The 60948-nt window shown below is 42.7% G+C and overlaps 1 protein-coding gene across 1 annotated transcript; it reads right to left on the reverse strand.

Moving 5' to 3' along the window:
- Positions 1–10444: 10444 nt before the first annotated feature.
- Positions 10445–59138, reverse strand: IRS1 (insulin receptor substrate 1). Its single transcript, XM_059855293.1, has 2 exons — positions 54520–59138; positions 10445–11515 (listed from the first exon to the last, which is right to left on the reverse strand). Exon 1 carries the CDS (start codon positions 58074–58076, stop codon positions 54543–54545), a length of 3534 nt encoding a protein of 1177 aa, XP_059711276.1. The 5' UTR covers positions 58077–59138; the 3' UTR covers positions 10445–11515; positions 54520–54542.
- Positions 59139–60948: the final 1810 nt, after the last annotated feature.

Here is a 60948-nt window from a genome sequence, read left to right on the forward strand (position 1 = left end):
TTCCTTTCTGTATTCCTAAAGCTTTTATCTACTATTTCCTCTTCTACTCTTAACAATGCAATTGATTAAAGACAAATTACATTTCTGTAGGCATTGATTTGCTAAAGCTTTTGATAGAGCCCATTCCGGATGCATTATCCGATGCGATAGATCCTGCTTGGGAAGATGCCACGGACTCCAGACAGCGTTTGAAGTGCAGTTATGCAATGGATGCCACAATGTCCGAGCAGGCAAATTATCGGCCTTTCCAAGGAGCCTTTGGTAGATGAGCCATCCACACCGCCCCGAGCTGGGCTCTGTGTGCAGGAGCTGCAGCTCCCTGGGCACGGAGCGGCTCAGGGTGTGCTCAGAAGCTGCCGCACAGCGACCACAAAAGTGGTCATTGGGAGTAGTTCAAAACGCTTCACAAGAATGCTTTGATGCTATCCAGAGCAGGGCTACTGGCCGGTAACTAAACTATAATTATGCTGGCTGGATCAGAAAGTCAGGGTTGAGTTGCAAGAATTCCCTTCTCAGCCCACCCGTTCCAGACCTTGATCAAGGCCAATGTACTTTTGGGAAAGTTCAGTTCCAGTGAAAATGTAAGCCTACAGCTGAAAACCTCCTGGGTTCAGTTTTTGTTTTAAAATCTAGGTCAAGTCATTCTCAAAGCAGTGGCAGACTTTCCACGCAGGTGGAGATACTCTGTACACAAGAAGTTACTAACAGAGAAATGTTTACAAAAATCTAACGGTACGTGTTAGGAAAAAACAAATTAACATCAGTTCATTATAAGCTTTGTCTCTGGTCTGACTACTACATCTTCGATGAGGATTTTGTTAGGTAGTGAAACAAGAGCAAGACAGAGCTTTAAAAAATTGCCTCAAGCACACAAGTCCTGTGTTTATTCCTAGGAACATATTCATAAATTATAAAAGTGAAGGAGGACCACTTTGACTGTGTGGACTGCAGGAAATTACTTCATCATGACATGTTCTGACTGCTCTGTGGCCAGCCTAATTCCCACTTTTTTTGTTGAGGTCCATAACCACCGTGGACCTGAGCAGTGGCTCTGAACTCGGCATGTCAGGGATAAGTGATCATCAGCACTGGGATTTCCCACCAAGCTGGGCTGGGTGCAGCCACTGCCTGGGCCGGGCAGAGCTGTGGCATCGCCCTTGCAAACACTCCTGCTCCAGGGGCAGGGCCATGGGCAGGGGCAGGACAGCACTGACCCCTGGCTGAGCCCTCCTCTGCGGTCACGTCTGCTTAGCAGACACCAGGCAAGGCCAGAACCACATGAGCGAAGTTAAATTCAGTATCCAAGCTCCACTTGGATCATCCCATTTCTCTGGGCAAAGATCACAGTTGTGGACTTTGTTAGGCTTTTCCTAATCCTTGTTGTCTGTTTTTACCCCACTGCATCCCTCCGTAAACACGTGTTCAAGCTTGAACCTAGCACCCAGCTCCCACCTCCTTCAAATTCTGCTGGTGGGAGGAAGGGTGACATCTATTCTCTGCTCTCTGAACTGGATCTAAAACAGGGCATCAACTAAATAATTACAACCTCCAATGTGTTTATTTGCTGTGTGCCTCAGGACATTGGTTTAAGGAAGCCTGTGCACAGCATACTCCTACACCAACCCCATTTTCAGACAAAAAACCTGGCAGGAAATCACAAAATTTTTCCCCTCACCCCCAAAGAATCCTTACTATAATGAACTTCCTTTAAGCAGCCTCATTTTAAGTCTCACCATTAAAACAAAACACTGCACCAAACAATACACTAATATCTTATGGACTGCTTCGTATGGTAAAGAATTATGTTATTAATTCAGCCATCTCTCAGAAATTAATGCTTTTTTTCCTTGTCTTGGGAAGTCAGGGTACCTTATTGTGTTTATGTATTTCAGTTCACTCTGCCATACATTACCCTGATTAATTCTGGCAGTGACAAAGCTGGAGAGTAATTTAAAATCATGATCATACAGAGGCATTGCATTTTCCTGCAGCAAAATCAGCACTCCTGTTTAACTCTCCTGACCTTTCATTTCCTGTGAAGGAGCACAGGAAGTAAAACCTGTTTCTGCAGGCACTACCTTAGGAGTTCTCATAAGTTTGGTTTTGAATTATTTTCCCTCATAATAAATGAAAATGCATTCAATATTATACCTAGAGAGACCACAGTACTGCAATGACACCAAACAGCTACACTACAGGTGGAATTAGGCTAAAACACCAAGGCTATTCAACCAAGCAAAGTCAATATAAATTTATCTTTGTCAACATTCAAGAACAACAGAGAACAAACCGTGGAATGCAAATGTTAGGGATGAGCAATCTGACTTGTTTCCTGGGCAAGGTTTGCTTTGAATAAATATATGGAAATACTGAAAACAACAAAATATGCAAAGATGACAAAGGGAGAATTTAGGCACATTGGACTTGTTTCCTTTGAGTTTCATTTCTTGTTTCCTTCTAATTATAGCTCCTGAAATATTTTTAGGGAATAATTATAATATAATGACAGTTATCTGTGGCAATTGTAAGTCATAGATGGCTTAACTCCTCTTTTTGAGAATTGGCCTTAACTATTTTCAGACTAAGCATGTACTTCCTGTAACTTCCCAAAATAACAGTTGGTGATCACTGGAGCAAGAAGAGCTGCTGCCTGCTAGAAAGTGACACTTGCAATGTCTACACAAAGATCAAATATAAATTTATCAGAGAGCACCTATCCAAATGTCTGTTACAACACAATCAGTCATTGATTTTTCACTGGCAAGCTACTGAAAGTCACTTCTACTCTGCACACACACAAACCTAGCAGTAAAAAAACCTCAAGAAAACAAAGAAAAAAATACCTCAAAAAGCCATTAAATTCTTATAGGTTTTAGCACAACTCTTCTCAAAAAATCTCACCTATTCAACATCAATTTATATTACTGTTATATATGCCCAACATCCTGCTTAAATAACTAGGCTGTTAAGCAAATGGACTGACAAACCCACATCACAGTTACGACATTATTTGCTTAGCAAGTAGATGTGATTATTTTACAGTGATGGAAGTTTCATTAGGAAACACTTCCACTGCACTGCCAGACAGCAAGGTGTACAACACATACTGCGGGAAAGAGACTCCAATCTGCACACCAAGTTCATTTGGGATCCCATCAAAAAGAAAGTCACATGTTCTCTGAGCTGCTGGTCTTCTGGTTTCTTGTTTCTTTTATTCTAAAGCCAGGATAAATTTAATAGGATGCTATCTCATACTGGAAAGTTCTGCCTTTTGAGTAATGTTATTACCTGTGTAACCATGTTCTAAATTGTGTTTATTTAATGATGTTTAAAAAAAACCCCAAACAAACAGTGAGTTTACTTTTTATTTCAAGTGAAGTTATTCCACATATCTAGTCAGGAACAAAATTACTCAAGCAGGTAAAACCCTCCCAGTATTCCATCAGACCATTTCTGAAGATATCAGAGATTTTAAAATCAAAATAATTCTGTAATGTGGAAAAACAATCTTATTTCCCCCTCCTTTATCCCTCCCCCCCATATTTATGCTATAAGCCCATTTACTCACAGTAAAACTGAAGAGCCTGTGATTTCAGGACCCACTGCCTACTATGGCAATTTCAAGTTAAGGATTTCACACTTTCCCCTGTTCTTGGGTCATTTAAGTCCAAGCCAGTGCTGCTCACAGGATTTCTCCAGAAAGTTCTGTTGGCTTGTTGTTTCACTAAGGCAGCACTGTCCCCAGAGTCAGCATATGGCAGTCAAAGAACATTTGTGTGCTAAAAGTGCTTCACAGAAAAGAAGAAAGCAAAGGAAGAGTTCAGAAAGGCACCAGGAGCTCACTGGTAAGGTGAAGAGGTGAGGAGCTCAACAATAAGAAGTTCCCTTCTTGAAGCATCCAAGGGAAGAGGTATTAGGAGGAAGAAAACTTGCTGTGACCTTAAAAGAGACTTCTGTTTTGACAGGGAGAATCACAGGCATCATATCTTCAAGGAAGCTTTGAAGGTCTGCATTTCATAGAGTTCCAGCTTTCACAATGAGACTGCTGGAATAACAAACACAGGCTCCCCAAAGAACTTATATGCCTGTAGAGCCATTCTTAATTTAAGGATACACTTGCTTTAAGCTTCTGTGTATAGTTTACAGGCTTTGTTTCGTAGAGATCACTTTGATGAACCTTTAGTGGACATTGAACTTGTCTTCCTGAATAGCAGCAGCCTCCTAAGTCAGGGAAAAGTGTGACTTCCACTAAGAGATTACAAAGAAGGGGGTTGAGAACTGCAGACTGGGTTTGAACTGCACATCTTCTGGTGAGAGCACCTTGGCTGTGCAACAGTTAGAACAAAACTCGGGAGTGGAAAGGAGTAAACACGGAAACTTTCCAGCAACGGAGTCTTTTGAGTGAGATGGCATTAAACAGATCTGAAGGGGACACTGAAATCTGGAGGGAGAAAAAGGGCAGGACAGTAGTACTGTTCTGCAAGGACACAGTTTACATAGCTTCCTTACCAGCATTTCTTTGTTACTAAACACTGCAGCAGTTATGTACTTCTTACTCATTACTTCATCCTCCTAACACCTCAGTGAAGGTAAAAATCAGTTTTGCTTTGCATACACAAAACTAATGCAATACCAAATTATTCATTCACGGTCATGTAATGCTTTGAAAGAGACAAAACTAAACAGCTCACTTGTGTCTCATTGTTAGCTCTAATTTTAAAAATAACCCAGCAGGCAGAAGTCTCTTGATCTTTCACATCCATGTGTCACGTTCAGGCCCTTCGCCTTATCTTTCACCTCAGATGACAACCCTCAGGATTACCCACATGACTGGAGACTCGTGATGAGCCAACAGATTACCAGGCCACTTCACACAGCCTAACAGGGAAGAAATCCAGGCAAATTGCCTCCTGGCAGATTTAGGGAAAAGAATTTCAGCTTACCTTTCCCTGCTCCCGCTGAGGCGGCACCGACGTGTGGCTGAAGGAGACGGACGCTCTCCAGCAGCAGGCCGCGTTCCCACAGCGGCAGGCACGCCGTGAAGAGGCTGAAATTAATGCAAAACATGCTCCTGATAAGGGCAGGCTGTCAGGAGGAGCCACATCTCTGCCAGGTGGCTGAGGAAAGCCAGAGCTTGTGGGAAAAGGGTGGCTGGGCAGGGGGTGAGTGCTGAGGAAGAGGAGGCCAAGCACCCAGGGGCGGTGCAGAGGCCTTGGGGCCCTGAGGAACCATACCCAAACCTACTGAAACCACGGGGCTGTCTGAAGACTCCACTGTCGGGTAAGAACACAACAGTTTTTCTCTGAAGTTAGTCATTTAAAGGACAAATAATGACTTTTTGGCCCTGCATGGGCTCAAATGAATGTTTTGGACTGAGACCACAACCACAGGAACTGGAGCTCACCTTATTTTCATCAACCTTTTAAAAACAAAAGCCAACCTGGCCTTGACTTCAAAAGATACAGCCTGAGGAAGAAACAGGGACACGTTTGCCTTGCACCCAGCTCAGCTGACTGCAGAATCAGGATGTGCCAGAAATATGGGGTTTGTTTAGCTCTCAAACTCCTGCCTTGAAAAAACCAAAAAGCTGAAATTCTTTTTCCTAAATCTGCCTTAATCAAATTTCTAAAGTGGCTAAAGAAAAATGAACTGCTGTTTTAAGTTCACAAGCTGAAGGTGAAACAGTAAATTGATAGTTAAAATTATAATTTCTTCATTAAGTCCATCTTCAAAAAGGTGTAAAAACAAAGCACTACCACTGCACTGATGAAACTGAGCAGGACAGTAGCCACATTGACAATAACCTGAGGAGAAAGCCCCTGACATTTCAACTTTATTGTACTTTATTGACAGCAAATAATTCACAACAAAACGGGCGTTTTATTCAATCCAATTAATCACTGGTTATTACAATTAAAAAAACCAAACACAAGCAAACAAGAGGAGAAAGACTTCTCACTTCTCAGTCTGAGAGATGGACTCTGGGAAAAGGCCCATGAGCAGAGCCATGTGCAGCAGGAGGGACTTTCTCACTGCTGATGTTCCAGGAGGGTTCAGCCATGACATCCAACAGCCAAATGGTGCCAGACTGATTTTGAAGTTAAAAAAAATAAAAGTAAAAAAGAAAGGCAGAGAATGTGACAGCCATACACAATGCCACCCATAAGCCTTTGGATGGACAGACAGGAGAGCAGAGCTGTAAGTCTTTTCAAAAATTACTGGTAAAAGTATCAAAGACATTACCTGGTTGTTTTAATTTTTTATCAATTCTGTAGCAGCATTGCTGTTCTAATGGTTTTTCTTTGCAAGGCGCTGTCCTCCACAAACACTGTAGGCGAGTTCTCCAGTCAGGGCATTTTCCTCAAATTAACCAGCACTTCAATTTCTGTAGACAGAAGCAGGGTCCAAGACTGGTTGAAAAAGCAGAACCATTTGACAAAGCCATGACACAGCACAGCTCCACTTCCTGCCGTTCTGATTCATGCAGTTTATCTGCCTGCAGTCACTGATTTCTCTGAGAGGTATTCAACATCTACAGAAGGCAGACTGGTTTTGTTTTATTTTATTTTATTTCAGTCCTTCTCCAAATACAATTGTCAAGTGTCCCAATACAGCAGAAACAGGAGTTTTGGGGTCCAACCAAGCAGATCCTTTCCATAGGTTGTGGAGTGTTAGGGGGACTTCCCAGCAGTTTCTTTTCCATGCCCCTTCAGTAACATAAAGTTCCAGTTTCCAAACCATCCACTAATTCAGATCAGGAATCCAGAATGGCACAGAACCTTTTACCAAAAAACCTGTCCCCAGCAAGCTTCAAAAGGCACTGAGTGTTTGAGTTCTCCCTCCACCCTTCCCTCTTGAGGCCTCGCACCCAGCCCTACTCTGTCTTACAGCAGACGTGTAGAGTTCTTGGGCTGTTTTCTGTGACATCCAAGCCCAGCCACTGCAGGCACACATTAATATTCAATTATCCTGTTAATGCTATTCCAAATGTAGAACAAAAGCTTCCAATCTGAAAATATTTAAATACAGAAGTCATCATAACACCTGCTTCCTCAAGTAGTCCTTGACTGGCCTCCACCTTCTTCTATGACGTGTAAATGTTCTTTCAGTAAACATCTGGAAATCACAGATTCCTCATTTAATCTTTTTTGAGAACAGTATCACCTTCAAGATGCAAAGACATAATAAAAGTTTTTCTCTAAACTGAAAGTCCTGAACTTTTTTCCATTTTCACTTTTTTTTTTTTTATGGGGATCTGCTAATTTCACAAACAAGTTACTTATAGTATCTTCAAAGTCACATCTCAGTGAAAATACTGATAGGCAGATACAAGGTGAAATGGACAAGGGTGAAATGGACAAGGGTGAATACTGTCACTTTACAGTATTTACACTTCCCTGTCACCACTGAACTAGTCTCTAAGTTTGCAGGCTGAAAAAATCAGACAAACAAAAAACCAACCCCAAAAAAGTCCCAAAATCATCTGCACCCAAAGATGGCTTGGAGGCCACACAGGAAATAGGCAAAAATTTGCCATAACTTCTTTATTTTCAGTATTGTTTCTTTAAACTGAATTAGTTTGAATGAAGCTGCAGAAGAAGAGCTGCAGCATGTCCTCAGATGGATTCAACGGGCATTGAATGCTGTACTCCAGCTGCTCCCAAGCACGAGGGTGAGCTCAGCCTTGCAGGAGCCCTGTGAGGCTGCTCTGCTCTGCTGGTCACACAGCTGCAAGCAGCACGGCTGGGGGCTGCTCACACCCTGCTCATCACCCAGCCCTGCAGTGAAACACAGGGCACCAAACAGCTCCAGCTGAAAGTCAGCTGGGAGCAAGACAGACACAGTGCTTGGTTCTTAAATATGCACCAGGCTACAGCACCAGGACATGTGTATAAACATGGCCTGAGTTCTCTTTTTGCTTCCTGAATTTGTACTTTTACTGAAAAAAACCCACACCAACACTATGGAAGACATATTTTAAATACTAAGTAAAGAGGTTAGTATCAAATACTAGAAGGACAAAAATTTATTTATAGTTCCACAACATACACATCAACTCAATCAAACTGAGCTTGAACACAGCAATCTTTGCCAAAACCCAAGCATGTAAATGCTCCTTGTGCTCCTGGAGACTGCTTCAAATGGTTTTTCCAACCTCTCTCATTTTCAACCAATAGCACTAATAAAATGCATTCAATACACAGTTTTTGAACACTGAAGCTGTGCCAGTAAGGGAGCCAAAAATAAACTCAAATAATAACCAGAAACTTCCACTTGAAAAAAATTAAAAGCAAAATAAACTCCCGAGCATGTGAGTTTTACCAGCTGATCTAGGACTGATCCCATGTGCTCATTTTCAAACTTAGAGAAATGACAATCTGTTCTGTGGCAGACAGTGCAAAAGAATTCATAAAAGATAGTATAGCACTGTGTTTTTGAGGTATTTATACTTTAATTTAAAAGGGTTTAGTTCATAATCATCTATTTATTAAAGTTTGTAATACAGAAGAATAAAAATCTATGCAATAATCAAGAGTTTTAGGTTTGGTTATGAATGCACTTTGTTGCAAAAGTCTTTTCAAAACATCTCCTGAACAGGCATCTTGAACTTAGGAAAAAATAATGATTAACATTAGTCCTATGCACATTAACATCTTTAACAAGCTCCTTCTCTGCCCATGTACCATTGTTAAGATGAATGGAAACCCACCAGATCAGCACCATCCCCCCTGCCATCCCTAATGACCACTGTCAATTCCTACACTTTTGCAGAATTCATTTTGTTTTATGAACAAAATTTCCTCACAGAGGTACAGCTGTGAAGTACTCCTACCAACATTAAATGAACTCACTGGTGCCTTTTAAGCCTTAACAGTAGCTTCCAGCACCTCCAAACTTGTGACTTTAGTAATTGCCAGATTCTGCAAATTTCCTGGAACAATACAAAGCACAATGGACATTAAATACTTTTCTATGCAAGGCACTTAAACATCAACACAGGCTAACATTTAGCAACCAAATCAACATTTAATTTAATTCACTACGATGGAGAAGATTGGGCAAAGGACTTGAGGGTGAGTTGTTCTTATGTTTTTACTTCAGAATATATGCAAGCTTTCACTGCAAATAAACCCCACTTTAAAAAAAAGAACAAAAAAACAAGGTTTAAGATAAATGAAAATAGGTAACTTGGAAATTTAAACACTGGTCTGATGCACGTGGCTTTCTTTTTGAAGCAAGTGCTGCCTTTTTAGGTATTAATCGTTCTTTGGAAAAATCCACATCACTGCTTATCAAGGCTAAAAGGTGAGCTACTCCAGATCCATTTGCCACTTTCTACATAAGAAAGCAGTAAAGCCTCTTGTCTACTACTGCTTGGTATCAGAACCTTTGGGAGGAGACTGCTCTGTCAGCAAAGGCCAAGATTTCCAAGGCAGCACCTGGGCAAGCACAGGTGCCTCTCAGGCTGCAGCCTCCCCACACAGCAGCACCCTCCCTCTGCCAGCATCACCACTGCTGCAGTTCTTCCCAGTGAATCTGGAATGATTTAAGCATTCTTAAGCTGCAAGTTCTTTCTTAAGTGAATATTCTGACTTGACAGGGTCAAAGTGGTTTTATATGTGCAGTAATACCAGCAGAGCAAAGGGACTGGTAAGCCTCCAGCAAAAGGAGAGGTGAAGAGCAGCTGTGCAATGGCCCCTTCATCTATACTGCAGTCAGAAGTGGACACTGCACTAACCACAGCCTAATCCCAGACATCATAAACATCTCAAGGGAAAGAAACTCCTTCTTTGAGGGCTGACAGCCTACCTGCAGGTAGAGCTGCTGCTGCGCCTGCCTGCTTTTTCCTGATAAGAATTCTTTTGAATGTGCACTAGCCCATGGAGTTGCTTCATGGAAGCATGAGGGACCAACGGGGACCTGACATGGCTTCAAATTAAATTATCACTTCAACAACATTTTACTTGAAAATCCATGATGTCAGTATTTTTCCAGTCCCCAAAAGAATTAAGACTCTGCAAGTGCTATGCACAGAAGAATTTTCATCTGCATAGAATCAGTGTAAAGCAGAGGAGAGTCACAGAAGAATTCTTCCTCGTCATGCCTCTTGCACTGATTTCCAGACAATCATCTGATTTGTGCTTTTTAATTTTATGCTGAAGTCTTGCTATGGCTTCCAAGCAATTTTACATTCTGTGAACCCTTCCCCTGAATTCAGTGGAAGGAGAGCTGTATCTCCAGAAAAGTGAAACAAGGGCTTTAGTGAAATAATGCAAGGAAGCATACTCCCTACTCCACCTAATTACACTTCATTCTTAAGCTACAGTGGTCCACAGCCATTCTCAGTGACAAACCATGGCAACATCACAGAAACCTGGTGGGACAATTTCAGATATTTGAGACAGCTTACCAAGAAAATAAAAAAGACCCAAAACCCACTACAGCAGATAAAACAGTATCTAGTTTATTACATATAGAAAGAGATTTCCAGAATTTACAAACACCCACATTTTCATTCCAGGGAAAGAGTCAATTTAAAAAGTTCACCCTTTTTTGTTTCCATTTTGCTTTGTGGTTTCCTGTTGGTTGGGGGTTTTCTGTTTGTTTGTTTTTCTTCTTTACAATATATACAATGGAAGACTTTGATTTCTTTTTTCTGATTTTTTGTCAGTTACTGTGCAATTGATGAATTCAAGTTGACACTTGTAAATACCCATGTACAGTAATGTTTGTCTTCATTGCAGTTAATACAGACTATTATTTTACAAGGAGTACAAAATTATTTTTCTTTTGGAAAGAATTCAGCTCAACATCAGGGTTATCTTACAACTGATAGTATCAGTAAATATGACTGTACAATCAAGGCCCATGGACCAATGACTCGTATTATATTATTTTCTGAATTACAATCTTAAAACAAGAATAGTACCCTACTCTATTCTTAGAAGCCTTGTTTTAAGCAGGTTCCCCACTCTGTTTACAACAGAATATAGTATACCTCAGTTCCACATCAAAAAAGATGTGCTGTAGGAAAAGTTACATTTTAATTAAAAAAGTACATGTAGAAATCAAAACCTATGTTAAATATTTAATACTCTTCAACCAACATTATGTCTTGTATGTAATAATTTACAATGATGATTTGTCGTACAGGTTTTCAGCAGCAAATGAAGTTGTGTAAATGTGCTAGTAAAATACCCATTCTCACCATGATGTAGTGGTGGGCACATCAGTTCATGTGGCCAGCTAAGTCCTTATGGTAGAGGATGAAGTAAGAGAGACTCGTTGTCCAGGTGTCACAGTGCTTCTGCTTGGCACAACACAGGATGTGCAGCTCAGTCAACAACTCCTGAGGTTTGTGTAAAGTAAACAAACTGAACTGGATGCATCGTACCCATTTACAGAGGAAGAGGAGGAGGAGGTGAGGTCCTAGTTGTGATAGCATGAAACATTTATAGTCTTGATACCCATGAGTTTAAAAGAAGGATTTGTTGAGGTTGTGTAGGTCATCATTCTGAAATTGAAAGAGAAAGAAAATTAGCATCACGAGCACTTTAAAACTTTTCTGCAATTATTTCCCTGCCCCTCCTTTTTTTTTCTTGTCTTTAAAAGAGTTATCATTCAAACTGAAAGTGTTAGCACCTTGAAAAATTATGGCATACACAGTTGAACTGTACTCAAGCATGTGAATCCCAAAAGCATTTAAAACAGATGTTGGCAATAAAATTCAAAGCAGTCAGAAACACATTTAAAACTTGCAAGAGATTCACCTAAGCAGAAACAATTTAAGTGTCCATACTGATTAACTCTGACAAGCTCCTGTAACAAGAGAAAGGAAAGCTCCAAACACCAACCTGCTGTTGGCATTCTTACCAGCTACAGGAAAGATTCACTGCATGTCAGGCCCTACCAGAGGCCTTCCTGGCCACCTGCAAACACCAGGCTAGCCTGGGAAGGATGACCAAGGAATGGAGCATTCAGGGTGCCGCATTACCACTCCCATTTGATATACAAGTTCTAAAAAAAAAATTGTACGTAGAAAATCCTGGTAAAGCCAAAAATTATCTACATTCTGTCTCCCTCTGAGAGGGGGCTAGGTGAATAACAAGGTCCTGCAGCCCTGATAATGCACAGCACAGGTTTACAGGGGAATGAGTGCCAGAAGCTGCCTCTGACCCTGTCCCCCCAGTTCTCCTCATCTGCTGCAGCGCCCCTGACCCACTGCACTGTGCACCAATCTGGATCAGCAAGTCCTCTGGACTCTGCCTTTCTGCTGGTTCTCCCCAGGCAGGCTGTCAGTCCCAGCCCTGATGAGGAGCAAGGCAGTGCCCAGCAGGATGCACTCGGGGCTGGGTGGCCTCGTGTCCTGTTGGCAGCTGCTCCAGCCTCTGTGGAGAGCACGGTCCCTGCTGGGGGACACAGAGCTGAGGTCACATGCTGGGGCACCAGGGCTGCCTCCCACTGCTCCTGAGGCCCTGTGGCACTGGCTGGCCATACACACAGCCCTGGTGTCCCCCACTGCCCAGCACCCCTGGGCCTCCCACACCACAGTCCCAGTTCCTCTCTGCACACCAGTGACACGCAAGCCAGACCCACTGGGAACGGAACCATGCAGCAGTGAAATGAATACAACTCGTCTTTTACTGGGGTTAGAGGACTATCAGCATTTACATTTCAATAGTTTTGCTAAAATCTGCTGAAGCAAGACTCATATTTTACATAAAAGTGTGTCTATTTCTTTGTTCATTATTAACTGTGTTCCTGAAAAGACAGGTAAACACTGCATTTTCCTCAGTACAAATAAAGGCTTCCCATAGACACGTTGAACTGAAAAAACTGAAAAGACCTCCTGTCCTATATTCTTTAATTGCACAAGAAACAAAATTTACTTTGTGTGGTCCTTCAAGTGAAAGGAAAGCCTATCCCTGCAAATGATGTGTGGTATGCTGTGAAAACTCCCTGGAGAATTATCTCACAGATCTCTTATTTACTTTCAGCTTTCCTCTGCACTCACATTGCGATCTACTGGAATGTTCCTACCCAAATATCTATACACAGCTTCACATAGCTGTCAGCTTTCAACTACATTTGACCTAAAATTAGCCAGTAATGCCATACTTTATTAATAAAGACAAGCAACAAAAGAGAAATGGCTTGTTTAAATGGAGGGGCAAAGTGTGCGTGATGTTGTGTGCTGCATATCCAAGGTGGGTGTTCCACATCCAGCTCCTATCCAGCAGGGCCAGAGGAACTGCTGGGTGTCCCCAGCAAGGACCAAAGGTCCAACCTGCCCTGTAACAACAGGGCAAGTGGAAGGACAGCAAGAAACAGCTTTCCTGCATGGCCAGACTTGATTCTGCTAAGAGATTCTAAGAACATAAATAATACATGATTTGCAGCATCAGGGCCAAGTTCTATGCCTTTTCACCAGTATTCATCTAAACGAGGTCATCTAAACTCATATACATCATGTATTGAACAAAATGGCCTGTCCCATCCAATTCCTCCCCAATTCCATCAATACAGCCAAGAAGTCATCTCAACCACTACTGGAGGGCATTTATTCCTGCATTCCGAAGTCAGAAGAGCAGAGGAAGAAAGAGGGTAACAAGTCTATTGGAAAAACAAAACACTTCCTAGAGGAATTCACTAAGAAAAGAAAACTGAAGAAACCCACAGTTACAAACGCTTGTACATTATAGTCCTGCACATGTGTAAAAAGAGTGAAAAATCACAGAAGCCTGAAATATCCAAGAGTTGGGGACAGAATGAAGAGCCAGAATCATGCAGGACATGACCTGGTACAGGCTGAATTTCATAACAAACCTCAGCTGCAGGCATGACAGGACACAGGGGCATGGAGCAGTTTCAAGCTTGTACTTACACCTCCAGATCTTCAGCAGCACAACATGCAAATCTGTCACTCTATCCTAAAAATGTATTGGTAGCTTTTGTTTTCTTTTAATTTTGGGAAGGAAAGAAAAAAATCAACTAGGATCTTTGCTAAGGACCATCTGAAACTATTGATTGCAATTACTGGCTTTCACACCTAACTCCTCTGACCAATCTCTTTCAACAAACCATGAATTGAGTAACTGAGAATGACAACCCACACTACTGCTACAGTCCAGTGGTGCTTGTTCTGCCTGAATGCACAAAGATGTGTAGGAAACAGACAATCTGAGAGCAAAGCTGCTCCTCTGAGGTCACTGGAAATACACATCCTGTAAACCTTGGATCCATTACTTGTGCCTTATGCACTGCCAAAAGCACTGTCCTCAGTTTTAGCATACAAATGTTCTCTGCTGGACTTCAAAAGAGTATTTCCTGATTTTTTGACAAAACAATCTGAATCTCCTCTCTCCTCAGTGAGCTATTGCAGTGTGCTTTAAGGTGAAAGAACCTTATTTGGAAATGAAGTAATGGGCTGGATACCTCCAGCCATCAGCATTTCCTTAACAACACACAAAACAGTGCAGAAGACAAGTGTTTTAATAGAGAGTGTGAGGACAGCAGTGGGCTGAGGTAAGGATCATTAAAACTACTGACATCACTGCTGGCAACCAGAGAAAAGGGAAAACCTGTGTTTAATCTATTTCCTATTCACCACAAGTTTCAGCTGGAGTCCCCAATAATGCAGTTTGTGGTTGACTTTATGGAAAAAGTTAGTGATGCAAGAAAAATGTACTGAAACAAACAAGCATCTTTAAAAGTTCCTACAAGGTACCTCTGACAAGTAGTCTCTGCTCAACATCTGTTACAACACACATGCAGATAACACTGAGGCACGTTCCAGCTGGCAAAGCTTCCTTCTCAAATCTCTGAGTCCAGGATGGATACAGCACAGCTAGCTGCAGATCCTATTACAGCTGAAATCCCATTCTTAAATCCAGTAACTAAAAATAAGGTGATATTTCATTTTATTTCCATTATTGGGAAGCTGGAGAAGAAGAGTACTTAAATTTTGAACTAAGAGCAGAGTGTCTAGACAGTTTAATATATCTTTTCTGAAGTTAAACAAAATTTTCATGCGTAATATACATGTGTTGCTAAACTACACTTAAAGTGTAATCCTTACTCCTCCTTCCTTACACTCCATTCTCTTTGAAAGTAACCAAGGAGGAAAAATTAAAACTAAGCAAACAAAAGTGAAAACTCAAGCAATGTTCCAGCAAAAGGCTTTCCAGTAGCCAACTTAAACTTCCATTTGCTATTAAGAGCCAATAATGTGTCTTGTCCCTAAAACCCCAATAGAAATGCCCTTCCAAAGAGTCATTTAATTTCGAAACAGTCCAATAACATGAAGTTGCTGTTGAAGTTCCACCATCATGTCAGCAAATAAAGGCAACTACTTTGTCACTGATTAACACAGCAGGGCAAAACACAGCTCCCAAACATCAGACCTGCTCAGCACACTGTGACACCTTCCCAGGGTCAGCTGACATCTGTTTAGGAAACAACTCCACAGGTGACAGAACCAGGTCAATGAAAAGATAGTTCTTCACTGAAGAAAATGTAGATTTTTTTTTTTTTTTTTTCTCAGTCTACCAAATGAGGATATTTTGCAGCTCTGCCATTAACCTTGTTAATCCAAACACATTTTCCAGAACTGTACCTATCACATCAACACCTCATTTGAAACCACGGGCAAGGACTAGCTGAAGACTCCTTGTCACAGTTCGAATTATAAACAAAAGGTTTTAGAAGTGCATTTGCTGTTTACTTTAGGATCACATAGATCACCTTATTCTGCGTGTGGCGGCTTCCCACATAATGAACAAATCCAGTTCATAACAAATATAAAGCTCATGAACAAAAGGAGAGCCATTGCGAACACCCTCGGGAGGACTCACGTAGGATTCCACCAGCCGAGCTCTCTGTGCAGCCTGCCACACCCTTTGCCTGGACAGGTATAACGGGGTGTCTTTAGAGATCCGATACAAAGTAAACACCTTAAGAAGTCTTGAAGAACTCTTCTACAGCTCGTCTTGGTGACATCTGTGCGAGTCATCACTAATTATAAGCAAACGGTGCGCACCTACCCACAAAGCGCATGGAGCCCCGTAGCCGCGCTCCCCACACGGATGAGCACAAGCAGTGCCTGTTTACATTTTTCCCGGCATTACTAACGTGCACACAGGCACGGGAAGCATCTCCTTCGGATAAATTAAAAACATCGACCAAAATTTAAGCTAGCTCAAGTAACTCCTTTTCAAAGAAATGCAAATAAGCTGCAGCGCTTCCCCACTCCCAGCGACGAGCCAAGGAATGCAGGCAGGAACAATGGCTGCTCCAGTGCGTTAATTGCAGCCCGGGTCTAACAAAAGCAATTCCAAACAGAACCAAACAAAGTAATTACAACATTGCTATTTAACTCGTCAGGCTGTAATCTACATTTAATAGATAAGCTTTTCTTCCTGGTACCCAAAATGCCTATTTCAGCTTTCCCGTGAACGTCTTAAATGGGGAATTACTGAAGATTGGGGTTCACCGAGTCCATTCCTATAAGGCAGAATAACTGAATCTGGTGTTGCCACCCGGTTTTGTCTTTTATAGTGGTCATTCACTGCTGGAACAAGGAACCCAAAGACCACTTACAGATGATACCACCTTTCTGCTATTGGTTCAGACAAAGTTCATGCACAGCCCTGGAAAAAAAAAACAAAGCCATCCTCACTGCAGAAAATTTTCCTCTTTTTCCCAGAAAGAGAAGGTGGGAAAAAACAACAACTATGAGACTTTAAAAATAAAATGATGTGCAGAACCACGTTTTTACATTTCTGAACCCATTTCCTGAGATGTAACTACAGTGGGAAAGCACAAACTAAACCGCACACATTCTTTGGATGAGCTTCTGCCCAGCAAAGAATTCGTATGTTTGATTTCAGCTTTACAGCATGTCAACCTGATTTAAACTCATTCAAGAGAAAACTCAACCCATCACTAAGGTCAGCAAGAAAGGCTGCTGCCACAGACAGAAAGCCAAGGGCTGCCTGCCCCTAGCACCTGCCACGAGAGAGAGTGAAGCTGCTAGAGGTTAGATTTGCCTAGTTTCACCAAAAAGAGGACACCAGCCAGCTCTCTGCACTGGCATAAAACGTACTGGGAAAAGGAAATCACAAAGTTTCTATACAGAAAAAATACTAAAGGGATATCCTGCTCTATTACACAAAATCAGTAGTAGTTAGGGGTTTGAACAAGACTAATGACCCAAATACTGAATTTTTGATTAAATATTTCATCTTTTCAATTTTGGAAAAAGAAGTTACCAAATTTTTGGGGTTTTGGGAGACTAAAAGAAATAAAATACAATAAAGTTTAGAAAGAAAGAGCTTAAATTCAATAGCATGTTTTATAAAGAAATTCTACAACTTTTCTTGTGGCAGCACAGCTAAGCAAGCCATAAAACAAAACAAGTGTCCAGCAGTTGCAAGTAACAAAAATCCAAGATGCAGCCTGTAGGTGTGTGGTTGGTTGGTTCCTATGAAACGAAAAATATGAGCAGAGTCTTTCTCTTTAAAAGGTGTAGTGCTATAAATGGGATTCTCATGTTTGTATCTTACAACTTTGTAAGGACTTAAGGTCTGGATCTTTCCCTTCCTTTACTAATACTCTATTTGAGTAATCAGCTAAAGACTGAATCTTGCTTACAACAGAGAGAAAATCCCTTTGTTTCAGGACTGAAAATAATGATGTTACTATGAAGCCAGGGATCTCATGAGATCAATACTCCAAGTTCATCCCAAATCTTCTCATAATGCTCCTCTAATACACTTGGCAGTGCTGTTTGTGTTTGATATCCTTCAGATAAACCCACTGCTGGCCCAAGGTCTTCTCTCCTCCCCAGACTGCAATAATGAGAGCAATATCAAACCCTAAATGTGCACCACCTCATTAATAGCTTTAGTCCTCACAGAGCAACACTGCTTTTGTCCTTAAGATTCAAATAGAATTGCAAATTCTACAACTGGGATCATTCATTATTTTGGAATTTGTACTGTTCAGCTCACCAAGTCTGCAGAGTCTAACTCTGAAGAATTTGTGGCATTCACACCTCTCATGATGACCCAATAATCCACACCCAGTTCAAGAAAGCACTGGTGAAGTACACTTTGTATGGCTGTATCCTTCAAGAGAAAACACTGCTCAGTTTCTACCTTTAATAAACATATAACCAAATATTGACAATATTAATAAGGGAAACCCAGAAACAACATCATTATGCAATTTGTTCTTCAAAGGAACTTTCTTAGGAGCTTTATTTTCCAAGTTAAATTACTTTAATGGTAGTTTTGAATTCAACAAACTCACCAATGCTGGTAATCATTACAACTGCTCTGACTATAGGGAAGCAGATGACCTGGGTGCCTTTAGATGCACTCACACCCCCTCAGCTTGTCAGCAATTTAAATATACACAATTAATTTTAATCAAAATTGAGTGCACTGAAGCTGTGCTCATATTATATCAAGTAAATTACATCAGCAGTGGAGCTTAGCAACACATAACACCCAGTGTAGCTACCACATAATCTGAATATATTTCAGCTGCTGAATATACTTATCTTTCTGTGAATCTGTATTTCATATGCCTTTCTGGCACTCTGGGCTGGTTCCCCATTCCAGAAGCCAAACCTTTCTCTTGTGTTTTTCTGACCCAACTTTATAATGCTCATTTTCTGACAGATTTACTTCTCTCTGACAAGATGTCAAAAACCCTAAATAAATAGTCTGAACCGCCTTGAAACTGTTTCTGTGATACATGCTAAATTGTGAGAGTTACAGCTTAAAGCAAGGACAGAGTCACACCATTCAACTTTTCTAGAGCCATTTTCCTCCCAATGGACAAATAAAGGGGGAAACACAGAACAACCAGAAGAAAAATGGCATTTAGGAAGGGATACAGAAGCCCCCCGGGGCGATAACCTGGCCAGCCGACCTTCACTTTGAAATTTTGCCAGTGCAAATTAAGCAGCTTGTCTGCAGCACGTCTGGGCAGCAGCGTGGGAAGGAAGTTCTGCAGTGATTTTGGATGAAACACTTCCTCAATTCAAAATAACAGCGCATTAAGTATCAAAAAAGGTTAATAAGGACGTACTGGAAAACACATTGTGAAAAGCATGCCAAGAAAACAAAGCAGGGAAGGGATAAGAACAAATGAAATGTCATAAAGTTGACAAAATTGTACCAAGAAGTTTGGAAAGCCAAGGTAGAAGGAAAGAATCCTTTATTTTGAAACCTTCTGCTACTCCATAGTATAAAAACTACCATAAAGCAGAAACAGCTGGAAACAAATTAGAGGTTATGCTTTAATAAAGAGAAAGGAGAAGGCCTTTGGTATAAAGGAAAAAGTAACAGCCAAGCTTGTTACATCTTGAAGCTGGACTAGAAAACAATAGTTTAACCACAGATTTAGTTTTTCACCGAGATACCACCATCAGTCTGACATGAAATTAATGACATTAACTGCTTTGACAGATTGTTTTCTGCTTTGTAGACCAAGATAAGAAATCCTAGAAAACTACTGACATACAACATCATTTGTTTCTGTATGAATGAATTTTCATGTATATCCACAGACATTCACAATTTATTTCTTAGTAATTTGCACTCATTTGACCTGACCTTTTTACCTTCCCCTTCTGCCGTAAATTGCAAAGACTCTCTAAGACTCACATGGCATCTTCCTCTACCCAGCATTTCAAACCTGGTGTTCAGACTCCTTTGACACTTAAGCTGATAACTGAAATTCAAAGCATCAGCCATACTCCAAAGAGGCCAACAGTATACAACCTACAGCCAGTTGGACAAGCGCACAGCCATGTGCAGAAAGACCTGAAATCTCATTCTGCCCTTGGCTTGATTTGCTCTGTAGTTTTACTCAAGTTACTTTGTCTTAATCTCAAGGAAAAGATAAAAACCCATCTATTTTCTACATGAAATTTTAAAGCAAGGAGGAGGAAGTTGTGAAGTCTCAAACTTGCACAGTCACTATAATATCTAGGGCATAATTTTTCTGCCCTAATCTTCCTGTGTCTCAGTGCCTTGCCCGTGAGCTGAGAACTGCTACCTGCCAGCAGAGTTCAGACAGTGCCAGGGGCACACAGCAGGGTGGTAATGTCTTGACAGTGCCCACATGGAGACAGACGCAGGGCAGCATCTGGACAAGGTGCTATAAATAAAACACTGGGCAGCCACACACTGCTGAGAATAAAAAGAACTGAAAAAATGCCTCATTGCTGGATCACTCCTACAGACTGAAGAATATATTCCATGTGGGAAATGTACGTTTTGTGCTCCATGGCCTGAAACTACAACAACCCATATGCACAAGGGTTATCAATGCTTACAAAAATAAATAACATTTGAGTGTGACTACATACAGCCAAGCATTATTCCACATTAAGACAGATTTATAAAATTAAGTCAACTCTACATGCAATAGAATTTTTAGCTGGAGAAAAAAACCCAAACAAGACAACAAAATTACAACATCAGAAAATAAGCCTTCACTGGTAAAGCAAGAGCTCTACCCTTCTCCTCCTACTGAATTAGCAATCAAAGTACCCCGGACTGCTATGGGATTAACCTCAATAACAACACTGAGCACTTTAATAAGTTCTGAGACAGTCCATGCTAAACTCTTCATTGCTCTATTCAAACACTGAAAAATTTGTTTGTATATAGATTAGGTTTTCAAAACAACTGTCATCTAATTTATTTCCAGAAACCATAGTAACAAGAAAATAGTAAATACAGGGCACAAAGGAAATACAATCTCATTCAAAACAATGAAGCTATCTCAAGTTTGAAGAGCAGAGGAGGCAGCACCTGGCAGGCACTTGGGGAAGGGGGAGCCTATTTGGATACAGCTGTGAATTAAATCCAAATGATAAAGACCAATTAGACAAATCAAGTATTTCAATACTGTTTCTTTTGAGTTTCATTCAGCAAAATCTTAAAAGCCTGAATGACTGCCAGTATTATATTCTAAAGTTACTAACAGCCTAAATGGACTAACCTTCACTTGTTCAGTTGCCATGATTTCAAATGGGAAACTAATCAACAGTCACATTAGCTATTTAATTGCAACACCAATCTAGCATTGTGAAACTCTGTAATTACATAAGCAAAAGTCAAACTAGGTGAAAGTTTTTCTCATCTCAGAATTTTCAGTCAGATATTTTAAACTTTTAAAAAACACATGCCACATGAAATTCTTTCCATATAATGAAAGTTGTTCATAAGAGTATCACTAAGAATCTCACTAGATGATAATAGACACTTATTGTCACACATAAATCTTCCATGAGTTGTCAAATCCAGCAATAAGGATAACCCTTTAGAAGCTATTAATATAAGTCAATTGAAAATTAAAAGCATATAGCAGCACAGATTAAAGGCTTAGCATACACACTACAGGGTCTGCACACAATATCACATATTATTAAGATGTCTTGGTTAATCAGTGACTGAAAACATCCTCTAGACATTAACCTTGACAAAATATATGAAAATCCAGCCTTATCATGCTGTATCACTGCACTTTATAACCTCATAAAATGGAAAGCTCTCTGTTCTCATAACCTACTACACAAACTTGTACCACTGGCCACCCAGTCATCTCAACCAAGAGAAGAATCTGTGCCTAGCTTGGCCTGCTGATAGTCTCAGTGATTACAAAAGTACCTGATGATACATTGGAAACTGAAGTGGAGAGCAGGGTGGTCAGCACCCATGCTCAACCCCTGCATCCATTCCCTCACCAGCCCAGCACTGCTGGTCGCATACTCCAGAGAAGCTGCAGAGGGGAAGGGGCCAGTTAACATATGAGAGAAATCTATAGGAAACACAGCTTCATTAGTTCCACTGCTCACAGATCAGCTGTTTGTATAAGCAGTTTTGCTTGGAGCAGTGTTTTGTCAGTATTATTACTGTAATGTTATGCAAAGAATGTATTAAATTCTTAAATATTACATGAGATTTAATGGATTGTGTATCGCATGTGGGAGGTCAAACAAGAAGGGTAATGTTCCATTCAGCCTTATAGATGTAACTTAAAAAACAGAAGCTTGCATTATTCTTCAAGGAGCAAGTGCAGATCAAAGATATGCTTGAGATGGAAGAAGGCAGCCTGAACATAGAGGGAAATTATAAAATAAAATTTTAAATATAATTTTAAAAATAATCAGTGGTTGTGACAAGCAGCAGTGCAGTTTTCAAGAGGTTTTACCGCTAAGTCCCTTTTAAAACAATTTCTGCTTTCAGAAGCTATCTATAAATTCTTCCTCTGCTCCCCCCTTATCCAACAGAATATTGCACTGTTTTCTTAAGTTTTGTATTCATTTGGAAACTCCCTCTACCTTCAGTACTCTGAATGGCCAAGTTATAGTAAAGAGGACATATGAAGAATGGCAGAGTATCCCAATTTCTACTTTCAATCTGTATCTTCATGCCAGACCCAAAAATATTCTAATTTAAAGTCCAGTTCACTTAAATGAAGGTTTTAATTAAGATAAAGCTAGTATTTTTGTTATAAAACTTCAATTTTCATGGTCTTTTGGGGTAAAATAGTAAACAGTACAGCAACTAAAGAGATCTCAGTCAATGTTAATTTGTACATCTGTTTTCCAGCAACAGCAGATTTTTCATATTATTAAAGCTTTTCTGAAGATATGTTTCATCATTTCAAATCACTTAAGGAACAAAAGAAAACTCTGCAAATATGTTATCATACAAAAATATATATTTTGCAGTTTAGAATTTATCAGAAGGTATATAGCCAACACATTGTTCTGTAACATGCATTTTATACTTATCACATGTACAAAAGGTAAGAGTGTAACACCACTGCCTGTAAGTGTGTGTATATATAAAAAGGATCTAAGATAGGCTATAGCAGCATGAAAAAGTAGTTCAACTGCATTGCTGTTCGAAAATGCTCTCCAAAACAAACACCCTCCCCCCCCAAACCTCCATATTGTCAGACAAAATTTATGATTCCCAGTTCAAATTTTGAGGACTGTTAGAAATAAGAGTTACCATAGAAGGAGAAGGGGAAAACTAGCTACAGTTATTTTCTACAGATAAATACATCCTATACTAGTAATTACTGTTTTTCTATTATATGTTTTCCAGTCTCAATAATTAAATATTCATCTCTCTCCACTTACCAACTATGCATAACGTTTAATGCAATGTTTAATTTGAATCAAGAATCATGACAACTAGAAGCCAGGAGTTCTATAGCATCTGTAGGCATTTTGTTCTACAGAGACAATAAGATGAAATACAAACACAGGAACTTTTTCTTTCAAAGTCCTGGTATTTCAGCAAGGAAAAACTGCCTCTCAAACTTTCATTTTTGTCTATGATTCTCTCCCAGCTTGCAGTCCTGGTTGCTAAGAGAAAAGTGCCACAAGGGTCTGTGGAAGCTCACACAGTGAGAGCCACAGCTTTTTCAAATAATACCTGAAGGTGTAGCAGGTTCTACTGTAAATGCAACTTGGCATTTCTCAGTTACTCAGAGTATTGACATAACAAAGTGTGGCTTTCAGGCAAACACACCCCCTGAAATGGAGCAATTGCTTCCTTCCAAACTTCAAGGTCACTTCAAAACCTGCAAAACACCAGCACTGTCTGAAGCTGTGCTTGGAAGGGATGAGAAAAAGGAATGGTGTTCTCATCTCACTGAAGATGGTTAAATTCTTTCAGCTAAAGCTTTCCAGTGAATGTCAGCTGGAGGGAGACTAGTAACAAGCATGGGAAATTTCTGCCTTAAGCACTGAAAGTTGTCAAAAATAGGAGCAAATTAGATGTTCTGCTATTTTACCATGCAAAATATAGACAATACAGACATTCATATGACTTTTTAAGTGAAAAATCTTCTTGTAATATACATTTTCAAAAGAATTAGAAACGTAGCTAAAATACCCTGAACTTCCTTATAGGGCAAATGAAACAATTATTTTAAATTTAACTCATCTTAGACCTTCAGATTCTTGCATAATCGTAATCACAGATTTTTAATAAAAAGACCCAGGAACCTCTCATCTTTTTCTACTTTTTTATGCGTCATGTTTCCTCTTCTAGGCTTAGGCATGGATCTACACACGATTCCATACTCTTTATTTTCTCTTCTGTGCACAGATGACTCCTTTACTGCTGCTTGAAGTGTACTGTAAGCTTAGGCATTCAAGAGAGAACTAAATAACCAAATTTTTCTACATTGTTCTTTCAGTCAGAGCAATCTTAAATCAACAAACAGTAATGATACATTCAGATGTGTAAGATTTCAAAGCTGTGGATTCTAAATGTTGGACTGGCCACTACAGTTACGTGATGTATTTGAGATTCAGAAAATAATAACCCAATTCATTCAACAAAGCCCTGCTTCATTGAAAATTAATGGAAATGTAAGAAAGGAAAACAGGGGTTTGGAAATATCCTACAGCTGCAATTTAGATGTAGGGATTAAACCAGGGAAGTACACAGATGTCTACTGACATTTTGCTTTAAAACACTTAAAGAAGACAACTTTCTCTTCCACTTAAGGGTTTACAAATCAGATTTAGTTACAGGAAAACAATGCTATAATCTTCATTTACAACAAATCCTGAATTTAGTAAGCAGAAGTCATTAGTAGTACCGAACAGATTTGAGCATAAAGAGAGGCAGTATTTGAGCTATGGGAAAGGCAGTGCAGAAAGCAGAGGCTTTTCATTCCCACCCTTGGATACCAGCTGCTTCTTTGGACTTCCAGGACTGTCTCAGTGCAAGCATTACCATAAGCCACGATTGCTTTTCTTTCTTTTATTTAGGAAACCAATATGCAACTATAAACTATGTTTATAAAATTATAAACTATATTCTGTAATATGTAAACAAGTGCCCATTACTTAAAAGCCACAGATGAGCATAATATTAGATTGTAATAGAGAACAGATGCATTTTCCTTTTTCAATTGTTTACATTGCCAAAGCATCCAGTCTTTAAGATATTCTCCATACAAATCAAAACATGTTGCGCCTTAATGAAGGACAAAACAACAGTAGCTTTAAAACACTACATTCCCTGAGATATTTTGCAAACTGAAGCCCAAGTACCCAGCGTACTCCAAAGGGTGCAGCAACTACAGAGCTTCTGCTGCCAGGTAGCTGGGACAAAAAAGGGACATTTTACTTTACTGCAGACCACCCCTTCCACCAGCCTTGACACTGCCATCATTCAGATGTGTTTTCATGTGACCTATCCCACTTTTTGCCTCCATTTGCCACAAACTGGTTTTATCTCCCCTCCCTTCACACACACACAGGTACACACAGACTGCTACACACAAGTATATGCATATATACACACAGCACATTCAGGCACCCTTCGTTTCTTGATACAGGCAAGCATAAAGCAAAATCTATTTCAGCATTTCCTTCAAATGTCTACAGTATCTGCTATGGTCCAGCTCCAGGTAAAAATTATGTGCAGATTTATCAATTGTTAGAAAACTATGAGCTCAAAACATGACCCAGAAGCTTGCAAAGGTCACATCATTCTTTATCCTGAAGCTGCCTGCAGGTTCAGCTTTTGAGAGGTAAAAGAGGGACACTGGAGTCACTCAACACTTGAGGGACAGCCTTTGGGTGAGCAACAGCATTTCAGTGCTTTGAGCTGGAAGTATTTTAAAGCACTGCTTTTTGCCTTCACCTGCAACAAAGCAGTTCAACTACCTTTGAAACCTGCATTACAGCCACAGCCAAAAGAAGCTAGGCTAGACAAGGAGCTAAGAGGGGAAACGGCTTACAGAGAGGCTCAGGTGTCTTGTGAGAATATACCTTGACTTTTCAGTGATTTGAACATTTATCAGAAAAAAGTGTACAAGAGGCTCTGATATACACAATACAGAAATCAAACTACGCTAACAAGCAATATTTAGCCTCCCTATTGTTTTAAACCACTCTCTGCACTTGGTGGTGGTTGTTTCTGTGAAAATCAAATAAAATATTAGCACACATATATGCCCACATAAAATAAAATACAAATTAATCTTGTGTCTACACACCTAAATACCCCCCAAAGCTTTAACCCCCTCCATCTTACAGGCTATAAAAACAACATGAAAACAGCAGTCATTTATAAATCTGTATATCACTGGTTCACCAAGAGGGAACTCTTTACTTGCTTTGACATAGAAAATAATTTATCTGTTCTTCAGATTAAGTTACATCAGAGGGGCCTCCCCAAGCCCCTCTTCACCTGTGGATTTGGCCCCTTTTCAGTTCAGGAAACCAACTGTATGTCTTTCCCCACAACAAGCAGCTCCTTCTGCAGTTGATACTTCATTTTGGAACCTATCAGCTGGATGGCAGGAAGGCAAAAGCATAGGAATAGATTGTTTAATTTTGAGTTATATTATCATTTATGGAAAATACTATAATTTTGAAAAGCCATTACTAAGCACTTTCTATTCACAGTACAGAGCATCTCTAACAGGCCCTGTATCTCACCGTTTTTTTTCTGTCATTTCATACATACCTTTCTTTTGGCAAAAGCAGATCCTCAGGTTCAAGCCCCAGGCTACAATACCAAGTTGAAGGGGGTGGGTGTGCCTGGCACAAATTCCAGCAGCTGGGAAACAGCCAGACACTCCAACCCTTGCACAGCAGCTGCAGCACAGCCAATTCCCAAACCTTGCTGCACCTCCTGCATGCTTTGCTATGCACTAACAAGTATTTCTACACTCCAACTGAACAAGCATCATGTAAGGGAGTGCAGCTAAGCCAGACAGCTTTTCCAAAGGAAGAATTACATCAATACCAGAAATCCATAGCACTGGGGTTTCTAATACAGTGTGACATGATGAAATGCAGGTAGGTTCTTTTAAAAGTGAAAAGATGGTGTTCATTCTGTTTCATGTACAGTGAAATATTCATAGTACCCACATGTAATGAGAACAAGCAAGAGTATCATACATGTCTCTAATATAATCACTATGCTGCAATTTTCTGGTTACCACAAATATGCAAACATTTGCATGAAGTGCAGTAAGAGGTCTGAGTTCCACTAAGAAGAAACATTCACATCACTATGAAACAAAGCATCAAGTAAGATCCACACCAGGTAAGTATCTGATGCCCAAGTATCTTAACTCTCCTGAGGAGCCCTTCTTCCCAGAATCCTTCTGCATCCATTAACTGTTCCATGACATACCTGCATGTGCCAAAATCCTTGCATAAGTGTGCTTATAACCTGAATGCAACACTTCAGAGAGAATGCTATAATTACTTCAGATTTCAAAGCATATCTAACAGCCTGCTGGCTCTTCTGCATGCCCCTGCACATCAGTTGGGAACAATCAATCTGGATGGATTTACTTTTGTAATTTTGGAATGACTACAACTAACCTTGAGAGAATGCAACTGAACTGCAAATTAATAAAAAACATTTGTTTGGGGGTAAAAAAAGACAGAAAATTCTGACTTGCATAATATTTTGATTCCACACCATTCACAGAATGTTTTGAAGCAATTCAATTTCACTTTTATTTCTTTATCACCCAAGGGTTCTAGCAAGGCACTAAGAACAACTATCAGTATAAAACATCACAGCCATACAGATATATTTTAATTTTACTCTAAAAGTCCAAGGCAAGCAACTATGTCATTACACTGCTTTCTTCTATAATGAGAAGGTACAATATATGGGGAGTAGATGACCCCAAGGCAGGCTGTGGCCACAGCACAGGAATGGGTGTGCTCTTCAGCACAGCTGTGTGAGTCCCTCTCAGCAGAGCTCCCAGGAGAGCCACCACCTCCAGGTTTCACTGCTGCCTGGCTGTGTGAAACTAAAGTTAGAGCCAAGCTGAGCACCATCGAGGGTGGGCTGGGGTGTCAAGACAAGTCTGTGGCCAAGTGAGAAGATGCAGAAGAAGCAGCTTCCTACCACTCTCACAGAAATAAGGAAATAAAGGAAGTAAATTGAAGAGTTATGCCAACAAATCTTACTCTGCAAAGCAGATTCTGAGATGACAAAAAGACAGACAAATGTTTTTAAGTAACATGAAATGCAGGCATGCTTCCTGAGCAGTCAGCTACCCTTCTATAAGCAGCCTCAAAGCCAATTATAGCAGACAATTTGAGCTAAATATAAAAACCCACAAACTTCACAGTTTGAGATAACATCCAAGAAGGTGTTAAAGTTAACTTTGAAACTATGCAACAAGACTTCAGCCTTCTCATAACGAACATGGCAACCACGTCCGTCAGAGCACCCCGTGATTTGTGGGAACAGAGAGGCTGAAGAGATTATGTGGATACTTTGCATATTTCTCCAAGAGTAACAGATGGAATTTTTCTGCTCACAGAGCTCCAGAGATGAGAACTTGACTGTGCAAAATATCAATGGCCATACTTTAGTTTGCAGCTACAGTAATCTCCACATGTGATCAGGCTACAGTCACTCCCAACAGCAGCAGCTAGATTAGTGAGGCTGTCACGGGAATACCACGATATTTGACATTCTGCAACAGGGAGAAAACTGGGATCCAGCCTGTACAAGGACCTGTAACCTTCAGAACTTCATCTTTTTATTAAAATAATTCCTCCATTCTCACCTCCAATGCACAGGTAGGCCATCCCTGCACTAGCCAGAAGTCAGGACCTGGCGTATTTGACAGCTTATCATATGTCTTCTCCCTTCTTCAGGAGGCTGCCCCTCCATTTGATACAACCAAACTGCATCTTTTCTGTTCACAGTAACACAGTGCAGCTGTCCCCTCTTTCCAGCTGATTTGGACCTGAGTGTTTTCCACTGCCTCTCCTCCATCTCTAGCTGCTCAGGAAGCTTTCCCCACATACTGTGATATGGTCAGTTACCTCATCATCAGAGAAGAGTATTTCAGACAGCCTTTGTCAACCTCTTAAAGCTAAATAGCCAAGGAAAGCTTCAAATACAGCTGCCAAAAGAAATACATATATATTAGGAAGTTGGATTGAATTTCAGCTTCTGCTCTACAAGTATAGTTGTGGAAAAAAACAACTTCCATAGAAACAGAGAAACTGAACAAAGCTGTGACAGTTCTCTAGGCTGTGCTGCAGCTCTCTTCCTTCAGTAGCCATCAGGCTGTGATGTTATCCCTGCTCATCCATCTGCAGAACAGAACTATGCATACTTTAAGGAGCAAGGCCACTTAAATGGACACTGAGAGCATCAAATTTGCCACTGCTGGTATGCAGCTCACAGCTTACTCAGCCACAGAGGGAACCTCAGCATCTCACAGCTCCTCTTATGTGGCATTTGTTAAATGCTCTCTCAGCAGACTCAGGCACACTTATCAAAAGAGATGTTGATGCTCATCCCTGAGTACTTGTACACAAAGTAGTGCATCAGGTGGCCCCTGCACACTTCCCTGTGCTAGAGGTGGCTCCATGTGTCCCTCAGAGTTTGGCCAGCTGGCACCACTACCTCATCCCTGCATGGACCAAGTTGCAGCAATTTAATATTTCAAGGAGTGGAGGACTACCAATGGATCAGCAAAGGGAGCTTTTTACACGGTGACTTTTGCATGAAACAGCCAAACAGGTTTGAGGCAGACATCCTTATCTACCACTTCCTTCACTCTTTACAGCTGATGATTTATAGGAAGCAAAAGAAGTCACCATCTTCCTCCTTCTCCCCTACCATTAGAGCACTAAGATGGTTACGAAGTGGGAAGAACAATTTCTACAGTGTCCTAGGGTGAATTTATGATGCTTGTATCCCAAATTTTCTGTTCTGTTCATGCTGGATATTAAGTTTTGCACCTTTAAGACTGGTTCCAAGAGCAAAGGGGGGGAAGAAGAAGTGCACAATTTGTTATCAGAACCTGCACTTGCTCCCCCGTATCCTTCTCACACACTGTGCTGTCTGCAGCACGGATAGACAGCAGGAGAAAGCTCTCCTTTGCTTCCAGTAGTTTTTTTAGCTAGCTGAGGCAGAGAAGTTGTCCAGACAGTGGCTTTTATTTTTCTTGGAGCTGATTGGCCCTGATCTGGAATGAAAACCCAGAAAAACACCAGGAGCTCACAGATGTGGCCAGTTGGGGCCTGGGCTGTGGCATTTCCAGCACAGGAGAGACTGATGAGAGACTGATAAAAGATTGAATGAGCCAAGCTACACACCAATGAAAAGGGCTTTCTGAACCTGCCATCTCTTCAGAACAGCAAGAGGTTCCATTGTTTAATATGATTCATTTTTCCATGTTTGTGAGTACTTTGACTGACATACAGTCACTCAGGCAGGTACAACCTCAAAAGGGACAAAAAGCAAAGGAGATTTTCTCCATTTGTTTTCCTCTGTTGCACAATGTGACTGGAACCAAACCAACCAAGATCCTAATGCTTCTAAGCTCAGGTCTGAAGTGTCAGTGCTCATCATGTAAACAACCACTCTTTCCCTATTTGTCTAGTGCTTTTTTTCCACCCACCAAGAATGCCTTTTATATCACCTCACCAAACTCATTTAATGCAAATTAGAAGATTATTTTGATAACTAACTACAATGTTAACATTTAATATTTTCAGTGTATTGACTAGAAACACTAGGCACTCTCAAAACTGAAAAAGGTACAGAGCTGCTTCAAATAGTAAATATTTAGGACTGCTCACACAATAGTAAATATTGACACTTTTGATATATTTCATAACAGTGAGAAAGCATTCTCTTGGTCAAAGAAGAAAAGGGGGGAGATTTTTGGTTGGTTGGTTCTGAGGAAGCTTTACTTTATACACTTCTATTCAGTATTTTAAAAAAATATAAATAAGTCCCCTTCTTTCCATAAACAGAGGCTCCTTCTCTGTATTCTACAAAGTGTATTGCTGAGATTTACAGTCTCTTTCAAGGGAGGACTTCTATAGTTTAGGATTAACTTACACTTTGAGCTATCAAATTTTACTGCAGTTGTGGAAAGACAAAGCAGGGACAAAGAAGAAAGGAGGAAGAAAGCAGAACAAGCTCTCAAAGGGCTCATACTCAGTCCTCTTCCAAGACAACTGTGCCCCAGCAAGGAAAAGTCAGATGCATATATCCACATGAATAATAACTCCTGCTAGCTCAGCCTTCATAGGGAGGGATTCTACAGCAGCTCGACATTAGGCTATGATAAAGCTCAACAGTGTCCAGATTAGACATAACCTAGCCTTTTCCATTAAGTTTTCCTCCAGGATAAAAATAATTGTAGAACATTACATTAAAAATGGGGCATTAATTTCCCTGTTGTAAGACACTGATGGTAAAAGTAAAACAAAATGTCACCACCTTTGAAAGGAATGCCCTCGCTATTTTTCAGCTTTGCAGTCTCTCCTGTCTTAACATTATGCAAAAACTTCCAAATTCTCTTTATTAACCTCTTTTATGTTAAGTCTACCCCAATTAAATCTAAAAATATGGATAGCAAGCCTAGGCTCACTGTCTTTCCAGTTACCAATGGTTACCACCCTACAAGGCACTGCTATACTGAAGTTAACTTTGTTAAGGAGGATTAAAAAAATATTGCTTGAAAATATTGCAATACTCTATCCTACTCTCTAGCAAAAGAATTACTCACATCCTCCAGATTCAATAACTTCTAGCTGTGGGTTTTACTCTTGCTCCTGAGCATTGGTAACTGTCAGACAAGGCAGGGGCTGAATAACTTTGAATTCTCTGAGCTCACTGGGACATAACCAAATACCAGGGAGTGTGTCCCACTGATGAAGTAATAAAAAGTGTGTTTGGAATCTTGTTGCATAAACAACAGTATAGCTGCTCACCACTACAACTGAAAGCTACATCTAAATAAAATCTTATCACTAGTATCTGAGCACTATCCCAAACCTCTCCTTGGAATCTGAGAGGAAAATTATGACTGTGACCTGGATGAATCACATTCCCAGATGGACTTCCCAGTACTTTTTCCTGGCTAGAAAGAAGGAAACTTTTTCCAGCTTATTAAGAAGTAATAGCCATATCAGCTTGCAGCACTGATGAATTTAATAATTAGAGCCAAGAGTCTCCCTTGGAGGTGCAGCTTACTGAACATACAAAAAAAGAAAAGAGAGGCTTCATGCCTCCCATCTAACCCTGCCATAAACAAGAACATAATTTTAAGTGAATGACAAAAAGATGCCACTAAGCCTGAGAGCTCAGGAATGTAAGAAACACCCAGCTGGGTCAGACTGATGGTTCATCTAGTCCAGAATTCATCTCCAACAAGGCAGAAAAGGTGCTATTTAGAGAGAACCAATAGCCCGTGTCCTGTGGTCCACTCCCCTCACCCTCTCCCTGCTGACCATGAACTCTCCTAACCATGTTTTGAACCTGCCTACTCAGCCTGTTTTCAAAACATCCTCTGGCTGCAAGTTGCATAAATTCAGTACCTGCTATGTAAACAAACATTTTCTTCTTTCATCTGTCTTAAACTGATTCCCAACCAGTTTCACCAAGTGTCCTGGTGCTGCAGGGTTTCTGTCAACAAGAGCTTGGAGTTCACCCTTCCACCAGCTCATGATTTTGTAAACCTTGAACCTGCTGCCCTTCTCAGTGGCCCACCTTCCAAATCAAACCTTTTAAATGATGCAACTCCACACAAGGCAGCAATACCACCCCCCTGGACTGAGGGCTGCCCTTCTCTGTACCTTCCCTAAGCTAAAGGCACTAACTCCATTTTCTTTAGATGTGAGCACAACAACCCCGTGCTCAAAATGTGGTGAGCACACCAGAGTTTTAAGTACCAAAAAAAGGTATTTTCCTGTCCTCAGTACCTTTTCCTGATGATGCAAGAGGCACACACAGCCCAGGTTTTTCTCAATTTTTTTGGCTGTTGCTACTGTACATTGCTGACAATAGTCCTGGAAAACTGTCAATGACAACCACAAAGCCTCTTTTCCAAGTTGCAACATCAGTTCTGAGTTCAGCAATGAAAGGCTTAGAATAATTTTTTCCTAACTGGAAAAAAAAATCTGTTTAAAAACCTATGTTTACCTATGCTGACATTAGTCTACCACATTCTTGCCCACTGAAGTTATGTGATGGTCTTCTGGAATTCCTCTGCACTTAGACAGCATCTAGCTACCCAAAAGTAACAGTACTACTATTTTTCATCAAAACTGGAATTATTCTGGGCCTGGTGCAATGAAACAAATCGAGCTGTTGGTTTGAGTGATGTCTAGGAGCCACAGGGAAGGCAAGTGAGATCAATCAAGACCACCAGAGCTAGTTTTATCATTGTGGGACAATTACCAGATACAGGAGATTTATTAAACAGGACAGAAATTGGGTGCAAAACAACAAAACTGAAAAAAACCCCAAACCCACACATCACACCTCCACAGCTGATGACAGCAAACAAAACCCGCAATGGATTGTCCATGGAATTGTAGACTATCCATGGATGGAGCTACTTGAACACCACTGTGGAGGAAATTAGATCTCATAACAGTAACTCTGGTGATACTCTAGCATGACAGACAGACATCAGGCTTCCTAATGTCATTTTGTATCTGTCAGCTATCAGTCCTCACTTTTACCTTACAATGAAAAATGACTGTCAAGAAGAATCTTCAAAACTACTTTTTAAGTGTTGGAGGAAAAAAAATCTAATTAAAAAACATACTGAAGACTGAAGAAAAATTCTTCTGCTAAAGCATTCTGGTTTTAGGCAGGCTGAATCACCACAGCACCAACAGAAATTTTACAAAAACTTAACCAAATTAGAAGGCTACAGCAGCTTATCACACAAGAAAATTAACCAGCAATTGTAAACAAATGCCTTAACAACTTTTCTGATTAATGTAAGATCTTAAGAAAATAATAATTTTGGCTCTCTGCTGCATCCTGATCACTGTTAAACCCCCACAGAAATCATGATTTATCATGTGCAGAATTGCCATGGGCTATCCCCTAAAATGTACTACAGAAACTTCATGTGGTAAAGTATTGGTTCTAATGTTTAAAAAAACCTGATGATTTCCATTTTTGGATATGATTGGAGTTTCCTCTGTGAAAGAAAAGGAAAAAAAGAAATGCACAATACCTTTTTTTAAACTCAACAGTTAATTTAAATTAACTATCAAAGCTTCATTCCCCTTTTTGTCAGTCAAAGGAATCAGCGAATTCTGTTCTCTTAAGCATCAAATAATTTCAGACAAAAAAATCCCCAATTTTAAGTATTAGTTTTATTAGATTCTGTTGTCTAGAGAGTAACTTTACAACAGAAAGCTAATTCTTTTAGACATACCTACCAGATCTGGGACTTTGTTGCAGGTTTGTGGACACAGACTGCTTCTGAACAAATATAAATGTCACATTCATTTGATATTTTTCATCTGTAAAGATGCTTATACATTGCAAGTAATGATTAGCATATCATACTTATTGAAAAAATGCTGTAACTCACTGCCCCCCAAAAAAGAACCATAATAACTCCCAGATTTCAGAGTGCAAATTAATTCAATGTATTTGAGATCTACTTGCACTGTCTTCCCCCTTAATGTGTGTCTAGTCAGACTAGTTTCAAATCACAGACCAAACATGAGAATGGAAGGTTTATGTACCCTCAGCTGACTAGGAGTATTTATGTGTTTTCACTTTCATATGTGCTCTATTCCCTTTAACCAGTTATTATTGAGGTTCCTTGGACTGGGACTTTCATCTAATAAGATATCCAGTTGAGGAAGATGAAGCACATGATGATGACAGGTTAGTGCATCTTACAATGATTATCTGTTATCTTGCATCCTCTTTGAATTGGTCATGCTTGACTACAACGTAATGGACACAGTACAGAGGAGCAAACTTAAAAAGAGTTTCATTCAAGAATTTTTAGCAAGACCAAACTCCACCATTCTGTCAATCCTTTGGGAGTATCTCTTAGGTAATTGATAATGGTTTTGCTGGTAGATCAATTCCTTTCTGAAATTCTATGCTAATTCTACTCTCTGAACTTCTTCCCCAAGGCAAAGACACACGGCAAACTTCCACTGGAAAACTACCCTATCTCTTCTGCATGGCAGAGCACAGCTGGGGAATAAAAGGGTGTGCTCTCTTTGAAGTCTCATTATTAGCACTTGTATCTGGTAAATACAGCTCTCCCTCCTGCACAGCTCAAGTGATCACTGTGTGTTTCAATGCCTCTTGCCTGTCTGTACTGGTTGTCTGGCTGGTGCCCTCTCTCATGTGCCCCAAAGGAGGATCCTCCTAAGCTATCTGGTTTCATCATCCCTGAAATCACAGAAGATTTAAATTTAGATGACTGTGGTCATAAAATTAAAGAATTAGAAGCTGTTTCTCTCCTCTCCAAAGTGCTCCAGTTCCAAGCTGTTTCACAGGGAATGAACCTGTTGGTCTCACCTCTGCTGCACTGCAGCTCACTCCAGGTACACAGAGCCTTCCTCACAAGCTGCCCAACAACCGTGGGCAGGAAAAAAGACAGATCACCTGTCATCTGTTTTGTAACAAAGTATCACTTGATGTTAAAAAAAAAAAAAAAAAAAAGGATCCAATTCTTATTACATCACACAAGATGTGCCTTTTAAGATTGCCATTATTCCTAAAAACCAATCAGCAAGTAGAAACAGCAAGACAGATTACAGTGCAAAGAAAGCAATCACACACAAGACTCAATGGTAAAAACAGAGGAAAGGAAGCTGGTGTACACACCAAATTCAATAAGGTTGTAACCATTAAGGTTACAACTTTAATGAGGCAGGCTTGAAAAACATCCTGCTGCGCTTCTGGACAAGTTTTGGCAGAAACAGCTACCAGGATGGAGGAAGGGGAGAAAGCTTAACAACTCAAGTTTTTTGAACAAGGTGAGGGTTATTGATTTGGGGTTTATGGAGACTTTGAATGTCGGCACGTCACACATTCAGCCAGGGCTCAGCCAGTGCTGTAGAGAAGTGCAGGGATAAGGAGTGACAAGGAGTGCTAACCAGTGATAATGATCACAGGCATCGTGTGCCCTGTGACAGCTCAAGGCCTGGCTGCTGCACAAACACAGGAAAATGACAGTCCCTGCCCCAGCACACTTACAGGGAGGGAAAAAAGACCAGCAGATACATCAGAGCACAGGGAAGTGACATTAGAGTGTTTCTCAACATGTTGTGAGACTCATGTACAACTCACCAAAGGCCACAGACAGGCCACTTCTCATTAATTAATGAACATATGGCTGCAATTGCACAACTATTCAACATCCTTCCAATGCCCACATCTGAGAACTTCCAGCCAAAGGGTAAGACTTCTTACCTTTAGCAGTGCAGGACACTCAGCATTAAAGAGAGAGTGTTCAGAGTTATGCTTGGATATTTTCATTCCTGCTGTTCATCTCAAGCTTTAGAAATACATCCTCACTATTATGACACACTGCATTACCATTTGGATGGTGAGAAGATGAGCAGCAGGCTACTGTGCTGTGGCTTCTATCAATTCCTTCATGGTCAGAGGCCTCAGATTACAAGTTTATTGTTTCCAAACTCAGCCCACTGAGCCCACAGAAAAGGTCACCCATCAGGTATTCCATGCAAGAATTTTTAGGTTCCTTCTTTTTAAGTAAAAATTTCATTAACTAATTTTGGTCTTTGGGTTCTGCTTTTAATTTGGCATTTCATTAAAAGATCCAGAGAGTTTTTCTTTGAAGTTCATTATTTTCCCTCTCCCTTATCTTTCTAGTCCTAAAATATGAGGGGGGGGGGGGGGGAAATCTTTATTTCTCCTTCTTTGGAAGAATGTCTTAAGCTTTAATCATTTAATCTTGTTGCAAAAAAAAAAAAAAAAAAAAAATTAAGCCTGCATCTGTTCCTAATTTTCAAATACACAGTAAGATGGCAAAGATTTCAAATCAAAATACTTGCTTTCAGATCTGAGGAACAAAACCTAGAATCTACCTTATGGCACAAAGTGCATCCCCTTCTAGCACCTAACAGCTCAGTAAACTACTGATCTCTGCCCTGCACATCCAAATCAAATAGTGGGTAAGGTAAACTATCAGTTCACCTGCTCTTGGTACTCTGACAAGCTTACACTATGAGCCTCAGCCACTGGGGTTTTTCTCTTGCCTATCTGCTACAGAGAGCTCACAGTGACACATTTCCCAAAGAGCAAGAGCTTGTATGGTCCCATAAGCACAGAGAGACCAGACAGAAAGCCTTTCAGGAAAGTTATTCAAGAGTAAACAAACCAAAACAACAACAAACCCCTCACCTTACTACACAATTCAGCACAATCACTCCCATTTCTATTAAGAAATTGAAATCTTCTTTTAAAAAACCTAGAAAACTCTCTATAGCTGAAGGACAGAAAAATTATTGTAGTAATTATCACTCCTAAGAAGCAATTCAGACTTCTAACCAGAGGTGTTTAGTGCTGGTTTGGTATCCCTGACTTAGCAGGTAAGAGACAAGACCATGTAAGGAGATGCAGCCCTCTGGAGCTGGGGCTGAAAGCTAAACAAGAAGCACAGTAGCTTCTAAAAAACGCATTAGACCAACCATAAAGGATGAGATTTGGCTGCTTAATGTCAAATGGGTTTATACAAAAACAAAACAAAAGAACCTTTGTGCATAAGGCTCACTTCCAGCCATTAGAGTTAGAAAGTTTTGATGATCCTAATGCAGGAAAAAAACAAGCCCCTTCTGCTTCACACCATTATTACTGCCCTGGCCCAATGAAATAAGCACTTTGGAAGATGAATGAAAATGTTGCAAGGAGATGATGATCACTGTTTCATGTCTACCTGAAGCCTGTACAAGCCTGTCTTGTTGTTGCTGTAAATGTTCCCACCACACACAGCATCCCCTCCTTTGCCCTGGCACTAGGGTTTGTGGCACTAGGAATGCAATGAAATGAATCTGATTTCTGATTTCTGCCCTCCCTAAGCCAGGTTACTTTTAGCCTGGATTAGTCCCTGAGGTAGCCACCTGGCTCAGCTACAGGAATGCATATATTGAGGCAAAAGAGGTGGCAGCATGGGAGCTGAGGTAAGAATCCTTCTCCAAAATGACAGTGTAAAAAGCAGCAGTGAAAGCATGCCCAAAGCTTCCCTCGTGCAGCTCCTCCTGTACAAGTCCCATTCATGCTCTGAACTGACTGAGCACAAACTCTCCCTTGTCCAGAGACACGGCTCTAACCACACCTGCCCCAGTAACCCCCCCTTCTTCTTCCTGGGAAGGGCAGGCCCAAATCAGACAGCACCTTCAGCTCAGCAACCTGACTGAACACAGGGAGACACTGTCACACACAGCAACCAAAGGCACGAGGGGCTCAGGGCAAGGGGGGAAATCTGCTTTAGTCAATTGGAAGTTGAGCTGATGACTGAACCTTGAATAGCCATGCATACCTGTGGTCCACATGAGCAAAGTCACTGAACTTACTCTGGTTAAAATTATACCTAGTTGTAAAAACAACAAAAAACAACAAAACTCAAATAACCCTGATCTGGTATGAAATGGATCTGGTATGAAATGTCTCTGTGTCTTCCCCAAAGGTCTAAATGAATCTTTCACTCTATGCTGTCCCTTTCATTGGCCCAGACAAGCCACTACTATGCATGGTATTGAACCACTTGTATAAAAATGCTATCTTCCTTAATTCACACTTTTTGTTTCTCTCTGTAAGCTTGTATGTAGGCCAGCCTTTAATATTTTTTTCATGTTTAATCAAAGCCTTGTGTGTGAGGACATTGCCACACAGTAACTTGGTACTATTCAGCCAAATCAGAACACCCTATGTTCAGCAAACAGAAGTATATGAAACAGATTTTACAAATCTATGACATACACATCAGAAGTATTTCACAAGTGATTTTAATTTCAAATTTTTGATTATCCTTTTTCTCTGGAAAACAGTGCTCTTGACCAGATTGCCTTCAACAGCCCAGAGCACACAACTCCCTCTAATGCACACATACACTTTGGCAGGAAAGAAAGAATTAGAGCAACTAAGAGTCCAATAGCATTCACTATCAGCTTTTACATACAGATAAAGAACCCATGAAAAAGAGCATTTCTGCACATACAGCAGCTGTACACCACTGCAAACCCTACCTACACCCCCTGTAGAAGTGACTTCACTCCAGTGAAGTCAATGGATGTTTTATTACCTATTGTTAAATGATAAAATACCTCCAACAGGCGCTGCTCTCTTCCATGTTGTTTTTTTTTTTTTTTTGAAACACCCAAGATATACCTTTGTACTCGAAAAGAGGGGAAAGAATTAAAGTTCTCTCACTTCCTCACTCAGAAAATACTCACTGCTTGCATTAGCCACTAAATTAACTTCAGCTGTAGAGAAAATGACTCATTAAACAGAACAATCAAAAATTTCACTGGAGAGAAGGGGAGGAGGTAAGGAGAACTTTAACCTTCCTCCTCTCCTGCCAAATAAATGACACACTAGTTTAAAAAAATAAGCAGAATGCAGTAACACTTATTAATAAATAAGGCTTAAAACAGAAAGCGTTAGAAAACTGAAGCAAAGGGAAAAACTAAAGCCAGGCTACAGACAACTGTAATAACTCTTGGAGTACTTTAATGTTCTAACTGTACCCAAATATATCTGGAAACATTGCACAGAGCAGCAGAAAGGCAGAGTTGTCTTTAAGAGGTTACTTCTTAATGTAGACCATAATGTCAGAAGTTCAACAAATAGTTAAAAGAAAGTTTTGTTTGTACAATCACACATGTGCCAGACAACAGTATTCCAGTTTTGTAATACACCACTGGGGACAAACATGCAAGAGATTTTTAAATAAAAGAACAAAAGTTTTCTTCCACAGACTCATCTGAATTGCTGTGAGACCAGTAAGAACTGTTTTAGGGAAACTGATGTTTCCTTCTATCACAGCCAGTTACTTACTGAATACTGGAGTCAGTTTCTAACTGAATTCTCCTATAATCACTAAATTTGATGGAGAACTGGGGGCAGAAAGGTGGGAACCCTGCCTGTTTCTCATATGACATCTTGAGTAACTGTACCAGAAGACAGCTGTCTGAAGCCATTACATATATATTTTCATTTTCACCTGAAAATATTTTCCACATATATATATGACCTTATCTAAAGTAGAAAGGCTAATATGACAGGCAGCAAATATTTGGTTGAGAAGATGACTAACACAGACAGCTAAACTAGCATGAATACTAAAGCAGCAAGCACAAGTTTGGCAGTAAAAGAGTCTTCTCTCAGATACAGACCACCTAAACCAAAACAAGCCATAATTGAGAAGTGGGGTTTTTTTCTAACAGCATAAATACACTTACACTGCATTCCTACCTTGAAGTAGCACCTCCAGGGTGAGTGAAGAAGTAAACTCACTTTGATAAACCCTCTCAGATTCTCACTTAGCACACCTGCAAAGACTCCCTGGGCTGAGGGGCTGGTGCTGCAGCTGGTCAGGATCACAATTCACAAATGGCACGGCTTCACAGCAACCCTGCAGACAATCTCAGACAGCTTCTGCAGAGGCAGAAGCAGCAGCAGTGTATGCCAAGACAAGTGTGGTTTCAAGGGCAGTGTAAGGCACTAATCACATCAGGTATTTACTTGAAGATTTGCTGCCTGAAAGAATATAGCAGATGGGGTTTCACAGTTGGTTTTAACCAAACTAGGAGCTAGATGATGTCTTGGAAATGGTTCCGGATTTCCTCCTAAATACATTCCCAAGTGCTCTCCAGGGGATGCCAAAAAACTCTCCAGAGTTCGAGACAGAAATGACAGAGTGGCCTTCCACTTCTTTAGGCTGACAGTAAACCTGTCTCCTGCATTCTGCTTCTGAAGTGCAGTGATTGCCTGCACTTACTGCAGCTCTCCCTGGCCTTAGTTCAGATGTACCTGCATGAACTGGGCCTAAGGAATCAGAACAGCACGATGGTAAAAGCTGCAAGAATCAGCCGCGGATATGCAGATAAAGCCAGGGAAACAGATTCCAGATAGTGACTTATATCACTCTTGACTTCATAAAACCAAAGCAAAACCTTTCAAAAAGTTACAGTGAAGAACAGTAAGATGCTACTACAAGAGTTCATCAGTCAAAAGCACAAACAGATGCTTTTATTTGTAGGAAAGTCCTACAAATAACAGGAGTCCTGTAAAGGCTACCATTACATGTTCTGTAGTCCTCTTTTTTTTCGATATATAAAGCAATCCTGCTAATAATCTTGTGCTTTTACCTGTTCTTTCAACCCAAATGCAAATGCTGAAATGTGACCCAAATCTATGATTAACTTCACAGGAGTTATTTGATAAAGGAATAAAAGCTGACGAGCTACTCTAAGAAACACAGAAGTAAACAAGCTTGAATCAAAACAGATCAAACATCTCACCAATCTTCAGGAGAAGTAGTTTTGGAAAACATGAAATAACCAAGGTAGAAGATAAACTAGACATTGAATTACAAATCATTTCGTAGCCCTTTAGAGCTAACTCATTACTATAGCTTATTAAAATTAATAGGGACTCACTATTAATTCAAGCAGAACAGTGTAGTAACACCTTCCAGAAAAAGAAAGAAAAACTGTTAAAGGGACACATTCTAAATTGAGGCATGCTGCCCTAGTCCCACGAACCTCAAGCAGGTACAGCAATTTACATCAATTGGAGATGCCTCTCCTTCCACACCTAGGTGAAAAACAATTCATAGCCCATTCATGCAGAAGGATCATTCAAACCCTCCTCAAAAATATGCCTACACAAAACTTACGAACACAATGTATGTTAGAGGAATTTTCTTCCTCTAACAATTCTTGGCACATCAACACTTTCCACTGCTGCAATCCCACAATGTTATCAGTACAAGGCTTCATTCATACCTATGTTTAAAATTTTATTAACAGCCTATCAAGCTAAGAGATTATGAATCATTCAAGCCATTAAAGTCCAATTACATCAACTGAAATCTGAGCTTCCCGGCATTATTCCAATTTCTCTTTCTGCTCACTCAGCCCCTGTGCCCCTTCCTACACAACCTTCCCTTCTCTAACCTTGTGAAATTTCTCTTACAGAAGACCCAGGAGCTGGCCAATTTACACAGCATGCCTGTCACTCTTACCCTTCAATACATTTAACCACCACTTTTCTGTACTTGTGATTTTGCCCTCACCTCTCCCCCACTCAGCTTCCTATCATTTCATGGATTGTCTGCTCCTGCTCCTCTGCATCAGGCAACATCCTGTATCCAGATCCTTTCTGCGCCTACCCTTCATTTCTGCATGATTATATCAGTTCAAATACATTTAATTATCATGTACATACTGACACTTAGCTTCACGGTGGATTAATTCAAATTAATGTGATTAAAATAATCAAATTTAGATGAGCAAATGAGAAAACTTATTTTTTTAATGTCCTTAATGGTCATTCTCAAACACCGATAACCACTAAATCATGATGATCTGCAATATAACCTTTTAATTTAGCATTTAATATAGTCCCTAGTTAGACAATACTATTAGTGTACACTTATGCAGATTCTTGACATGAAATTAATGACCAACTCAGGTCACTATTTAGCAGCCGTTTAAATTTTATATGATGACTTTTCAAACTCTGTTTGAATGAAAAACAGGATGAAAACTAACAAAATCCCTGAACAACTAATGAAGTTACTTGACAAAAATGTTGCATTTAAACACATTTTTTTTCTTATTTTTAAGCCTCATCTCTTTAGTAGGTGAAATTGAGTGAACCTGGCTACTGTAGAATTCAAAATTTCTGATTTTGTAGAGTTCTTTCGGCTTTTTTACTAAAAAACTTAAGAAAATTAAGCTATTTTCCCATCTTTTCTGCTGATCTCATTCAGTTTTGAATAAACATTAGGCTACTCACACTAAAATGAAAATAAATTTCTCTGGGTATCTACTGAAGCAGCTGCTGTTCTCAGAAATGAGGTAATGAGGTTTTAGCACTTCAAACCCCACTCATGTTCACAAGAGCAATGGGTTTATTTCCTCTAAACATTTGGTAGTAGCACTGAGTGAAAGTTCTGTCTTAATTTAGGTAGTATTAATATATTAGAGCATATTTAGTCCCGAATACAGATTTGTTTTGAGAAAGCAAGACAAAAATTACTTCAACCTGAACCACCCCACTTTCTCAACCTCAGCTTGCCTTCTCCAGGGATGTGCTACCACCACCTCAGGGTCAAAACAGAATCTAAAAGAAATGTAAATATTTGCTTTCTTCCTGGGAAAGCACTACATAGGGAAGAGGTGAAAAAGAGGGGATGTGCATATGGGGAATTGCATCAGTGTAATTAGAGAGTTTTAGCAAGCTGGTAAACGTCCGTGTAGGCAATCCCTTCACTCTAAAGGGTATTTCCTAATTAAAAATATGCACCCCGTTTTCGAGAGCCTTCCTACTGAAGAAACATCTCACCACTGCCGCCCAATTAGATCAAATTGGGTGGCTGGCTCTTTTTGTTGTGTGCATGATAATACAAAGACTCTCCAAGTTCCCGCTCAACAAAGGCTTGTGTGAAACAGGCTTTGAAGACACAATAACATTCCTCTTGCGAGTTTCAAGCCCGGAGGCTAAAAGCACCAAGTAACTATTCATTCTTCCATTTTGAGACACATTCCTAACCTAGTTCAAAGGCCTGAAAAAACATGCCCTAGCTACATGCCTGCACACCTTCAGCAGGGCTTTCCCCTTCTAGCAGAGCTTGCTAGATAAAGAAGTTTCATACAGAAAAGAATTAAATACATTTGAGTTTTGTTTCACTTTTAAGAACTCTTAAATTGTTTAAAGGATTCAAAACTGCCTTGCATATGAATTGATCAGCTGTGTTAATCCACTGAAGAGTACAGTGCACCATTTACATGTTTAAAGTCCCATGTTCATGCACAGTGCACTGCTCTTTAACTCCTGTTTCCAAGAAGCAACTGTTGGGAGGAGGGAGTGTGCACAGCAGCTGGAAAAGGACAAGGAATGATCTGGAGCTGTTTGGCTTCCATCACTGCTCTTCTATTTAGCTTCATCTGCCTCTGTTTTGATCTCAAACTGGTAAGATAGATGTAAATCAGACATGGCTATCCACCCATATTAAGACATCCAAGGCATTCAAGAACATTATGCATCATGTTCACAAGATGATGATAAAGGCAACAAAATACAAGATTATTTCCAAAATACTGACACTAGAACAAATATTAACTTTCAACAAGAAAAAAATGTTTACAGTTTTCAACATACAGCTTCCTAAACAGACTGAATTCCTCTTTACACACTTTATTTTGCTGTTTCTCAGAAATCTGAATGCCATTATGTGTAAAATGAGGAAATATAAACAATGACTACAGAATAGGCTAGCCAAACTGCAGTTACCATTTCATGGAATGGAACCAGCCCACAGAAACAGTGGAGCAGGCAGATGGGAGTGAAGGCAGCCCAGGTGAGACCCCCCTCCTCTGCAGGAAGGCAAGCTGCTTAGATCTGCCCAAAGCTCCTGCAGGACCCTGCCCCAGATGTGCCAGCCAGCCTGCTTTTTGGGATTCCTGAACCACACACAGGAGATAAAGTTTCCTTTGTTTGCAATAATTTTCAGTACATCTAAACTAAGGTTTCCTTACCTGCATTTCATTTTTTATCTGCAATCAAGCAATTAGTTATTTAGTACTCCTGAATTCCCCTTTCTTTTAAAGTGAAACAAAATTTTTTAAAATTTTGTAGTTTAGTTGACACTATTGAGAAAAAAAAAATCAACTGTGATCTGTAACACAGAAAAGTGGACCAAATGCTAGAAATACTGTAACACAGCAAAGCATGAAGGGATGGTACAGTGTGCCTATGCTTTGCAAGCAAAGAAGTCTTAAAGAGAAACAGGGTAAATGTAACAGGTTAAAGAGAGGCAATTTTTTCAATTTTAACAATGCTGTTTCCACCTACATTATATTTTTGTCCTCCTAAAGATTTCAATTAGTCACTTTCACTTTCCCCAAATGAAAATGGTTCCGTTTGAATCTACCATCACTACAAAAAGCCAAGTATTGCTCATTTTTCCCTTCATGTAGCCATAGTACAGATCTTCATTCCCATCAAAACAAGGAATACATTACCTTACTGACATCTAAGAGCCATTCTGAATCCTGTGGCAAGCTGAGCTGCCCTACCTCTTTCAAGGGCTACACTTTCAAGCTGAGCTACCTACTGTTGGTCATTTCCAGGAAATACAAGTGTACTCTGAAAGGAAAATCTTTGTGGATAAATTCCAAAATGGGGAAAAAGTAAGATAACATTGTCTTAGCCTCAACTAAGTAAACAGCTTGTTAGTTTATGTCTTCATTATTATATAACGTTCTTCTCCATAAATGCACCGTTTGCTACTTTGAAGTAACAAGTAATTCAGAAATTGTGATCATTGCAGGAGAGGAATCGCTAATTCCCACAGCACAAACTCTTCTGAGGAAACGAAAATTAATCCCATTTTTCAGAGACCACTCAGCCAACATCACCATCACTTACCTACAGCACCTGCATGAGTCAGAAATGGAACAGCCGCCATCATTTCAGAAAAGTACCCAACCTTTATTCCTCTGGGTATCACCACAGAGACCAAGTACCATGAAAAAGCACATTGTACCATGCAGGGAAGACTGCAAACTTTACCAGCCCTATCACACAGCAGGCACAGCAGAGGGACATTCTGTTACATCTGTGCCTTCTCCGGGAAAGAAAAGAGCATCTGTATTTCTCCTATGTTAATATCGATGTGAAGGCTCCAGCATCACAGCCGACAGTGACTCCCAAACACTTTGTCAATCACTTGCACAGGAGCCCTCAAACCAATCTGGGAATTACTGAAAGACCAGTCTCCTTGCTCTAGCAGTTTCCAAGGTATTTCAGCAAAGTGCCTAAGCATCACTTACTGGGACACCAGCACTCCCCTGCAGCACATACAGGAGGATTCCAAGCTCCAAGTCTGTCTCTAAAGCCAAAACATCTCCCCTGTCACTTATTTCCTGCTCTCTAGGGGTTAAAATTCTCCTTTCTAACACAGCAATCTTCTCTTCAAAATGAAGACCAGCTGGCTGAAGATTAATTATCATCCAGTGTTTTAATCTGAAAGATTCCCTCACTGGCACACATCAGCTGTCACTTGAGGTGTCTTTGCATCTCTCACATAGCACAGGGCATAGGAAGTTCAGGTCAGACCTGAAACAAGTCACAGCTCCAGCCATGATGTTTCAAGCTCCCCACCTCTCTTCCATTCCTCTGCAGTCACTTATAAACTGATAAACAGAAGAGCCCAGCTGAGATGTGCTGTAAGAAGAGAAATAAACTCATTCTTCTACCTCTCATTTACAGTTCTTCAGGTTCTTTTACTGTCTCAGTGAAGACAGACAACTCTCAGCACAGCATTTACATGAATGTTATTGGTGATGTACAGACATGCAGGATCTGGTTAGGAGGATGATGGGAGAGTTTGTTTTGGCTTGGTTTTAATCCCATAGTTCAGTGAAGTAAGGGCAGACGGAACCCATACAATCAGACTGGCTTAGTCCCCTCCACTCCAGCTCCAAGCTCTTTATTCTTTCAGGGAACTGTGCCACTGAAGGAAGGCTCCTGTGCACAAACTAGTTAAATATTTTATTGACTGGCAAATCCAGCTTATGGAGTTCCTACCCTATAGTTATGTCTTAACAAATATTTGTGCACCACACTGAAAGCCAGACCGCTGAAACTAGACAGGAACCAAGGCTGCTAGTTAATTCCCATTTTTCCTATTCACACAGATTCTGTATTTCAAAGAAAGCATGTGCAATCCTTAGGTGCCCTAGTGGTTAAAAATGTCCAAATCCTACACAGGCTGGAGGGGATAGGCTGAGGCAGAAGAAGAAGAAATACAGTCAATTAAAGCCGTAGATGTTCCCAGACTCTACATTCCTTCCTTATATAACACATATCATCAGAGAGTTCAAATGTGCAAGTACACTTCAACAGCTCTACTAGCTGTAAGGTGCACAACATCCTCCCAAAGCATATCCTATTTGAAAATTTAACAGGTCATCTCTTCCACATTCACAGCTTCCAAAAAAATAGAATTTTACAACAGTTGACAAAATGTACACAGGTAAATCTTCTGTCATAGAACACAGAACAGTACATTTCACCTTCTGGATCAGGTGGCTGAAACCAGGTCTTCCAACTAGACTCCCAAATTCTTACAAGCACTTGAACACACACAAACTTCCACTGTCTCATCTACCTGATCAAAAATTACTCTGAAGAAAATACACTTCACAATTACCCAAGGTTAAATCTCTAATAATAGTCTTCAGAGAACATGACCTAGATATGTCAAGCATGATCAGAGAGACATATATCAAGACATCCTTTAGTTAGTTAAGAGTGCCAGGCTTATTTAAATCTCCTTTATCTGTTCACACCTTGGCTTTTGTTAAATTTCACATCATTTCTGTAAGCGGAGAGTAAAGCTGTTAAACTTGTGAATCTTTTTTTTTTTCAAGTTACCAATGTCTCTCCTTCACTATCTCTATTTCATGTAGTCAAAATAATAATCAGCACTTATCAAAGCCCCAGAATTATGTAAAAATAGAATAATGCTACTCACTTTTATGAACAGGGACTGTAACACATCAGATCATGTACAGATGACCAAAAGCCAGCTTTTACCATTCTGACAATCTGGGAGTTCAGACACATTTGTCAGTATTAATATATTTGTGTTGCAGCTCTTACCACAAAATGAAAATCACATCTTCTGCAACAGCCACAATAGCTTTGTCATTTGAAGTTTTCTTTTACAATATATTATTTAAATTTTAAAAAGTCAGAGAATCTATACTTACTAATCCATAAGACAAATTATTAAACTAATGAACCCCAACCAAATTTATAACTGTCCAAGTAGTAGAGTGTAAAGAAGAATATGCTGCAGTTAAAAAAACCTGTGTGAATATAGTCCTCCTTCTACTGTATGTATTTTATAAAATCAAAGAGTTTTAATGTTAAAATTCACTCATTCTTATTTATCTTGTACGTAATTCAGATTTGTATCTGTGGTTTACTGCTGTGGTTGTGACAGGGATATTGCAAGACAAAGAATTCAGAAAAGGAGAGCTGGAGGTAAATTCTGATTGCCTTTCTAAGCAAATCATCCTGTTAAGGACAGCAGATTATCCAAATACTAAAAAAAAAAAATAATAAAATCCAATAACAAATAAGGACTACATGTACTTCCTAAGCAGAGTGTTCATCCCTGTAATAAAGCTCAAAAAAAAATACAGAAGGAAAAACACCTTCAGAAAACTGCAGTACCATGCAAAATGAGCACCTCTAAAACAAAGTCTTTGTGTATATCCAGGCTGTCCAGATTTCTCTATACTCATCCTCAAACGTTCAAGTATCACCATCCCAGTTCCCCTCAGATCACAAACACCTTGCAATTCGCTCTGTCTACATCATCCTGCCATAGTTTGTGTGTCCCCCAAGTAATTCCTCTCTCATTTCCACCAGTTTCTGTAAGTGCTCCCAGCCTTCACCTCAAGCTCCCCATTATATTATGCCAGCAACGCCCAGTCTCTCCTGGTCACAGCACAGGTCCCATGAACAGCTTTCCCCTCCTTTCTCCTCTCGTCTCTTAAGATTATTCTATAAGTCTGTCAATCAAACACAATAATTAGTTTTCATTGAAACTTGGCACAGAAGTTAAACCTAAAGTCAAATTAGTGGAAAATAACACATATTTCTCTTCCATATCACTGGACACCAAAATTATTTTTAAAGCTTATGTGACTTTACTCATGTAATAATCAGTACTGAACAGAATAATTTTCAGAGCTTTGACAAACTGGAAAAAAACCCCCACACTTTCTTTACAAACAAGGTATTATACACTTACTTGTTCAAAAGAATATTCAAGTAAATTTACTTTCAGTACTTGCACTCATGTATTTAGAAAGTCAGCAGCATCATCCTCATCCTGCAATGTCCTGTTTCATTTTCAAACTTAAACCCCATTCAAAAACCAGCCTAAACATTAACTAAATGTGAAAACCATGTGCTAAAGAAGTCCAGGTAGTACCTCGTAATCATATGAATTTGTTTATAAATCATTCTGTTTCAGTTTTTAAGCCAGGAAAACAAAAGAGAAACACCTAAAGCCGTTAATTATAAGCTTGTGGTCTTGTTAAACAGGAGAACTGCAAATATGCAAGTATGTTGAGACACAGACTCAATTTTGGCAAATAATTAGGTGTGGGGAAAAACTGGTGTGTGCATACACTAAGAAATGCACTGTTTTGTCTACAGTAATACCCACAAAGCATGAAAAACTTCCATAACATGCTGGTATTTACCTTGGTGCTGACCCAAAACTACAGAAATTTCTGTTCTTCAGTTCAGGAAACAACGCGCCCCTAGAAACTTAATTCAACTGTACAAGTCTTGTTTTGGCACCCTTGTGGGTCTCTTCCAACCCAGGATATCCTATGATTTTATGAATTGCTGTTGTTCCACCTTAAGTTTTTAACTTGAGAAAAAGAACACAACTATTGAAAACTATGAAGGAAATAAATTTAAAAAACAAGTAGTCTCCCAGAAAAAAAAAAAAAAATAAAACCCAGTATATAGTACAAGAATGACATGAGTAATTTTCTATTTACCATCATGTGTATTTTCAGGAGAACCACACAAAAGTTTCGTTCTACCCTTAGAAGTGTTTTGCTTTAACTGGATACCGGCAAAAGGTCTAACAACCCTATAGATGTCCTTGTGCTGAATTCCCATTGTACTCTTTTCCATTTTCTTACATCACCAAAAAACCCCAAACCACCCATGCAGTGGGTGAAAAAGTCAGCATCAAAGCTAGAGTGAGCCAAGTTACCACTTGCTTACACTACACATATTCTGTTCTGTGTTATTAGCACTTACATTCAGGAGTTCTCAGAGTCATCAACAAAATGGAAATGAAGCTTTGAAGCTTTGGAGATCAAAGCAAGATACCTGAATTCATTCTACTGTCCTGCTACTGCATTTCCTGTTTCTCCAGAGCCAACATCTAATGGTTTCCTTTTTGGAATATTTTTTGACTATATACTCAGAACACAAGTTATCAGCAGTTCATCTTCAAAACCCCTGCTCATATGAGGAGCCTTCTCACAGCAACCCCAAAAGCAGGATCCACAGCATATCCACAATCTCTGCTGACCTGTTGTCTTGGGTTTGTGCGCAGGGTTTTGACAGTGGGGGGCTACAGGGGTGGTTCCTCCAAGAAGATGCAGGAAGCTGCCCCCGTGTGTGACAGAGCCATTGCCAGTCAGCTCCAAGATGCACCTGCTGCTGGCCAAGACCAAGCAGTGCCACTGACAGTGGTAGTACCTCTGGGATTATGTATTTAGGAACAGGAAAAAACTTCACAACTGCAGCCAGAGAGAGGAGTGAGGACATCTGAGACCACTGTGGATACAGGAAACTGCTCTGCAGAGGAAGTAACAGCAAAGACAACATGCAGTGAACTAGCCGAAATCCCCATTCTCATACCCCTGTGCTGCTGTGAGGAAGAGGTAGAGAAATGGGGAGTAAAGCTCCCTCCAGCTAGGAAGAGGTGGGGAACAAGTGTTTTAAGATTTAGTTTTTATTTCCTATTATCCTGCTCTGATTTGATTGGTAATAAATGAAACTAATTTGCCCAAGTGGAGCCTGTTTTGCCCACGACAGTAACTGATGAGTGATCTCTCCCTGCCCTTACCTTATGAGCCTTTTGCTGCATCTTTTTCTCCCCTGTCCAGCTGAGGAGTAGAGTGATAGAGTGGCTCTGGTGGACACTTGGTGTCTAGCCAGGACCAGCCCACCACATCTGTGCATGCAAAACTCTAAGCAGGAGGAAAACGCCTTTGGGCTACACTGCTCTCTCCCCTCAATTTTTCCATGTCATGGGCTGGTGTTTCCCAGCAGAACTTGGCAATTGCAGCAACGAAGCCTTCCAGCTACAGCATAAAAGGCCACTCATCAGAGAATCCAAGATTCACCAGCTAGGCTAGACACACACAACAGTACACAGTTGTCTAAAGCAGAGGTAAAGGTTTGGGCAGGAGAGCATACAGAACTGCACTGAAACTACAGCACTCCTAACAGGAAAAAAAAAGACAGCTAGGGCAGGGCCAGCTGTTGGGAAACTGCCAAGAATATATGACAGGGAAGGCAATGGGATTGGAGAGTGCAGAGGAATTCTGTGGGTGAGAAAGAAATGTTTTTCAATGAAATTTGGGAAACAACATGATTATTTCAGCCAGGATCCTTAATGTCAGGAGAAATAATTACACTTGAAAGAGACTAAAAACACTTCAGAATCTCATGCCTGAACAACTTGGAGGCAGCTAGCAGAGAAAGACAGGGGAGCAGGGAAAACTACAGGAGTCAGGTAGTTTGCATCAAAGCAGCAACAGTCATTTTACTTTTAGGAGACAAATAGGAAACATTTGGGGTCATTGTCTTGTAGATGGCAACAAGAGAAAATTCCAGAACGGATAAAACAAGCGCTATCCAGATAGTTTTGGCCTTTGGGATGGGGTAGAAGATTGTTCTATTGAGGGAAAAAGAAAACCAAGATGTACAGTCCCTTTGCCACTTCTGAGATTTAAAGTGTGAATAATAACCCATGAAAGAGAGGGAGAGTAAAGAGAAAGAGTAACTAAGAGTACTTAGCGCAGCCTTCCCCAGCCCTTGCTCTGAAGCCTGCAGCTTCACCTTTCCCTTCCCAGCTCTAGATGTTTTCTCCTCTCTGCTGTATCTGCAAACACACCAAGTAGCTTTTCCTTCATCTTTCACTTGCTCAGACACCAACAGGAGAAACCTCAACCACAACCTTCCTGCTCTCAGCTGCAGCCTGAACAGCCTCAGCTGCCACAAGGAGCACAGGAGAAGCTGGCCAAGGAGGCAGAGCCTGCTCTGCTGCTCGCTGGGAAAGGCAGGCAAAGCTCTGGGGAACTGTGGAGTTTTCAGGTGAATGGTTTGGCTGAAGGCGCTCAACAACTTTTTCAGGCATGTGCAAGCAGTCCCATAAATCATTCAGCTCCAGGCAGGTTTTCTTAGGAATGGCATAAGGTACAACCTACACAGAACAAGTCTCCTGCCAAACCTAAGTTTTGCCTCCAAAGCAAAAAAAGGTACAAGCACATGTCAAAAAATAACTATAAAAATGGTTTAGTAAGAACAAAATGTTGTGTTTCTTTCCTTAGCACACTCAAGAGATGAGCTAGTCAGGCTGAATTTTACAAGAGCAGTTTCAGTTGACAGCAGGAAATCTAACCTGGGAAACAAGAGTCCTAACAGTTAATGTCTGAGAAGGCTACAAGCAACCAACAGAGCTTTACAGTGGGAAGGGAGAAGGAACAGCTCAAACTCCCCATAGAATTACAACTTGATTCTTCCCTTGCCTCCCAGAAGCTGTGCCTCCTCAATCCAATCCAAATTTTGGGAAATAAGAACTATCTTCAAATAACAATTACTCTGTAACACTCTATTTTACACCATGCTGCCATTAAAAGCATCTGCATAGTATTTTTCAGTGAGTTCTTATATCAGGTCTTCCACATCGTAATCTTTCACTGAACAGCATAACCACAGCAGGTATCTACCTAACACCACCATGGAGAGCATTGCCACAGCTTGTATGTTAAAGATGACACATAGTTCAATTAAATAAGTTATCCACAGCAAAAGGAAAGCAGTGCATTTGGAAAAAAACTGTGTAAGCAGTGCCAGACCTGCCTTCTCATACCCTTCATATATTCTTTATTTATCCACACACTGACCAAGGATCTTCTCTCACACTTACTCTCCAGTCTCAACACTGCACAGGTGGGAGGGAACAGTGATGCTCCCAGCAAAGTGATTTAACTACAGAACATGTGGCATCCTCTGGCAAAAGTCCCCTCCTGAAGAATTCACAACACCAATGCTGTCCTAAGCAGATATGGATTCCCAGGGTAACAAGAGCAATCTTCAAAAAGAGGACTCTTGCAAGCACATGCCAGAACTGAGAAAAGGTGTGGCTGTGTAAATTTGTGTACATTTAGTCACAAATAATGTAGGGTGACACTCAGCACAGTCCTGTCAGCACAAAAGTTATCATTTCCTACCAGTTACCACTCGAACCAGACTGGCAATATTTGCACTAATCCTAAGTCCCACCTCAAACTTTCAAATTATCCTAATATTCATAGGTCATGTAAGACCAAGACTTAATTGCTTTGTTCTAATGGGCAACAGCAGCAATGCCAAGCAGCAAATGTGACGAGACCGTTTTGCTTTTTTTCAGGTTATAAGGATGCAAAACACCTAGAAATGAAAAACATGTGATCCCAGGCATCACACCAACACCAGCCCTCAATGTTCCCTTCAGCATAGGGACACAAATACTGAGATGATGTAAACAGTGGTGTGAGATTCACCCCCTAATGTCCCCCATATATTCAGAGTAACTGCTTTAACTACTGTGATTGCTGCTGCTCAGGTATGTAGAAAACTGTTAAAATTGAATGACAAAATTTACTTGATAACTATCTGCCAGTACTCTCCTGCACCAAAACAAAGCACTCTTCACCTTTCATGAAAGGACACAGGTGTGCTGTACTTTATGAGCTCTTAACAAGAGATGTTGTTCTGTGCTGCATGAAGTTCCCACTCAACAGAAACATCACACTGCTTCCAACAAGGCTCCTGCTCATCTTACATGTCTGTAATCAACGTGCAACAGCCTGACAGAAGTTTTTCCGAATTAAAAATTAAAAGCTTCAGGAAGAAGCAGAACACATTAGTCAGTGCTAAAAACACAGTTCATAGGGCTCACTTCTTGTGCTGTTTGTAACACTGGCAGGTGAGGGACAGCCACACAGACACCAACCCGAACACAAGTGATAGATACAATGTTCTAAAGGCTTTGAAGTCTGTTTCCAAACTCACAGCTCCTTCCAACAAAACTGAATTAACACTGGTCACAGCCCTGCGAGGTAGATGCCCTTAGCCATGCACGAGTTAGCAGAGTTCACTGCTCTACTCTTGGTCACAATCACTGACCAAACCAGGACTACACTGGGAGTTTCCTGCTTCCAGCCCAACACTAGAAGCGACTCGCTTTCACACCCCTCTCCCACACACTTCTGAAGCACTGCTAATTACGAAAAGTAAAAAAACGTGGCAACACGGTAAGCAGAGTATTGTATCCCCGGCTGAAGAGGAGCGTCCAAAGCTGCTTTGGAAGCACTCCCCAGCCCGTACAGATGCGGGCCAGCGGCGGGACACCCGCAGGGATGCTGCACTCCTGGACGCTTCTGCCACTAAAACATGCTGCAATGAGACCAAAAGGCTCAACGAAACCAACCCAACCCGTGGCTGACCCGGGGGACGATGCCGCCCGCCCCCAGCCCTGGGGACGGCACCGCCACGAGCAGCCACGAGCAGCCTCGACCCCCGCCCCAGCCCCAGCCCCCTCCCCGCTGTCGTTCCAGTCCCCGAGCGGAGCCGCGCCCCACCCCCGCTCCGCCCCGCCCCGGCTCACCTTCCCCGGCGGGCGCCCGGCTCCTACATCTCCTCCCGCTTCTGGAAGCTGATGCTGGCGTACGCGCTCAGATCCTCGCCACAGTGGCCACTCCCGCGCTGCTGGCCCGGGGGCTTCGGCGGCAGCGGCTGCTTTGCCTCGGCGGAGGCGTGTGGGTGGTGGTGGCGGCGGTGGCCGCAGTCCCTCACCAAGTCCAGGTCGATGTAGTTGAGCCCGTTCTCCAGGGCGGGCGCGACCCCCGGGTCCCGGCGGGCGGCCGCCTCCCCCGCGCCGGGCCGCAGCCACACGTTCTCGAAGGAGGCCGAGCTGTGCCGCTTCACCTCCTCGGCGCCCCCCGCGCCGCCGCAAGGGAAGGGTGCCCCGAGCCCGCCCGCCGCTCCGCGGGCCGCGCTCGGCGTGGATGAGAAAGTCTCGGAGCTGTGCCGCCGCCGGCCGCCCTGCGGGTCGGCGCGGATCACCTTGGCGCTCTGGTTGCGGCCGGGGCTGAGGCTGACGCGGGTGAAGGCGCTGCCTGCGCCCAGGCCCCCCAGCAGGGAGGAGGAACGCGGCGGCGCCGCCGACAGCTCGGCCGGCGGCCGCGGCAGCTCCGGGGACGCAGCGGTGGCGGCCGCCGGCGGGGGCTTTTCGGGGCCGGCGCGGCCCCCCCGCACCTCGGCGTAGCTGACCAGGCGGGCGGGCGAGCCGGGGGACGGGCTCTCCGCGTACTCCGAGCAGGAGCCCCCGCCGGCCGCAGCGCCCCCCCGCTGCATCGCCACGTAGTCCCGACCGAGCCGGGCCGCCCGCGCGGTGGGGAAGCCGGGCGGGCAGGGCGCCCGTGGCGGCCCCGGCTCCATGTTCATGTATTCCTCGGCGGCCTCGCTGCCCGGCGGCGGCAGGGCCATGCTCAGGGCAGCCGAGGGGAAGGGCGGCTTCTCGCCGGCGATGAACTCTATGTTCACGTACTCGCCGGGGCTCTTGGGCTCCGGGGGCAGCAGCACCGGGAGCTGCTCCCGGGCCCGCGGCAGGGTGCTGGCCTTAGGGCCCCCCAGCGACAGCCGCGTGGGTCGCGCCAGGCGGCCCTTGGTCTGCACGGCCGTGTCCACCTTGCGCGGGGGCTGCGCTTGAGGCGGAGGGCCGCCCTCGGGGCCGCCGCCGCCACCCAGGCTGTCGCTGCTGGTGGAGGAGGACGAGTCCTCGGCCGCGTAAAGGAGGCGGCTGGAGCCGAGAGCGATGCGGGGCTGAGGGCTGCCCTCCTCGGCTGTCCCCGCCGGCCTGCTGCCGCCCCGCCGGTGCACGTGCTTGAAGGAGCGTGGCAGCGAGAAGTAGGAATAGATGGGTTTGTGGTGCGCTGCGGTGGCCGCCTCCTCGACCCCCGGCTGCCCCGCAGCCCCGAAGTAGCAGTCGGGCGGAGTGCTGGTGGTGGAGCCGCTGGCTGGGGACATGTTGATATAGTCGCTGCCGCCGCAGGGGAGCTTCCCTTCGTTGCTCTCCACTGAGAGTTTTGGGTGGTGGCCGGCACCATTTGTCCAGATCTTGCCGTAGCCCGCAGAGCTGCTGTCGGGGGAGTAGCTGCCACTGGGGGACATCATCATGTAGCCATTAGAGTCCACTGTGGCTGGAGGGTGGCGGCCACCCCTGCCAGGATTGATGATCTGCTGCGGGGCCGACACACTCTTGGGACTCATGGGCATATAGTCACCACCCTTGGAGGGCCCCCCACCACTGGGCACAGGGGCTACACCAGGCGACATGGGCATGTAGCCATCATCTGTGTGCGGGGCAGAGTTGGTCCGATGATGGCCACTGTCCATGTGGTGCATCTCCAGGCACTCCTCTGGGTAGGAGTGAGTGGGCACAAAGGCTGAGTGGCGGTAGGAGGGCAGCCTGTTGCTGCCACAGGGGTAAGAAGGCAGCATCTCCGTGTACTCCTCAATGGAGGCCACTGAAGACTGTGAGGGTGTTTTCTGGTGGGAGATGGTGGGCGAAGTGCCTGCAGAGTGAGTCCGCTTTCTGAATGCCTTCTCCAAGTCGGCAACCTCCTCACTACCACTTCGAGGACAGCAGGGTGTACTAGGATAGCGGGGCTGCTGCTGAGGGTGGCAGGTGCGTGGGATGAAATGGCCATTGGGTGCTGCCAGGCTGCAGCAAGAAGAGGTGGCCTTCCCTCCCATGCAGATGTAGTTGAGGTCTTCATCACCCCGGGCAGGGGGGGTGTGTCCCAACGAATCAGGGGTTACACTGCGAAAAGAGCTGCGAAAGTCACACGGGCTTGAACCATACTCATCAGAAGAAATAAATCCACCATCACTAGGAGAGCCAGAAACTGAAGCACTAGACCTTCGTGGGAACAGGCAGTCTGAGGTGGAGCCGTGGCCACTAGTGCTGCTGGATGACAGGCTGACTGGACTGGTGGCTGAAGGAGAGCAGCGCGAGGAAGGCATTGGGATGGACCGGCTGTGGTTGAGTGGAGGATGGAGCCTGGAGTTACCACGGTGTCTGTGTGAATGAGTCCGGTTAGCACTGGGACTAACTGGGCTACCATCCACAGAGGCAGGTCTTGACATAGTGCCTTCCCCATCACTCGATGCTCGAACCCGGAAAGAGCTGGGTTTGCCACCTGTACCTCCACCACCGGCAGGAGAAGTGGCCATGACACTCTCAGTCCTGGACCGCCGACTGAGCCCCACTTGGCTCGGTGGAGGGTTGTTGACATGGTGCCTGCGAAGGGGCACAGAGATCGGGTTGGAACAGTTTGAGGAGGACTGGCTCTTGCTACGGGGCCGGAATTCCTCACTCATGGCTCGCATGGCCTCCAGGATAGTTTCATGCATGTTCTGTGCCACCACTGAGTCATCCACTTGCATCCAGAACTCACCAGGTCCAGTGACAGCTGAGCGTCCCACCTCAATGAAGAAGAAGTTCTCAGAGTGACCACAGCGGCGGATATTGAGCAGCTGCAGCACCACAGCAGCCGCATCTGAATTCAGCTTTACAAAGCTGATGGTCTTGTTAGTCAGGCACAGGCGGTAGATGCCAATCAGGTTCTTTGTCTGGCCTAGGCCCTTAGGCTTCAGAATTACTTGCCAAACTTCCTTAAAAGCTGGACCGGGGGCTACCTCACCATAGCTGTCCTCACCTGCTTCCCCCAGTCCTGTGCTGCTGCCTCCAAAAGTGACATCACTGTGATGGTGGTGGTGATGGTGATGGAGGTGATGATGGCCCTTGGCCCTGTTGTGCAACTGCAGCAGTGCTTGGTACCAGCTCTCCTGCTCAGGTTCACTGTCAGCTGCAATGGCAAAGTGCTCGTCCTTGGTGTAGAGGGCCACCAGGTGCTTGTTCTTGGAGTCAGCCCGTTTGTTGATGTTGAAGCAGCTTTCTAGTGGGATGGAGCGCTTGGGGGCCCCTGACTTGTGTCTCCATTTCTTTTCATTCTCATAATACTCCAGCCGGGCGGGTCCAGACTCACTGGCTGCCCTCAGCACGAAAAATCGTTTATGCATGCTCTTGGGTTTGCGCAAGTAACCCACCTTTCTGACATCTGAGAAGAAGCCCTCGTTATTATCCGTGGGGCTGGCCATGATGAGAGGTGGTGGAGTTGTTACTGCAGCTTGCAGTCTGCAAGACCCCAAAACAACCAAGTCAGCCAGGAAAGGCAACCACCTAAAATAAAATTCATGCAACAACAATTTAAAAAAAAAGGAAATAAAAAAAGAAAAAAGGCAAAACAGCTCAGGATCCTCTTTTGAGAACGGGACGGGGGAGGGACAGAAGCAGGGTGAGAGCAGCTGTTCAGTGGCAGAGGCAGCTTCCAGCACCAAATCAGAGTTTGTGTTGCTGTTTATGCCCAAATCGCGCTTAGACGCGTAAGCTCGTCCTTAAAAAGTCCAGTCCCGATCAGTCCAGACGAAAGTCTCGTCCCAAAATGAGCAGCCGGGAATGAAAAACGCATCATCTCTTGCAGGGGTCGGGCTCCGGCGGGGCCGGTAGCGGGGTGCGGGTCCCTTTCCTCCGCTCCCTGCACCCCTTCCCCGGCTCAAGTTTGCCTCCGCGAGCAGCGATCTCTGTTGCAGATTAAATATCCTCTCGGGGGCGGAGATTGTTTTGCAAAGTCCGGGGTCTGCACCCAAAAATACACGCTGCTCTCCCCTCTCTCCTCTCCTCGCAAAAAAGAGAAAATTTAAAAAAAAAAAAATGCCGCCCACAATACAACCCCCCCTTCCCCAAATATCAGCGCCGAGGCTGCTGCTCCCGCTCGTGCGTGCGGAGGAGGCTGGCGACCCCATTCAGTCCCATCTCGTTAGGCAGAGAAAGTGCCATTTCCACACGCGGCGCAGCCCGGCAGCGGCGGGAGGGGAGGCAAGCCCGAGTGCCGAAGGAACATCCTCTCTTCCTCCTCCTCTTCATTCCAGGCGGCAGCGCCTCAGCGGCCGGCAACGCGGCCCCCTCCCGTGCCCCAGCCCGCCGGGGGAGCGGGCACCGCCGCGGCGGCTCCTTCTCCGCCGGCTTCTCCTCGGAGTTTCCCGGCGCCCCGCACCAAAACAGGCGGCGGGGGCCGCGCTCGGCAGTCCAGCCCCCTCCGCCCGCCGCCGCGGCTCAGGCTCACTCCAAGGAGAACAACACGTGACGGCGCCAGTGCGTGGACCATCCCCGGAGCCGCCGCCGGGCTCCCGGCCAGCGCCGCCGCTCCGCCCTCCGCCCTGCCCTCATTCAGCGCGGCCGCGGGGCCGCCGCCGCCGCGCCCCCATTGGTGCCGCCGCCCGTCCGTCACGGCTGCGGCGGCGCCCGGCCAGGCTGGGGCGCGGCGCGTAGTAAAGAGGCGTAGACGCCATTCAGCGCCGTGTTTTTTATACCAGCCGCCGGCGGCCTCTGCAGTGTGGCGGCTCCTGGGCCCGGCCGGGAGGGGAGATGCTCCCGCCCGCCCGCAGCCCTTGCCGCCGGCCTCGGAGGGAGGGGAGGGGAGCGGAGTCGCTGTGGCTGCGGCCGTGGGGCCGCGCCCGCCCCGCCCGGGGCTCGTTCCGCTCCTCGGGCTCAGACGCGGCCCCGGCGCTGCCAGCGCAGCCGGTCCCCAGCAGGGCCTGGCGGGAGGGAGGACTCGGCACGGCGCTGCCTCCATGGCGGGCGAGGCCGGGCCCCAGCAGCACTGCTGCCACCGGCTGTGCAGTGGGTCCCTTGTCTCCCCGCGTCGCTCCGTGCTAGATTAAACCGAGCGTGCAGCGGGAGCGGCCCTGCCGGGGCTGGACGTGCCGCGCCCGCAACTCTGCCCCGGGCCCCGGGAACAAGTGCGGGAGCGCTGCGGCCGCATCCGCTGCTCAATGCTGCCCTCTGCGGGACAGCGCCCGGGCGGGTTGCGGGCTGTGCCTTCCGGGGCCGGGCTGGGGGTTTGGGGTGCTTTTGGCGTTCCCTGGTGCCACTTAGGATGGGTCACCCTGGACAGCCTGGGAGGGAAGCGGGTCTCTAATCGTCCTGAGCTGGCACTGCTTACCCGAGCAGACTGACTGCAGCTGGTCAGCGGTGAAAGCACCACGGCAATGCTTTTATCTATTCTTCAGGTTAAAATTAAATACAAAAGTATACTCTCGTTTGGATTTGTGTAGTTCCAAATACGGGATAAATAAGTTGGAGGCTTTTCTAATGCATCTGCACTACAAAGTTTGCGGCTGCACCGATCGTGGCCATACAATTATTTGAGAGGAGCAGTTGCTTGGTCAAAAGGTGAAAAATCCCCCTGAAACAGCTAAAACACATGGAGAACCCAGAAAGGACAACAGGCAGCAGCACAAACCACCTTTGTATATCCTGTAGAAAACACCATAAAGCACAGAACTGTTTAAGGGTGTTTGCCAAACACAACATGACAATTTCTAATGCAAGAGCAGAGTCTAGCTGGTAAGGAGAGAGAAAAAAAGACAATCCATGCTGTAACAATCACCTATATCATCACCTCATTCTTTCCTCCACACCATTGCTCATCATGACAAACCCAGATATCTGTACTGAAAATAAATCTGTTACACATACCCGGAGATAAAGATTAGTACAAACCAAGTGTATTTCTATCCAACAAGTAGGACAGGAAATTGCTCCCCCAGCCCACACCATGGAGCTGTGGGATAGAATTGCAGCCCAAGGCATATTAAGATCAGCTATTGTGGCTGTCATTAATGACAAGGTATGTTTGTGAGAAGAGGGCACCATCCCCATACATCCACGGCTAAAAGCTCCTGTGGCAGGAGGATAGCACCTAAACCTCCTCTCCCTGTCCCTTCACAAGCATGGCAATGCATGTTTGTGCACAGAATATATGGGCTACTTTTTAAATTAAACAATTTTCACATAGTAGGTAAGGTTATTAATATTATATAATAACTATTATTTGCTCTGCCCGATTCTTTCTCTTGGCAGGTGTTCCACTCATGTACACATGTAAGTGGAATGATCTCTTGATGGAGA

Source organism: Haemorhous mexicanus, chromosome 10 (assembly GCF_027477595.1).
Source record: "Haemorhous mexicanus isolate bHaeMex1 chromosome 10, bHaeMex1.pri, whole genome shotgun sequence".
Classification (NCBI taxonomy): Eukaryota; Metazoa; Chordata; class Aves; order Passeriformes; family Fringillidae; genus Haemorhous; species Haemorhous mexicanus.

Coding starts and splice junctions, on each gene's coding strand:
- IRS1 (XM_059855293.1), bottom strand. CDS start 58,076: ATGGCCAGCCCCACGGATAATAACGAGGGCTTCTTCTCAGATGTCAGA.